At 47.5% G+C, this 70275-nt stretch overlaps 3 protein-coding genes across 5 annotated transcripts; 1 reads left to right on the top strand and 2 right to left on the bottom strand.

Annotated features, from left to right (window-relative positions):
* Nucleotides 1–28999: 28999 nt before the first annotated feature.
* On the top strand, nt 29000–31643 carry DLX2 (distal-less homeobox 2). Its single transcript, XM_007671337.3, has 3 exons — nt 29000–29626; nt 30135–30319; nt 30815–31643. Exons 1-3 carry the CDS (start codon nt 29242–29244, stop codon nt 31268–31270), a joined length of 1026 nt encoding a protein of 341 aa, XP_007669527.2. The 5' UTR covers nt 29000–29241; the 3' UTR covers nt 31271–31643.
* Nucleotides 31644–44296: 12653 nt separating this feature from the next.
* On the bottom strand, nt 44297–49654 carry DLX1 (distal-less homeobox 1). 3 transcript variants are annotated; one of them, XM_029072577.2, is made up of 4 exons: nt 49563–49654; nt 48270–48968; nt 47368–47567; nt 44297–46130 (listed from the first exon to the last, which is right to left on the bottom strand). In XM_029072577.2, exons 2-4 carry the CDS (start codon nt 48580–48582, stop codon nt 45876–45878), a joined length of 768 nt encoding a protein of 255 aa, XP_028928410.1. In that variant the 5' UTR covers nt 48583–48968; nt 49563–49654; the 3' UTR covers nt 44297–45875. The 3 variants fall into 3 exon arrangements, with proteins under 3 accessions (XP_028928410.1, XP_028928409.1, XP_039769091.1); XM_029072576.2 differs by having other exon boundaries at nt 49586–49652; XM_039913157.1 differs by lacking the exon at nt 47368–47567 and having other exon boundaries at nt 45957–46130.
* Nucleotides 49655–54799: 5145 nt separating this feature from the next.
* On the bottom strand, nt 54800–70065 carry METAP1D (methionyl aminopeptidase type 1D, mitochondrial). Its single transcript, XM_029072579.2, has 8 exons — nt 69942–70065; nt 68021–68169; nt 67380–67422; nt 64661–64824; nt 57054–57151; nt 56145–56192; nt 55131–55209; nt 54800–54991 (listed from the first exon to the last, which is right to left on the bottom strand). The coding sequence occupies exons 2-8, from the start codon at nt 68161–68163 to the stop codon at nt 54913–54915; spliced, it is 654 nt and encodes a 217-aa protein (XP_028928412.1). The 5' UTR covers nt 68164–68169; nt 69942–70065; the 3' UTR covers nt 54800–54912.
* Between the last annotated feature and the right edge of the window lie 210 nt (nt 70066–70275).

The following is a 70275-nucleotide window of genomic DNA, read 5'->3' as shown; positions in this document are numbered from 1 at the left end:
GAATGGCTTTGCTCACACCCAGGAGCTAGTAAAAGACTAAGAAAGGGATCCTTATTTTACAGGAACTGGTGGGAGCAGAGGGAAGTAAATTTAGGGATTTATCCAGAAGCCTAGAGTCCATCAGAAGCAAAGCCAGTACCTTTTCTTTATTAAAAAAAAAAAGTTTCAAATACTTCTTTTTACTGGGCAACAAGAAACTGGGGTATATACCTTGGGATGGCTGAGGGAAGGAAGTAATGAGGGTTTCCACTTCTCAGAGCTTAACCACCAGAACCCCAGTTGGAATGAAGACCACAGAAGAGAAGCTTTTAATTCCCAGTCATCAGAGCTCTCTATTTGTCCCCATCTGTCTTTCAAAGAGGGCACTGAATGGTGAATTCTGAAAAGCAATCTAAAAACTAGGGACTCCTTTTCTTAGCCTTGACTGTCAACATGATTTATTAAAGGAAAACAAAAATGAAGAAATAATTTGAAGTCAAGAAATCCTTTGAAGTCAATCTGACTTGGGCGTCTCAAAAATAACTGGGGTGATTCAATTAATAATAATTATTATTATTATAGTATTTGTTAAGCTCTTACTATGTGCCAAGCACTGTTCTAAGCACTGGGGTAGATACAGGGTAATCAGGTTGTCCCACGTGAGGCTCACAGTCTTAATCCTATTTTACAGATGAGATAATTGAGGCACAGAGAAATGACTTGCCCATAGACAACCAGCTGACAGGTGGCAGAGCCGAGATTAGAACCCAAGACCTCTGACTCCCAAGCCCAGGCTCTTGCCACTGAGCCACGCTGCTTCCCCCAAGCATTAACAAGTCAGTGTATTGTACTAGGGAAACCCTTACAGCAAGGCAGCAAGGATGAATGTTATTTATTGAGCACTTACCATTTGCAGAGTTCTGTACTAAGCATTTGAACATGTCTGCTCATTCTGTTGTACTGCACTCTCCCAAGCACTTAACAGTGTTCCACACATGGTAAGAACTTGATAAATACCACTGATTGGTTGGGAAAGCACAATATAACAGAGTTAGCAGACATGTTCCCTGACCACAACGAGTTTACAGTCTAGAGGGTACCTTCTTTCTCTCCAGTGGAATAGGAATGAAGATTCAGTATTGTGTAAATATGAGACAAGATGTAGGTTTAGAAGCTTAGGTGGTCCCAGCAGAGAGCTATGGGAGAAGAAAGGAAAGGAGCCCAGTTAGTTATTGTATTAAAATTTTAAAACTATTGAGAACAGTCAAAACTACCTAAGAATACAGGACCTGCTGCTGACACAAAACTGGATGGAGATAGTGCCATTGTAAATATCCTCCCCATTTAGAAATTCTGTAGTTACCTGTAAAAACCCTAAGACCCCAAATTTTAAGTATTAGATAATGAGGAAACAATTCAAAGAACCACAATACAAACTTAATATGAAACTTAGCCACCTCAGATGACTATGGCACAATTAAGTTCTTCAATTGGTTTAAGGATTTTTCCAATGTGCCTATTATTTCTGAATCCTCTTTTGGAAATATCACACAGCCATAATACAGTGGTGGAAAGTATGTTGACAGTTAAAGCCCTTTAAAAATCTAGATCACTGAAGGGCTGTTGAGTTACTGTATGTGCTCTACATTTTAACACTTCCCCTCAGAGATTAAGAATGAAAGAAAAAAATGGGTTATCCCATCCAAAGAGCAGATTATCAAGTCTAACCATGTACAACTCTCCCCTCCCAGCTCGACTACATCATGCTGCTCTGACACACCTAGAGAATGGCAATCAGACATTCACTTAAGTGAGAAGACAAATATATTCTATGCTTAATCCAGGCACTGGAAGCATGGGATAGAAGGTTCACATGGATTAGAATCTCTGTCTTACTTCTTGCTATAAGAACTTGCTACATATGAATCAACAAAGCTTTCACCATTCGCAGTCACAGGAAGGGAATGTACAACATACACACATTTAAAACAGAAGTGTGGGAGAGGAGCACAGACAAAAATGTTCCACCATAAAGACACTATCCAATAACACTGTTATCGTCATCTTCTACAATTTTCACCAAGGATCTTTCTGTGAAGGGCACAGAACCTATGACTTCAACAGACAAGGCCTGCTTATCCTGAAAACAGCATGGCCTAATGGATAAAGCATGGGCCTAGGAGTTAGATGGAGCCCAGCTCCGCTACTTTTCTGCTGTGTGACCTTGGGCAAGTCACTTCACATCTCTATGCCTCAGTTACCTCATCTGTATAAATGGAGATTAAGACTGTGAGCCCCATGTGGGACAGGGAGTGTGTCCAACCTGATTAGCTTGTACCTATCCCAGACCATAGAACAGTGCTTGTAAGCAAGTAACAAATACCATCATTATTATTATAATCCCAGACCTATGGCCCAATCTCTTCTAAACTAACTGAACTAGAGCAATGGTGAGGGGGATTCATACGAATGGTGACTTGTATTCCCCCCTACCTCACTCCTGGTAGAAATGTCCTCTTCCCGCTTCACTGAGCAGCAGTGTGTTCAGTTGGGATGGGATCCAGTGTTCCATGTAGCCTCATGTGCCCCTTCCCACCTTCCTCCTCCCTACCTTTGCAGAAGCATGTTTGGAGCACTGGGGTTGCCTAATTTGTTCCAAGACTTGCCCAGTCTCCCAGCTCTTGTATCTTTGTAGCCCTGGGAGGTGAGTGATAGTTGGTCCTCTGTGAGTCAGGAGCCCTGGAGTCACTAAGAAACTCCAGAGCTCAGAGGTAGTTTGATGCATCAGCATCTCACTGTACGCAGAGAGCTGTAACCAGCACCCACTGTGTGCAGAATGCTATATTCAACCCCCGACACTACCCCTCTCCACTTTCAAATCTTTCCACCACTAGGAGAGGTGCCAGTTTAGAGCAGTCCATCATCTCTCCCAGTACAAATTAAGCACTGGGTACTGTTGGTGTGGTCACCTAACCAGCTGTGTTTCAGGCAGACAGAAATGACTCAGGCAGATATTAGATACACCTTGACAAATATATATATGAAGTAAAATATTTTCATAAAAAACCAAGCAAGTTAGAACTGTGGCAAAATATGCTCAAATAACCTCTCATTTGTAGTCTTCAAAAGAATGGTCAATGGATTTAGCTCACCTTCAAATTTCTTGGCCTCAATCGTAATTCCAAAGGCAAAATGTATAGAAGGGGAGAGGAGAAAGGGCGACAGATAAGGGTGTCTGGAATGCAAGTCCAAATTTGTCTTAACTCTGCCACAGTCTGGAAAAGTTGCTAGTTATGGTAAAATGTTGGAGACAGAAATTCTAAAGCCACCCTGAGCATGTTAGACCTCATTCATATCCTCTGGCACATTTCCCAGTAAGTCATATAGGCACCAGCTAGAAAGGGAAAATCTGGGAAGTGGGAACAATTTTTCAGGAAAATAAAATAAACCTTTCATTAATACAGGATACATGAATTTTTTTCTAATTGCAATTTGCATCTTGAAAATTATCTGAGAAACAGTGTCTTTCACACAGAGAAGCAGTGTGGCCTAGTAGATAGAGCACAGTACTGGTAGTCAGAAGGACCTGGGTTCTAATCCTGTCTGCTGTGTGACTCTGGGCAAGTCACTTCATTCCTCTGTGCCTCAATTACCTCATCTGTAAAATGGGGATTAAGACTGAGAGGCCCATGTTGGACATGGAAGGTGACAACCTAATTAGCTTGTATCTCCCCCAGGCCTTAATACAGTGTCTGGCACGTATATGAGCTTAAATACAATAAATATTTTTAAAAATCAAAAAAACAAACAGGAAGTTCACAGGATACTATGCAGTAGAATTATTTTTGTGATGATAGCAGTTCAGAAGAGAGTTCGCCCAAGGTACACTGTGGTCATTTACATGAAAGAATTCTTCCCTCCCCGCAGTCCTCCTCCCCCTGAAACACTGGGGTGACGGTAAGCCTTGGGTGACATGGTGACAATGAGAAATCCATGCTTGTCCACATCATCTTCAAACCAGAATCTTTTTCAATACACTACTACTCATACAGGTACCAAGTTCTGATCTAGCTAACAGACTCAACTACACATTTACAACTGATATATTAACAGGGAGCCTTGCAAAGACAGGGAACCCACGAGAGTAGAAACCAAGTTCTCCGTCACACATTTTTAAAGCTATAGTGCAACCAAGTGGACTGAGCTGAAACTACTCCTTGGCCATCATCCAGACTGACAGAAGTAAATTATGTCTCTTGACAGTCTCTTTGGGTTTGAGACTCCTCTCCTTCCAAGGAGAATGAAATATATAATATGAAATTTCAAGAAATAAAATGAAATCCTAAAAGAGTTACCAATGGCACTTATTAAGCACCTACTGAGTGCAAAGCACTGTATTAATCACTTAGAAGAGAAATACAGGAGCAAGACACATGTTCACTGTGAGGTGGGGCTCACAAATTTACTGGCCAAGTGTACAAGGGTCAAACCTGAGAGAACTTTGAAACACATTTGCAGAATCTGTTTCTTCAGCTCCTCCTTGGAATCCAACTAACATGAGGAATATTCACTACTACTTTGGATCACGGTTCAGCCAGGCAGAGCTGAAAGACACACAGAGTTTTACGCCCTCTAGGATTAAGTTCTCATGATAGGTTTAGGAGTCTGTTTAAAAAACCAGCGCTTAGAACAGTGCTCCAGCGCTTAGAACAGTGCTCCAGCGCTTAGAACAGTGCTCGGCACATAGTAAGCGCTTAACAAATACCAACATTATTATTATTATTATTAAGTCGACAATTGCTTCATGGAAGTGTTAGTGGTTCTGCTCTGATTCTCTCATCCAAACACCTGCCCATCTAAACTCTTCATACTGCCCTGAAGGCACTCAGAGGCCCCGCTCCGGTCTATTCTTCACTCCGCTGCCCGGCTCATCTTCCTGCAGAAACGATCTGGGCATGTCACTCCCCTTCTTAAACAACTCCAGTGGTTGCCTATCGACCTCCGCTCCAAACAAAAACTCCTCACTCTAGGCTTCAAGGCTCTCCATCACCTTGCCCCTTCCTACCTCTCCTCCCTTCTCTCTTTCTACCGCCCACCCCGCACGCTCCGCTCCTCTGCCGCCCACCTCCTCGCCGTCCCTCGGTCTCGCCTATCCCGCCGTCGACCCCTGGGTCACGTCCTCCCGCGGTCCTGGAACGCCCTCCCTCCTCACCTCCGCCAAACTGATTCTCTTTCCCTCTTCAAAACCTTACTTAAAAATCACCTCCTCCAAGAGGCCTTCCCAGACTGAGCTCCTCTTCCCCCTCTACTCCCTCTGCCATCCCCCCTTTACCTCTCCGCAGCTAAAGCCTCATTTTCCCCTTTTCCCTCTGCTCCTCCACCTCTCCCTTCCCATCCCCACAGCACTGTACCCGTCCGCTCAACTGTATATATTTTTGTTACCCTATTTATTTTGTTAATGAATTGTACATCGCCTTGATTCTATTTAGTTGCCATTGTTTTTACGAGATGTTCTTCCCCTTGACGCTGTTTACTGCCATTGTTCTTGTCTGTCCGTCTCCCCCGATTAGACTGTAAGCCCGTCAAACGGCAGGGACTGTCTCTATCTGTTGCCGACTTGTTCATCCCAAGCGCTTAGTACAGTGCTCTGCACATAGTAAGCGCTCAATAAATACTATTGAATGAATGAATGAATGAACCCAAATGCTCTCCATTAGTCAGGTAGAGGGCCTGATGTTAGAGTTCATGTGGAGGTCATGAGGAAGGGACTTCAGACAAGAAGACCCAAAAATATCAACAACAACAACAAAAAAACAAAAGAACTATGCACACAGATCAATCCCAGACACTTAGATTAATACTTAAAGATAGATTTGTCCCAAGATGATTAAGGCCAAAAAAAGAAGAAACAAGAAAATTTCAAAAATCTACAACTAGTCCCATGAAGATCTAGCTATGGTCTCCAAAGGAATGGCTAAAGAGAAATAAAAATTATCCCTTCATCACCAAAGACTATCTAGGTGCTCTGCAAAATAGACCCCACTACGTGCCTAGAATTGGTAACTTATTCAGCACTGCACACTTTTAACTTGAAAACACAGAACTTCATTCTGTGAATTAAGGCTAGCATGGTATATTTTGATAGGAATTATGGAATCAAGACTAACATAATTCCATAATTCCCATCAAAATATACATGACACCTCATCCAATAATCATTGGCTTTCTATGTATGCACAAGAATGGCATCAAATATTTGACAACATACTAAAAAAGAGCTAATTCTTGGTGAAGCCACTTTAAATGAGCACACAAGTCTCTGGTTTGGTCAAGTGTTTTTGTAGCCTCCACAATGGGGTGAGGGAAGAACTGACCCAGTATTCTTGGAACCAGCTCAGGTTCTGTTCTGCTATGCCATGAGAGCAGATTAGGACTGATTTCATTTGTCATTTATGTAGTTTACTGAACACCCCCAGATCCTAGAGTGCTTTCTGCTATACCCAGCCTAGATCTACTAGGACATGTAGGCTTGCAATTTAATTGAATCACAGAGATTAACAAAACACCCAAAGGAAAGAAAGGTGTTTAAATGGTGCTAGGCTCTGAAGTATTTCCAATATTAACCTATACTGGCCTATAATTCTAGATCAACTGTCTCCAAGTGATGTTTTGTGGCACACTGGGGTGATTATGGAAGCGAATGTTTCCTGAGCATCTGGAGCCGGAAATCTTCCTTTGCTAAGTCACATACCCTCACATGCTCAGTCATGTCAAAGATGGAAGCATGTTAAAATGGGAATACTCCCTCACCAAGAGACTCACCTCCAAAAGCATCTCCAGCCCCTTGGTCTTCTAGTGGAAACACAAGGTAAGAAGCACCCCACTTTCTGGTGAGAAGCAACCTGCCTAATGGAAAAAGGGAAGAACTATGAGTTGGGAGACCTGGGTTCTAATCCTGGTGGCACCAATTACCTGCTGTGTGGCCTTGGGCAAGTTACTCACCTTCTCTGTGCCTCCCCCAAAATGGGAATGAAAAACCTGTTATCGCCTTCCCCAAATTGTGAGCCCCATGTGGGATAGGAACTGTGTCCAACTGATCATCAACTACCCACCCCAGTGCTTAGCACAGAGTAAGCACTCATTACTGGGGGGGGGGTGGCCTTTATATATGTGTGATATATCCTACAAAAATAAATCCATAATTATATATCATATCATAATTATATACTATTTATGGCTTAGAGTTTACAGTTGCTCTAAGAAATTGGCGATTTTGAATTAAAACTATATTCTACATGTTCTAAGATGGAAATGTAGTCATGGAACAGCTTTAGGTTTTTTAAAAGGCATGATTAATATAGCATTAATGCCGTCGATACCAAAACTGTAATCATTGTTTGATATTCAAGAGAGACATTGTTTTCAAGGGCCCAAAAAAGTCTTGTAGCACAGGACCCCAAAGGAAGGTTCATTCATTATTCATTCATTCACTTATTCAATCACATTTTGGGGGTGATTCCTGCATGCAGAGTATTGTACTAAGCACTTGGGAATGTACAACAATAAACAGTAACATTACCTGCCCACAACGAGCTTACAGTCTTCACTACCATCCCTGGCACCAAACCAATCTTCTCTCAACCAGAACACCCAACTAGGTGTTCTACTTCTCAATGCTACAGGTTGTGCTGGACTGTATGGTCTCACAGCACTGCTACAATACTCACTCCCACCAGTAAGAGACCAAGTTGGGTGCATAACTGTGACCCAGGATACTGGGGTGCCAAATGAGATTCCAGGACTGAATCCTGAGGCCCTGTCACAAATACATTTATGCGTACACCCAAACAAAATTAGTTGGTAAGAATTAATTCTCAGTCATGGTGACGATAACCCTATTCCACTGAAAATGCCTGCAGGGACCTATTTGCATGATGGAGAAGGATTTGTCCTGAGTTGTTTCCCTTAGACAAAACTTTCTCTTACTCCCAGCTGAGAAAATTGGGCCTCTGACAGTTTTTCTCTGGATCAGATAAATGTATATGCTGTAAAGCAGCATGGTCCTCCTCTCCTATAGTTAAGACCGTAAAAGACTTTATTTCCACTCCTGGTCAAACCACTGATGGGCTAAGGAAATAGAATGAATCTTCTGTCTGCTTTATGCTATTTCTCCATTGGTAAAAGTGGAAATAATACTAATCTAGCTCCCTCAAAGTGGTATTTTCAGAATGGAATAGTATTTGTAATGTTCTTTTCACTTCCCAGAAAATGTTGTAGAAAATATCAGAACTTCAGAAGGTCTGGACAGTGGCATCTGTGTGAACTGCAGGAAGAAGGGGTGGATTGGTGCCAAGCCAACACCCAAGAGAACCAAGCCTGGGGTGACACTGCTTATGGGCTGAGAGATTTTTTCCCCTGGTGGGCCACCCTCCAAGCTCCTCCTCCCCACTCATCCTACCTACAGAGATGCCAGAGACTGACACTCACTGAAATCCTGGCTGCGCTTTCTTTCCCTCCTCCCTCCCCACCCCATCTCCCACCACCCTTCCTTCCTCCATCCCAGTCAAAACAGCCAAGAACACCCCAGTGTCCAAGCTGCTGGACAAGGATTCAGTCCTGCACAGTCTCCAAAGCCACTATTTTCTATAATTACAACTTTACTAAGTGCTTATTATGTGCTAAGCACTGGCACAGACAAAAAGGGATATCAGAGAGTGCATAATCTTTTACAAATGCGGAACTGAGGAACAGAGAAGTTAACTGACTTGCCCAAGGTCACACAGCAGACAAGTGGCAGAGCTGGGACTGGAATCCAGGTTCTTCCAATTCCCAGGCCCATGCTCTTACCACTAGCCCACATTCTCTCAAGGAAAAAAAAATCAAGATACTGGGCACAGGCCTACTCTGCTCCACAGTCTGGAAAACAAGGTTAGGACCACATTCACCTCTGAGGAAATTATTGTTTTAACAGACTCTGGTCACACAGCCTTTTCCACATGACACCTGCCCAAATCCAGGCATTTCTCCTTCAGCAAATCATGCTTGTTGCCATTCCTCTTCTGTGGGCACCCCATGTGCAAAAGAGGGATAACAACACAAAGAGGTAGATGACCTGCCATCACTATTTGGCAAGGAGAAGCAAAGCTGGGAAGTGAACCCAATTTCTGTCTTCGAGCCTGAGGCTCAGACAAAGCTGAACTCCATAAGCAGTCCATAGGCCTGACAACAGAAGCCCTTGGGTTAGAGATTCTACTTTATATGACTTCACCAAAACTTCCACAACTGACAAAAAGCCAAAGTTGTGAAGGATCCTCTTGCTGGGTGACATCCAGCACATTCTTTGTTAGCCCAGATAGTAAAACAGCTCTAAAGTAAAAGTATTTTGAAAGGCCTGGCCTGCCACACCAACTCACATTTTCTTGCCAGAACAGATGGATCTGTTGGAAAAATTGAAACCTCAGAATAGGCAGAGCTTTCGAAGGCAGAAACCCAGTAAGTAATCCCAGCACTGCAGGGACCTCTGAGCAGAAGAGAAAGCTACCCAGAGCCCTCAGCACTCAGAAGGATCCCCCAAAGCCAACCACATGGCACTATTCTCCCCTTCACCTTCTGCATCTGCCCTGGCACCACTGAAAATTAGCTCCTTTGGAGCCAACAAGTGGCCACTGGCTAAATGCCCACCGGGCTTCCCCGGCTCCACATCCATCAGAATCTTACTCTGGTGGATTGCCTTTAAATCCCTTCCTCCTCCTTTTCCAATGCTAGGTGAGGAAGCTACAAATTATGCCTTTAAATAGCCTAGAAATGTAAAAGGGTTTTGGAAGACTGAAAGATTGAGTGGGGCCTTGGATGCACAGCTCAGTGAAACCTGACAAAGCCCCTTCAGGGAAGTTCACTATCCTAGCAATCTCCTGTAGCAGAAACTCCACTCATCGGGGAAGCAATTGCTCAACTAACTCTTCCCTTCACAAGCAGAACCTCAGTAGCTAGTCTCTCCAAAACCACTTGCACCAAGTATTGGGTAAGGATTGTATTAAGCCCCAGGCTGGGAAATGAACTGCCAGTGGTATTTTTTGAGCACAAAGCACTTTCCTTGCCCTTGGGAAGCGTCATTCCCTAGAAGATAGAGCACAGGTCTGGGAGTCAGAGGACCGGGCTCTAAATCCAGATCTCCTTTTGCCTGCTATGTGACCTTAGAAAAGTCACTTCATTTCTCTGTGCCTGTTTCTTCATCTGTAAAATGAGGAAACAGCCACCTGTTCCCCCTCACTCAGATTGTTCCTGTATGGAACAGGGGCTGTGTCTAACCTGATTACTTTGTAACTACCCCAATGTCTAATACAGTGCTGGGCACACGGTAAGCACTTAAGTACCATTATCATTATTATTAATACCCTCAAAAAGCTTATAATCAACTGGGGGTATTAGGCAAGCACAAATCATTTTCAAATAGCAGGAGCAGGAAGAATCCCCAGGATGTAACAGGTACAAGTACTTCCAGATGAAACCGAGAAATAATAATTGAATATACACAGATACACAAGTGTTGAGGATAACACATAGATACATACATACTAATAGCAGCTATGGGGTTGTTGAGACTTAGATGTTGTGAATTAACTGGGGAAGGCTTCCTGGAGGAGGAAGGATTTTAGGAGGGTTTTGAAGATGGAGAGGGCTGTGGCCTGGAGGATTTAGGGAAGGCAGGGAATTCCAAGCAAGGATAATAATATAGACAAAGGGTATCAGGTGGGAGAGTAGGAAGAATAAGATAAGACAAGAGACAAGAGCTGCTCCGATACCGGGCAAGAGAGAGGCACAGCATGACATCTCTGAACAACTGTCACTAGGATCTCATGATCCTTTATACTAACTCTTAACCAAGTTCTTCGCTGGCTTCTCACTTCCTTTCACCTCACTCTAGGCCTTTTAAAAGATTCGTTACGGGAATCTGCACTGAAGCCCTTGGCAGTTTGGCTCTCAGGAGTCATTGCCAATAAGTTGTCTGGGCCCAAGGCAGGGAACCTTTGGCTAACCCATGGGGCTGAACTGAACCCTCTCATATTCGCTGTCAGTCACCAAAGTAACTCAGACAGATGGACCACATGAAACACTCGCCTCCTAGGGATAAATATCCTTCCCACTAACTAACAGGCTACAGCCAAGATTGCCAGAAAATCAAGGAGAGAACTGGAGCATATTCCATTGAATTCCAACCAAAACAAGATTCACTTTTACTTGAATTTCCCAGAACCTACCACGACTCACCACACTGCCCAGTAACACCAAGAGACTCAAAGACATACACTTCTAATCCACTCAGGTCACTTCAGAGCTGGCTTGTTCTTACCATTTGCAGTTGGAGCCACAAGTGAAGCCCAAATGCTCTGACTACAAAGGAGTTGGGCTGCTGACTGAAATTAATTAAGGACACCTGGGCTCCCTTGCACACACCCAGAATTCTCTTAAAGGGACAACCAACTTGTGCTTGACCTGTTGAAATCAAAAAGCAAGCCAGAGGCAGAAGAGTGCAATTTCCATTGTAGTCACAAAGACAAAATGCAAGGCCTTTACAGCTGGACTCAAACTTCAACCTGCAAGAAACAGTTGACAGGGAAGAATGCACTGGCAGTAGCACTTGGTTTAAGCTTCAAGAAAAAAAAAAATTGAAACCATGCGTCTTGAATAAACTGGTCATTAGAGAGAGCCTGGGTAATGCCCTGGCACTGACTTCCTCCTTGATCTGAATGCCAACAATTACAGATTGTTCTTTTGCAAATATCTGGGACAAATTATACCCTCATCATTCTGAATGTGGGTTTCCCATTGAAGGGGCCAAGTTGTCTTCTCAAATATGTTTAGCAGATCTCTGCTCCCAACCCCCAAGCCTCTAGTTTCCTCTCTAGACATCATTTAGGACACTTTTTACTATGGAATCTGAATGTACAGCCTCACTAAGTGGAAAAAAACTAAAGGGGGAAAAAAATCTATTCTTTCCTTTTCTCAAAAGCCTTAGATTGAACTTGATTTGAGAAGGCAGGAAACAACCAGAATTTGGGAATTCTAATTTCTTACCCATAGGTTGATCTGAAAAAGACAAGACACCTGCAACAGTGCTGCCTAAATTGGGGGAATAATGGAGTGCACCTTCTTGGGACTCAAAGGAGAATTTAGGGCATAATCCATAATCAATCAATGAATAGTATTTATTGAGCTCTTACTGTGAGCTTACAGTCTAGAAGGAGAGATGGACATTACAATAAATTACAGATATGCACTTAAGTACATAAATCTGAACCATGCTATTTAAGGGAAGGGTGGGATATGACATGGAAATGCCAAACCCCAAATCTGTGGGTGATGTGGAAGAAAAGGACAGCAAATGCCACAAATTTCAAAGAAGAAAAATCCCATGGAAAAGGAAGAAAAAAGTGAATCTTGCCTCAGAGATAAGGTAATGAGTAACAGTGTGGTCTAGTGGAAAGAGCACGGGCCTGGGAGTCAGAGGGACCCAGCTCTGCCACTTGTCTGCTATGTGACCTTGGGCAAGTCACTTAAATTCTCTCTGCCTCAGTTACCTCATCTGTAAAATGGGGATTAAGACTGAGCGCCCCACGTGGGGCAACCTGATTACCTTGTATCTCTCCCCAGTGCTTAGAACAGTGCTTGGCACATAGTAACCTCTTAACAAATACCATCATCATCATCATCTTGTATCTAACCCAGCAGTTAGTAGAGTGCCTGGTACATAGCACTTTACAAATACCATTTTAAAAAAAGGTCATGAGATCTATTACTTCATAGTCTTAGGCTATCTTTTAGCATAAGAAAGCCTTAGTTACAAATATTGATCAGGAAGAAAAATGAAAATAATAGGCAAATGTAAATGAATTAACCCCTGTTGAAATACCAACAAGCTATCCTAAGTGATTCAAGTCACACATGGGCTCCCTTCTGAAAACAATATACCTTCCCACAAAAAAACTAGGTTTATACTTGCAAACAACCCATATTCCTGAGCCCGCAGTCTACTGTTAGACTAGAATTATTATGTAGGCACTCACTCAGGACTGAGGATCAAGTGAAGTGCTGCAAGAACCAAAACCTCTGGGGCCAGCTGGGTCTTCACCCAGATATTTCAGCATATTCCTCCAAGATGCCAACCTGAATGCTAATATTCAAGTGGAGCCTCTTTCCACTGAGGAGCATAACTGTACCTTGTGCTAAGCAAAAACCTGACTACAGGAAATAAAACAAAGCCATCTTACACTTCACATAAAGATGCAACAGAAGTTACAATCCAGTGAAATAAAGCATCCATGGGGCACGTGGCCATGGAAGCTGGAACAACTTAGGGAACAGATGAGATTTCTGAAAGCAGAGAAGGAGGAGTCTTGAAGTGGATTACTTATGAGGTATCTCTAGGTGTAAAGTCCAGTCGGCCAGGAGGGAAGCAGATTAAAGGAACAGTGAAGAGAGAAGCTTTGGTGGAACATATGGAGTAGGCGGGGGAGTTAAAGGAAATGAAAGACACCATGAAGCCAAAAGCAGAAGCACAAGGAGCTTTGAAAAGAGAGGAGGAGATGCCTGAGCTTTAATATGGAAGAATATAAGAAGCAAGGGCATATTTCAGCAGGGGTGAGGGCCATGTGATTAGGCTACAAGAGAGAAAAGCTACTTCAGCCTGGGAGTTTTTACTCATCTGGAGGTAGATGGGAGAGAAATGGAGATTAACTGGAATGGAAAAGTACTGGAACTTGGAGTGGCAAACACAAATTTTCAAGGCTTTAACACTTACTAGAGACGATCACTTCACATGGATTTGAGATGCATTCTGGAATAGAGGGAGGAAGACTTTGTAGGGTGTGACCTAGAGCAAAAGGAAAATTCAGGATTCTCATCACAGTTTCTGTGCAGACTAGAAGCTCTCCTGAATTGCAGTGGCCAGGAAGAATAAATGTAAAACAGGACAATGCTAGATGCCCCAAACTTGGGGAAAAGAAAAGGAATGAGGAGGCACACCTGAGGTAGAGAAGAGGAGAGGGCCAAGGGGGGCGAGGGGAGGAAGGCACTCTTCCGGTTTGATACTGAACAGCCTGGTTTTCAGCTGGTACGTCCCCGGTCCGGTACTGATATAGCATCGGACACCTTTATGTCTGGTATTTTTATTTTTAAATGCCCAGCCTCTTTCTGTCTACGCTCCTGCCGACCATCCATGGCTCAGGAGTAGAGCCTGTGTTTAGAGGGCCGGGGGAGAACTCAGTGGTTCTGGAGCATGGGCAGTGATCAAATCAACCCAGTCCTAAATTCTGCAGATTTCTCACAAAATGTTTCATATGTTGTCACACCTTGCTTTGATAACCAGAATGATGCATGTAACATAGATACTTCTGTTATTTCCAGGTGGTAGAAGGCCAGATAGTATTCCTGAGTGCCATCAGGGTTCAACCTAGACCTGTTGTCTAGACTGAATCTAGAGCTGCAGCCCCTAGAAAGTCCATTATGGGGCAGAGCTCTAGAGACACTCACCACACTCTGCATATAGGCCTGACTCAATTTGGGTATGTCTTACCCAGAGCTAAGCTCTTAGAGGGTAAGGCCATGTGTTTCTTATGATCTTTGAAGTACCCATAAGTCACGAGCTTTAATAAATGTTCAACAAAAAATCCAAGCTGGTCACTTTTACCTGTAGTTAGTCATCCCATGTTAAGCTTCCAAATAGTGATTATTTCAGTTCTAGCTGCAGTGTACTTACCTGTGAGATAAAATGAGGACAGTATATTCACATCTGCAGTAAGTACATTCATCTCTATTTTTCTCCTCCATCCTTTCTTCTTTCACACCTTCGGTGTGGTCTAATGGAAAGAACACTGGGTGTCAGCCGATTCAGGAACTAGAATTAGCTCTGGCACTTGCCTGTTGTATGACCTTGGGGGAACAATTTAACCTCTCTGGTTCTCAGTTTCATCATCTGTAAAATGGGGATAATGGGGATACTTCTCTCTACTCCCTCTTAGACTGTGAACTCCATGTGGGGCAGGGACTGGGTCTGGTTTGATTATCTTGTATATATTATAGGGCTTGGCACATTGTAAGTGTTTAATAAATACCACTACTACTTTCTGGTTTCCATATTAACAGGTTAGGAGCTCTACTTCGAATAAAAGCTCCTCAGGACAGTTTGAGATTTGCAAAGTGTCCCTGGGGAAATAGAAAACATCTTGCCCATGAGATGAGTGTCTATAGATACATGTGGGTGTATGCCATTAAAAAAACTCATACTTCATGCCTGCTGACTGAATCACTTATTTCAGCCTCCATATAAAAATGTGTTTCAACACAGTATTCCAAAAAATTTCATAATCCAAAAGTTTGTTCACACAAATTTTAGTAGGCTGATTTACATTTCTAAATTCTAACTTCTATTCAAAGTGTATTCTTCATTCCATTATGGATTTAACATTGACATTACTTGGAATACAATATTGTAATAAAAATATAGAAAATAACAAATTATGCATTTTTGTTTTATGCTACAGAGATATATAAACCATTAACTTTAATAATATTTCTCTGGAGCATTTTGCAGTTGAGAAAACTGAGTCTAGGGGTCTCAGAATGAATTATTACCAGAGTCAAGAACAGATTCCATTCCCTGCTCTGATCACTAGGCAACAGAATAATGTTCAAATTCAAAGATTGAGGGCCAGAGCACATCTTGCAGCAGCAGAACTCAAATTTTCTTCTTAATTGATCCATTTTTTCCAAAATATTTCAAGTGTAAGCTACTCCCAGGCCCAGCATGGCCTACCAGTGGCTAGTCACTGACTAGGTGGGCCAATCTGGGTTGTGACTGGCTATGGGGGGACTGCTTGTTTGCTCAGAACTCAAAGTAAAATAGAAGCTACTCCAAGCCAGTAAAGAGAATGGCAGATAGAAGTAGAGGAACTTCTGCTCTCAGCTCTCAAAGAAGCAGCGTGGCCTAGTGGATCATGGGCCTGAAAGTCAGAGGACCTGGGTTCTAATCCCAGCTCTGCCACTACATTTTTTTAATGGTATTTGTTAAGCATTTATTATGTGCCAGGCACTGTACTAAACACAAGGGTAGATAAGAGTTACTCAGGTTGGACATATTTTATGTCCCTCATGGAGCTCACAGTCTTAATCCCCATTTTGCAGATGATGTAATTGAGGCACAGAGAAGTAAAGTGACTTTTCCGAGGTCACATGGCAAAGCTCAAGTCCTTCTGACTTCCAGGCCCATGCTCCACCCACTAGGCCATGCTGCTGTTCATGTCACTTGTCTGCTATGTGACCATGGGCAAGTAACTTAAGTTTTCTGTACTTCGGATATCTCATCTATAAAATGGGGATTAAGACTGTGTTCAACCTGATTATCTTTCTATCTATCCCAGTGTTTAGAACAGTGTTTGGCACATAGTAAGACCTTAACAAGTACCACAAAAAAGAAAAACAAAACAAAAAAATAACTCCCTTTACTTCCCACTCTCTACTATTCAACCCTGGGATTTCCTGGTCACGGTTTTCAAAGTCAGTCTGGCTGTGGCTACCACAAAAGAGAAGCTTTTTTCCACCCCACCCCCAAAATGATTATCACTAATACTTTTAAACCCTAAAGATATTGTGGCAGCAGATGCTTTAAAACACTTAAGAGATGGGTCTGAACTGACAGTGAAGAAATCAAAAAAATTTTCAGCTAAGACTGTTTGATGTGATCGTATCTACTCACCATGTTTAGCACGGTTTTAGCTTATAGTATGCCTAGATGTCAGAAAACAATCAGAGAACATCAGGTTTGAACACCTGAGACATTGGGATTTCTCTTAATGAATAAATTTCAAAGGTTCAAGCCTCCCTCACTGCGATGGTTTCCCATTATTGGTTTCGCAAAGGCATATAGCGTTCACCTCAGTGCTCAAAGTTTCTTCGGCTGTCAATCTTGAGACTTGCCAATATGGTATAAAGATGTTGGGTTCAAATCGGTTTTGAAGTCGACTAGAAAGGGTTAAACTAGTGGGACAGGGCAAACCATAGCGCAGTGTTTTCGTATAAGCATACATCACTATCTCATGACTCCCAGACAAGAACTGTAAGAAGAAAAGGCAAACCAGAGAGGGACTGAGAGAACATGTTTAGATGTCAGACCAAGAAAACCGCTTCTAGGTAAGGCAGGGCATGGCTGGGAGGCAGAAGGGAGACAGTATGTGCTTCATCTATTTTTCAAGGAGAAGTTTAAACCCCTAAGGCCAGCTCTCCTGTCCTTTTGCCCCTTGCATATTTTCCCTACTTTGCTGCCTTTGAAACCAACAGGATATACAAAAGGGATACATAAATTCACAAGGTGGAGAGAAAGATCTGGACGCCTTTAAGTCTCCACCTTGATGCCTCCTCCAAAGACACCACAGGAATAATACATAAAGGACACAACCTGCCTGCAGATTTATTGCTGCTTTTCAACCTCCTGTGAGAAACAAACTTACACCTGTCCGTTAGGATTCTGGGTTACAGACGCTCCCAAAGTTGCCAACTGCTGAGATAATTTTTACAAACAGTATGAGTAAAAAATTACTGACTTTCAAACTTTTTACAAACAGATCAAAAGTGGCAGAGAGTTCCCAGGATCGGGGGTTGAACAATAACTGTTCATATGGGAGCAGCCGACCAGTCTCAAGTGAAACTCCACATCCTGGCACCCCTGATTGATTAAACGAGGGGGCCGCAATGTCATCGTCTCCGGGATTCCTCCTGCCACTAGCCCAGGTGGAGGCTGCCTACATTTTCAGACACTGAAATGTACAGACACAACCAATTTTAGCTTGCTTTTACAGACTACTGCTGAATTTATGGAAGGTTGGCAATCCTGAGAAGCTTTCCCAGTTGGTATAAAAGAATTGTTCTTTTCCACTTACTTGGAATAATCTAGTTTAGCCTATTTCCCTTGAAAACAGATATGCTTCCAGAAAATGCTTTTCTCTGCACAGGCATGGATGAATTGCAGGCTAAGCCTATGGCCCTTGGCCTGTAAGGCTATGGTACTGGACAATTTATCTCCATTCTTAATAAAAGGAACACAATCCAGGAAAGCCAAGAACTCCCACTTTCTCAAATGTTAAGAGAAACTTACCACAGGAAATGTGTTTCTTCGTGTTCATGTTTGGCCAACTAATCACTTCACTGAGGTACTGTTGGTCCTACCTAAACTAAGAGCAAAACTTAACTCTTATGCCTCCGACAGAGGTCTTTTTGTCCTGCCAGCCACACTGATATAAGGCAGGAGTGATTTTCTGTGGCCAGTTAAATCACTCATCTCAGAAAGTTATTCTTGCAGCCTACACCATAACGGGGTCCCAAGAGCAGATTCTTTCATCCAACCAAGACCCTTCTCTTCCCTGGCCTGCCAAACCTTTCCGGCCTCTGACCCATGCCCTCTTTTCCTCTTCTTGTTCTATTAACAGGACTCCTAATATCTCTCTATATTCTGAGACGTGGGATCAGACACTCTCGGACATATTCCTGCCTGTAATAAGCAGGTGTCCAGGGAGAGAGTGACAGCAACTTTAAGGGGAGGGGCAGGCCCGGCAGAGTGACAAAACCTCTATACCCCACCACCTTTCAGAGGAAGCATGTGTGGTTTGGGCTGGGATCTGGCAGAGTCCGTTACTGGTCATTTTAAGGTTTAGATTTCCTGATAATAACTACCAGCTGTGTCAACCTACTTCTATACGTGGACTGATTGCACCTAGGCGACAGATAATTTCTTCTCTCTGCTCCTCGAGTGCTCCCTACCCCAGAAGACCAAAAGGGGGAGGGGAGCAATTTCCAGACAAAAGATGTCTTTTTCACAACTCACATACTGAGTCTCCCCACAGCTGGCACGAGGTCATCCCTCAGCTTCCCCTCAGCACCGCTTGATTGGCTATTAACCCTTGGGGACAAGCTTGGGACTTGACAGGAATGTGGTTTCCACACATTGGTCCAACTTAATGCTGGCCCTCAAGTTTCCAGGATACTTTTGTCAGGCAGCTTGTCAGGCTGCTCCCTTGAAGTTACGGCTGTCCTTTGTGACCCCAAGAGAGCTGTTGGAGAGTCAGCAAGGGTCAAGGAGAATTGGGGGAGTTTTGGATGGCCAGGGAGGTCAGCTGTTAAGTAGAGCTGGAGAGTCCAGATTTCCTAGAGGATAAATTGAACTTGGCAATGTTAAGCCACATGAAGTAATGCTGCACTTCAGCAACCTTGCCTTCAGTCAGTGTTCCAGCCCACATTGTGCAAAGCCATAATGCCGTCCTTTCATGTGGCTCTGAAAGGAGGCGACTAAGACACTCCAGGCTGCATGTGTTTTCTGTTGCTATTCAAATTACTATCTATTGGTGGACAATGAAATGATTGAAGGAAATTACACTTAGCATAAAAGAAACCTGACAATGATATTTCCTTTATTTGGCCCTTGTAGTACCTTTCATCTGAGGACCTCATAACACTTTTTAATAATTTGAGAGACTTCATCGCTCGGTGGATTCATTTCTAATTGGTTGATTATTTTAGTTATTTGTAAAACACAAAGCAACCATCTGGGGTTTCCAGCAGTGGAAGATTATGGCAACAAAGCTAAAACAAAAACGTCCTATTTCTACGAGGTAGAGACTCTTCTTCCTACTGCTGCCGAATTTCTTTCTCATACCGAAGAATAGGAAAATAAGCTAGTTCTACTCTATCAGGGGTCAACATGAGCACTCCTTCCCAAGTATCAATTCTACTAAAGAACTGTGAACAACGGAATGAGAACATAAATGCTTATTCAACATGAGACAAGAATTTTCAAGTAGGTGCCTCTTTCAACTTTTATAGCAGGAAAAAGGTTGATTTCATGTAATTACTTTTTCAAAAAGATACACTGGGCAGAGAGGAACGAATTACAGTAGCTCTAATCCTTCTCTTCTCCCCAGATACAAGTCCAGATAGGCAGCTATACCTACAGGCATAGAAGCAAATCAAAGGCAATTGGATTGGACTCTTGACCAAATTTCTGCTTGCCTCCCCATAGCCCCTCTCCTCGCACCCCCACCAGGCTTCTGGATAGGCCACAATGTGACCCCCCCCAACCCCGCTGCCATCCTCTCCATCCCTCCAAGTCCCGGGTGGGAGAAGAGAATCACAAGACTAAGCTGGATGCAGGTTCGTCTGCTATTTCTGCAGGGTGAGACTCTCCCGAGCACTCAGTACAGTGTTCTGCACATGATGTCTGTCTCCCCCAATTCTAGACTGTGAGCCCGTTGTTGGGCAGGGATTTTCTCTATTTGTTGCTGAATTGTATTTTCCAAACACTTAGTACAGTGCTCTGCACACAGTAAGCGCTCAATAAGTATGACTGAATGATGCAGACGGAGACACCTCCCAGGGAGTGAATACTTGAAGGATCAAATGTTTGAACAAGCACTGAGCAAGCCTCCACAGTACCCGGCTCTGTGATCTGACAACTTTATAACTCAGAAGGACCCTGACACTTCCAGGTTGGTTGTCCAAACCCCCTCAATAATTGTGGTATTTGCTAAGCACTATGTGCCAAGCACTGTATTAAGCACTGGGGTAGGTACACTATAAACAGATCATACAGGCCTTGTCCCACAAGGGGCTCTTAGTCTAAGGGGCAGGAAGAACAGCTATTTAATCCCCATTTCTACAGATGAGAAAACTGAGGCATAAAGAAGTTAAGCAACTTGTCCAGCAGGCAAGTGGCACTGCCAGGATTAGAATGAAGGCCTCCTGACACCCGGGCCCATGCTCTTTACATTAGGTCACACTCTTTCTCCTACTTCCTCGCTTCTCTCCAGTCACACTACTAAGTAGCCAGATATTTTACAATTCAAATGGTTCAGCTCACTTGCCTACTAAGAATTTAAAATAGATAAACGTCCAAGATAACCTGTCACAATCATGAAGTCCCAAGAAAGAAAGAAAACAGGACTTGGAGTTCATTGCCAGCTCTTGTCAGTGACCCCACTGCTTAGCTTTGAGCAAATCTCTTTCCTTCTCTGAGAAGAACAAACAGTAAAATAAGTATAGTCCGAGTTACCTCATTGGCATGTGGATGAGGTAAGTCTATAAATGGTTTTAAAGACTTGGATAAAAGGAGTTACGTGAAACGTTACTGTCAGTGGGCTGGGAAAATGCTTTTACAAAGCCAGCGCCCAGCACATTCTAGCAAATTACAGTACATGAACGTAGGAGTCCTTTGGCTAAGATATCCAGACTTATAGGTTCATTCAGGTGTTCTTCAGTTCTGACTGCACCCAAATCAGCTCAGCAGAAAACATCTGAAGAAACAAATTCCTAAAAGTCCATATTTTTTAGCAACACAAATTCTCAGTCTCGTCCTCCATATTGCCAAGCAAGGCTTTGGAAGTGGTCACTTTTATCTGAGGTTAAATAGATCAGCGGAGATCCACCTTATTTCCCTCAGGCAGATGGGTACTTTTGCCAAGAGTGTCCCAGTTGGTCAAGTCTGTCTTACTGATAGTAGCTGCCTGGGGTTGTGGGAACTTATGTTGCTCCCTTCCCCCTGCTCCGCAATGAGGCTCTAGGTGACAGTGAGGTGGGGAGAGAGGCCTGGGGGCTCACAAAGTCCAACATGCTCCTGTCAATCAGGAGAGCAATTAGGGCATCTGGGGCAGACTCTGGGCAAGACTGGTGGTGTGCAGCCTAAAAACAGTCCCTCTGCATGTGACAGTTTGCCCAAGTAATTATTTGTGCAGAAAGTTAGCTTTGGCCCATGCAGATTTTGGAGCAAAGACAAAGATTTTCATGCAGACTGTATTCTCCTCACTTCTTCCTTAGGATAACAAACCTGACATAGCTTTTTTCCAGATCTTTCCTACCTCAGAGAACCCTCAACTGAAACCTATTCACTAGTGCCAATCATTTCTTCCTCTGTTTATGGCTGGTGCAGGGTGCGAGAGCCTGAAATTTCATCAACACATGACCATGAACCCTGTAAATTTCACCCTTCTGCTTGTGCCCAAAATCCTGGACTCTCTCCATAAGTAAAAGAAATAAATGGCCGGAGAATTGAGTGCACAATGTAGTCTAACCTTCTCTCCTTTCAATAAATAAACCTTTGCCAAGTAAAAAAAAACCTGCTTCGCATACCCGAGATGGGAAAATCAGAACAGGAAAATTAGAAAAAAGGCCAATTCAATGAAAAAGAGAGAAATGAAGAATCCACAAGTGCTTAGGTAAGGCAACTAGTTTATATTCCCAGTCTGGGCATCCCCATCTGTCCCTCTCTCTCCCTTTCTTTCTCCCACCTACACTTGGGCAGCATCCAGTATGGCTTGCACCCTCAGACTTCATCCACAGCCCAACTCTGTCAGACCTCTGTTTCAGTTTTGCAGGACTTCCAGCCCCTGCCACCCCTAAAAAGGTGCTAGATTTGAAAGTCTGAGATATCCCTTCACCTAAGTACTGGCAGGAGCTACAGGTGTGACACCACTTGTTTATTCTCAGCCATATATATGAGGAGCAGGTAACCAGGAGCGAAAAATCTAAAGGACTGAGCAAGAGTCTGAGATCATTCTGGTCATATTACTGGCTCCTCCTTTTTACTGCCTTTTGGTTAGGTGTTTGTAGGCATTTCTGAGTGAATAGAAAGAAAAACTGTCCCTAGAAGGAAGGTGGAAGAAAGTAGACAAAGAAGGAAAGGGATTTTTCATTAGAGGAAATTCAGTGCCCTAGTAAATGCTGGCAAGGCATCCCTGATGTTGATCCCTTCACTTACCGAAGGCTGATAACAATGGAAGGAAATGAAGGTTGAAATGTTCACTTGAAACCATATCTTTTTTTCTCCTTAGAGCTGGGTTGCTCCCCTGACACTCGGAGCTTTGTAAAGAATTCAACTCCTTTTGGACAGTTTGTGTGAACATCTCGGAGATGTAAATTTGGGGGTTTTAGGTGCTTTCTTGAGCAGTCTGAAAACAAAACAGACCCACAGTATTCTTACTCACCCTTCTCACGGGGCCTGTGGGTGTTGCTGAAAGGGCAGAAGTTAACCAACAAAAAAGGAAGGAAGGGGGAAAACAGTCCAATTATCTTGCAGCCATTGTCCCTGAAAAGTGAATTTGATTTATTCCATCAGGATTTATGCAACTCACAACCCAAGCCTTGCAACAGCCGCTTTGAGCGATCAAAGGAAATGCAATTTTGCTCTCCCTGTGATGGTTGCCTGACTAAGCCCTCTAAGTATTTGGAGCTCAGCTCGGGGGCTCAGACCTAGCTCTTTGGTGACAAGCTGCTGACATGCTCTTCCACCTATCCAAATGCTTAAGACAGCAGTGAATATCTAACCCTCCACTTCAAGACCTCTCAGGTCTTCCTGGGTGTGGCCATCAAATGCAGCCATCAAGGGGTGGGGTGGGGAAGCTGGTCGACATCTCAACCAGAATCATGTAGGGTTAGGCTGAGCGAAGCCCCTCATCCTTGTCAAACCCTGGAATTACCTTTGGAGCTGTAAACCCAGCTCAATCCCCCTGAGAGGCAGAGAGCATCTTCCAGGCAAGGAGTCTTGACTGCCTCCACCCCCATCTTTTTTTTTAATGGTATTTGTTATGCGTTCACTTTGTGCCAGGCACCGTACTAAGCACTGGGGTACACACAGCGTAATTAGGTTGGACACACTGTCCCATATGCGACTCACAGTCTTAATCCTCATTTTACAGATGAAGATTCTGAGACATACAGAAGTTAAGTGACTCACCCAAGACCATACAGCAGATATGTGGCAGAGCCAGGTCCTTCTGGCTCCCAGGCCTATCCTCTACCCACTAAAGACATACTGCTTCTCTGGAGAAAGGCACCCAGGGCAGGCAGGGCACAGTGTCTGGGGCACAGTGTCTGGGGCACCCCAGGGTTCAGGCCACACAGTGTTGGGCACAGTGTTAGTCTGGGCTTCTCTCTCTCACTCACTCTCTTTTTCTGTCTCTCTGTTGCACTCTGGGAGAGCTCAGGAGGGGCTGGACTGGGGCTCTATGGCATGGCTGAGCAAGGGTTGCGGCCCCAAACTGGGTTTGGCCTGCAAGTCCCCTCTCCTTTCCCTCTGGCATCCTGTAGCGCCCATTGCCGGGCAGCACCACCCCAGTCTCTGTTGAAAGCAAAGGGTGGCAAGCGTCCTCCCACCCTGAGGCCTCAGACTCACCCTTCGGCAGTTTTCACATGAATCACAAACTCCACGAAGTGGCCCAGCTTGCGATGTCTTGGTGAAAGTAGATTTGCTTCCACCTCATCCACACCTGCTCGACTCTAACCAGAGCAGAGGTCTTTAGGAGTGGGCAGGAGGCCGAGGGGAAGAAGACATTGTGGGGAGGGAGAAGGCCCTACCCAAATGGGTGGTGTTGGCAGGGGCTGAATTACCCAGCGGGGTGGTACCCAGACCACCTGGCACCTGAAAGAAATGTGTCGTTAGAAGAGGGAAACAGCAGGAAAATGACAGGATTACAAGAGTCATTCTGGACCATCTTAATAATAAATAATAATAATGGTGGTATGTGTTAAGCGCTTACTATGTGCCAAGCACTGTTCTAAGTGCCGGGGTGGAAAGAAGGTAATCAGGTTGCCCCATGTGGACCTCACAGTCTTAGAGAAGCAGCGTGGCTCAGTGGAAAGAGCCCAGGTTTGGGAGTCAGGGGTCATGGGTTTGAATCCCGGCTCTGCCACTTGTCAGCCATGTGACTATGGGCCAGTCACTTAACTTCTCTGTGCCTCAGTTACTCACCTGTAAAATGGGGATGAAGACTTTGAGCCTCACGTGGGAGAACCTGATGACCCTGTATCTACCCCAGCGCTTAGAACCGTGCTCTGCACATAGTAAGCGCTTAACAAATACCAACACTATGAATCCCCATTTGACAGCTGAGGTCACTGAGGCACAGAGAAGTTAAGTGACTTACCCCAGGTCACACGGCAGACAAGTGGCGGAGGCGGGATTATAAGTCACGACCTCTGACTCCCCAGCTCGTGCTTTTTCCACCGAGTCACGCAGCGGGCTCTGGGCTTTGGAATCGAGGCTTCGGCTTTTGAAGTCCGGGTTTTGGAGTCTGGGCTTGGGACTTTGGACTCCGAAATATGGGCTTCGAGCTCCGGGGTTGGGGAGTGTGAGGGCGAGGGGAGCGCCGCCTCGGAGGCCAGTCCCAGTTCCGACCTAGCGCTGAAAGCCCCCCAACATGGCTGCGGCAGCTACACCCTAGGGAGGCAAAGGAAAGGGGTGAGGGGGCGGAAAAAATGAAGAAGCAACGACCAACAGAAGCCTCACCAACGCCTGTGGCCAAAGGCGAGAGTACCCTCATTATTTCATGCGTTCATCCAGTCGTAATTACTGAGCCATTACTGCAGCCTAAGCGCTTGGGAGAGTGTTGAGGCAGAGGGAAGGGGGCGATGAAGGGCTGTGGTGGATCCTGAGGCCTTTCGCTGGCCTCGCCTCTCTCCCACGTCCCACCGAGCTGTGAGGAGACCCCTTTAGAAGCCCCCTTCGGGCCCCTGGGCCACGGCTTCCCTCCTGAATAATAATGTTGGTATTTGTTAAGCACTTACTATGTGCTGAGCAGTGTTTTACGCGCTGGGGAAAATACAGGGTCATCAGGTTGTCCCGTGTGAGGCTCACCGTCTTAATCTCCATTTTACAGATGAGGTAAAACTGAGGCACCGAGAAGTGACTTGCCCAAAGTCACACAGCTGACAGGTGGCGGAGGCAGGATTCGAACGCATGACCTCTGACTCCTAAGCCCGGGCTCTTTCCACTCAGCCACACTGTTTCTCTAGAGCCTGGCTCAGCCCAGTCTCTAATATTATTATTAAGCGCTATGTGCCAAGCGCAGTAATAGATACACCACAATCGGGTTGGACAAAGTCCCTGTCCCACAGGAGGTTCATACTCTTAATCCCCATTTTGCAGATGAGGTAACTGAGGCCCAGAGTTTAGTGACTTGCCCAAGGTCACACAACAGACATGTGGCAGGGTCGGGATTAGAACCCAGGTCCTTCTGACTCCCAGAGCCGGGTTCTATCCACTAAGTCACTCTGCCTCTCTAAGACCTAAGGGCTTCCGAGCAGAGGGTGGAAAGACCCAAAATCGGATCTTTCTGACCCGTTAGTTCTTAGAAGCCTAACTGCCCGTCTGACTCTCGCACGCCCTGTCTCTCTGTCTCTGCTCTCTATCCCGCAAGCCTCCCTTTTCGACCTGGATCACGATGAAAAGTTGTGTGTCGTCCCCCCCCCCCCCCCCCCCCCCCCCCCCCCCCCGGGGTCCAAGGGGAGCTGGATCCCTTTCCTCCCGGAACAGTATTAATCCCGGGAAAGGGCTGGGATGGAGGGAGAACCCAAACTGGCAACCATCCCGCCTATTTTTCACGCGTCCCTCCCTCCTTAACCCCTGCACCCTCTTTCTCTGAATCGCGACGGAAATTGAGTATATTATTCGAGCGAAGGGCCTCAATTCTGGAAGCTTACAAACCCCATCTTTACAACTTCTTAGGAAGGCTGTAGACTGTAAGCTCCCGTGGGTAGGGAACGAGCCTACCAACTCTGTTATACGGTACTCTCCCGGGCGCTTAGTATAGTACTCTGCACATAGTAAACGCTCAAGGTATACGAATGATGATGATGATCTATTGGGAGTTGGATCCCGAATCTGCAAGTCAGTCCTCCTCCTCCATTTCTGCTCACGATATGTCTCTATATCCACCTGCCTACTTATCTCCCTCCCTCCCTCCTCTTTGTCTTTGTCCGGTGCTCCATACCAGAACTGGATTACAAAGAGTTTTCGGATTGGAATAAGGCTAACCATCTTCCTTTTCTGGTTGGTGCAACTGAGGAATCGAGTTTCCTTAAACCCTAAAGTCTCAACTTCATAGGGGTGAAATCTCAGGAGCTCCCACAGGAGACAAGGACCTTGTCCAACCTGATTATCTTGTGTCTAGATCAGCGCTTAGTACAGTGCCCGGCACATAATAAGCGCTGAACAAGTACTATCTATATATGTATGTATGTGTATACATATATACACCGTAGTAGATACACGTTTATATAATATATACATAAAACGACGAAACTTGTGATAAGAAAAACCTTTGGGAGGTTTTATATTCCTGTTTAGCAAGAAATATCAAAAAGATTCTTCCTGCGGTGTTTTGCGCACTACCAACTACCTCTGGGCAGAGATAAAGAAAGATCAGAGTCGTAGAGGAGAGACAGCAAAAATGAATCCATATGAAATGCGGACTTGATAAATGCAGAGAATGGATTCGACGTCACCATGGCGGGGGGGGGGGGGGTTGGCGGTGGTAAATGAACTCTAAGAGTGTTCAGTGAGTGCAAAAGAAAAAAGGGATGTATCTGTGAGAACGACGCCCTCCCTGAAATGGGTTCCCCGGGGGTCTCCATACCCATTATTGGGAATTCCATCCCGGCTGCAGTAGAAAGCAGTTAGTTTTCTCGTTTCATTGTTCCCGCAGGCGCGAACAATGATGAGGGTTAATGCTGATGTTCGTGTTTTAATTGCCCGCTGGCTTTTGGTGGGGAGAGAGACCAGAGACAATATTTTCAGAGCAATAACTTGTTTTTCATGACCCTGTTGTTACAACAAGTTCATTCCGCGACACAGTTATGTCTTTCGGATGGGGATCTTCAGACAGTGAGCGCTAGCACAATTTTGTGGCTTTTAATTACTATTTTGTTCCTTTGGGGGTTTTGAGAGACTGGCGCCTAGGTATGATTACACTGTCTACCTGGTCTCATGGTGGTACCGCGCTATCTTCCGCTAGGTGGCGCAACGAGGCAGCATCATAAATTTAAACCCGAAAATATTCCACACTCCACGAAGTGCATTTTGCTCCCCCAGTGGTTCACCCACCTCTGACTTCGCTTTTTTTAAAAAATGTGATTCCTCGCCTCGGGCCGAAGGGAAGACACCGAACATTTGGCCCCGAGTTCCCATGAGAAAGATGTTCTGCACAGAGGAAGCGTTCGGTAAATGCTGTTGATTGCATTATGCCAAGTGGCAAGAAGCATTACACAATATGGAACTGTTCGGATGTTTTCGTTTTGGAAAGTCCAAACTTTTCATTGATTTTCTGGAAAGGAAGGGAAAAATCATGACGATCAAGTTATTTATTCTCCGACTAGTATCGTTTCTTTGGTTTAATCCCGCTATTAAGTAGGCCTACATCTTCATAATTAGCAAATCGCTAGATGCGTGAAAAAAATGGAAAGTGATGTTCAAATATATTGTCATTAACGGTAATAATACCTTGTATTTAAATAGTTTTCCTTCCACGAAGGAAAAACCCTCTATAGACATTATCTAATTAATCCTCCAAATATCCCCGTAAAGTTGGGTACGCGGCAGGTATTATTATCCCCTTTTTATGGGTAATTTGGGTCAGCCAAAGGAGGCAATTGCAAGGAATAACGCCGGATGTTGTAAGGGAAAAGAGCGACCAGAGTTGCTTTCCAAAAGAAAGTCAGGAGCCGACTGGGGGATTTCGACTGGCTCCATTTGTGAAGAGAGCGGGAGAAGGAGCAGAGGGGAAGAGAATCCCCCTCTCCTTCCAAGCAGAACCCCGGAACGGTGGGTGGTTGGTGGGCACGTCTCTCTTTCTGTTTCTCCCCCTCCCACACACCCCCCCCCCCCAACCCCCCCCCCACCTTCTTTTCCATCGCTGCTGTTACTCGACCGGCGATAGAGTCGCCATGTGACCCCCCCCTCCCCGCCTCCTGTCCGGGAGGCCTATGGAACCCGAAGACTTCGGCAGGACGGGGCGGCCGATTGGCTGTTGCTAGGTGACGTCGCCTGCCCTCACGTGACAAGTGTTAAATGCCCGCCTGGCAGGAGCCAGCTCGGCAGACAATCGTAAGGCCGGTCCGGACCGCTCACCTGCTTCCCCGGCTGCCGGTGCCTGCCCGCCCCTGCCCCTGCCCCTGCTGCCCTCCCCTGCCCTCTGCGCTGGGACCGGGCCCGCTGGGGGAGAGGATGAGTCCGACGGCGGCGGCTGCGCTGAGCGGTCCCCGCTGATCGCCTCCCCCGGCAGGAGGTGGGCTTCCTAGATAATTGCCACATTTCTTGTTTTCTTTTTCTGTAATTACACTGGTTGCCGGAGGGGAGAGGGAGAGACGGAGGAGGCGCCTTTTCCTCCTCCTCCCCCCCCACCCCCCACCCCTTGCCTGTCCGCCGCCGTCCGCTCCGTCCAGTCCTGGGACAGGATGACTGGAGTATTTGACAGTCTGGTGGCTGATATGCACTCGAGCCAGATCACCGCCTCCAGCAGCTACCACCAGCACCATCACCAGCACGGCAGCACCAGTAGCAGCAGCAGCAGCAGCAGCCTTCACAAACCGCAGGAGTCCCCGACTTTACCCGTCTCCACGGCCACCGACAGCAGTTACTACACCAACCAGCAGCACGGAGGAGGAGGAGGCGGGGGCGGCGGGTCGCCCTACGCCCAGATGGGTTCTTACCAATACCACACCAGCGGCATCAACACGGTCCCCTATTCGGCCAAAGCCGGCTACGACCTGGGCTACACGGCCGCCTATGGCTCCTATGGCCCCTACGGAACCAGCTCGTCTCCGCCCAACAACGAGCCCGGTATGGGTAAACTCTATTGCCCCTTTTTTGCGGTTTAATTTAGAGACAAAGAGATAGTCGAAAACTAGTCTGCCTCCAGACCCGGGTTCCCACCGGGTCCCGTGGCGGGGGGAGGACGAGAAGGGGATCCTAAAGGCACAATTTCCTCGGCCATTCATTCGCGCACTTCGAGGCGCAGCGAAAATTTTGCAGGAGTGGGGGTAGTCTGTTGTGATTTTGCAGCGATGCACCGGGGTTAAGGTCTGGCAGGTGGTTTTGTCTTTTCCTTTCCCCGGCCCTCCCCTTTCTTGTTAGTTTAGGATGTTTCTTTCCCCTTTCCTTTAAAGAGGTCGGTGGGCGCCCTCCCGCTACCCTTCTCTAAACGGCCGACCGGTCCCGGGCATCAGCCGGGCACCGCCAACCCTCCTGGCAGCTGCTCTCCTCTCTTGCCCCCGCGTTCAGACGGCCGCATGCCCATCCGCCGTTGCCACATTGTGTTTGGTGCGATTATTATAACGTTTCGTTGCAGAAAAAGAAGATTGCGAGCCCGAAATCAGGATAGTCAACGGGAAGCCAAAGAAAGTGAGGAAACCCCGGACGATTTATTCCAGTTTCCAGCTGGCAGCTCTTCAGAGGCGTTTCCAAAAGACCCAGTACCTGGCCCTGCCGGAGAGAGCGGAATTGGCAGCGTCCCTAGGCCTCACCCAGACCCAGGTAAGAGGGCGCGATGGGGGCGGTGGGCTCCCCGTATCTCTCGGTGCGGTGTTTCCCACCTGCCCGAGCCTCGCAGACGTGGCCGGTTGGGCCCATCAGTGAGGATCTCCCTAAGCCTGCGAGACTTTTCTTCTCCAACCTTTGCTTTAAAAAAAAATCGGAAAAAGGCCTAAATCCCCGGCCACCTCTTCTTACACCTTCACCCCACCTTCTAAGGCTGGAAACGGACCCCACCCCCGCCGAAAATGCAGCCTCCATACCTCTCTCAACCCACGGATATGTCTGCGGGGCAGAGAAGGGATAAGTTAACCGACTTGGGAAAAATCCCAATTTGGGCCTCCCCCTGGATGGAGAGGTTGCAGAGATTGAAAGGCCTTTGGTACCGGAGTCGCTCACTCGGACGGTGACCACTTTGCCTTTATTTCTCCCCCGCCTCCCCCGATCCCCTGCCCTCCAGACCCCCGTGTTTCAGCCCCTCTCCTTCTTGCGCCGCAGGTGAAGATCTGGTTCCAGAACCGCCGATCCAAGTTCAAGAAGATGTGGAAAAGCGGGGAGATCCCTACGGACCAGCATCCCGGGGGCAGCGCCTCGCCGCCCTGCGCCTCGCCGCCAGCCCCGGCGCCCACCAACTGGGACTTCGTTCCGCATCAGCGGATGGGCAGCGGCGGGGCCGGGGCGGGGGCAGGAGCCGGTCCTGGGGCGGGGGGCGGCGGCGGCAGCTCGGGCTCCAGCCCCAGCAGCGGAGCCGCCGCCGCCGCCGCCGCCGCCGCCTTCCTGGGCAACTATTCGTGGTACCACCAGGCCTCCAGCCCCGCTTCCCACCTCCAGGCCGCCACCCCTCTGCTGCAGCACGCCCAGCCCCATCACCACCACCACCACCACCACCATCACCACCACGGCGGCGGCGGAGGAGGGGGAGGAGGAGCCGTCAGCGCCGGGACGATTTTCTAAAACCAGAGGAAGAGGCGGGGAGGGCGGCCCTCTCCCCCCCCGTGACCGCCTCCGCCACCACAACCTTCCTCCCCCCCACGCCCTTTCCCCGACACGGCTCAAAACCTCCCCCCACCCCGGGCCCCTGTTGGACTGGGGGAGGACGGATCCTGGTGGTTTGATGAAAATACGGTCTGTGGCATCTGTTTCTTCACTCCCCCAACACCTCCCACCGGCTTTCTCCCATGCCTGTTGGGTCCGAAAGAGCTGGAGATATTTGCTCGGTGGGTGTCTTTTAGGGGGGACTTGCTGCAGTCCGGGAAATCCTTTCTGAGGGTCCAGCGGGCCCTCCCCCCCCTCCCTCCCCGCCAGCCCCCCACCCTTTTTGCAGAAACGAGAAGGCCCTCCGGCAGTGTTTCCGCCTGGGCCCTTCCACCACTAACCCCCCCACCCCAGCCTTTCATTCATAGCCTGACCTCTCCTCTCCCCATCCCGGGAGACCCGGCGCCTTCTTCTCCCTGCGGGCGAAGTCCAGAAGAGTGACGCTTCACACACACACACTCACACAACCCCCCCTCCTTCCCCCTCCCCCGAGGGCTCACTGTGAACTGAATTGCTCTTTTCTGGAGTCGGTGGCTCGCCCTCTTCCTCCGCCACCCATTTCTCTCCCTGCCACACGCAAAACTCTGGATTTACCCCTCACTGTGGACCTGATCCTTGCCCCGTCTCATCTCCCTCTGCCCCCTCCAACCACACACACTTTGTTTTTTGTTCCCGTGCGTGCGTTGCTGCCCTTTATTCACACCCTACCCCCCCCAGCTGTCCCCGGAAATGCCCCCCTTTAACTCCGCTTTTCCATCTCTTTCTCATCTGATCACCAGTGGAGTTTTTTTATTTTTATTTTTTTAAAAGTTTAGGTGCCTTTGCGGATGACCTCATTTTGATGTTGGGGAAAAATGATTTTTTATATGTGAACATTGCAAAAAAAAATATACGTGTTTAAATTATCTTTTTTAAAATCTGTGCAGGATCGTTTTCCCGCACGCACAAAAAAAAAGTTTGTAAATAAAGGTGTTTGTGCAGAATTTTCCCTGATTTATTTGTATAAAATAATGTATTCATCCTTTCGGGTTCTTTTGTGAACCAACTGTGAGACCTGCCGAATGGCGGTGGCCTCACGTCCTTTTTTTGTGTTTCTCTTCCCCGTGGACAAGTTTCCTCGCAGTTAAATTAAGCTACTGATTTTTTTCTTTTTTTAATTCCTTAAACCTTAAGACGAAAGGTATTTTTTGAGTTATTTATTATGAAAACAACATGCTCTTAATGTTGATTTTACAATATGAAGAGATTATTTAAATAAATTATTGTTTTCATTGTATGTGTGCCGTGTTTCCTGGGGCTCGGGGGTGGCGGAGGGGGGGAATTAGGTGTCCGCGCGTTGGCAGTGCCAGGAGACCGTGGGAGTTACCTGCCTCTTCGACTTGACCCCAAAGTCCGGATGGAAGGGAGGCCTGGAGGGCGGAGGGGAGAGACTGGCAACGGCTACGGCGAGTGGACGAGGCCCGTCGGGGGCCAGGCCAGAAGCCGGGAGGCCGGGAGGCTGCAGCTCCCATCGGGAATGACCGGGAGAGCGGCTCACCCTTCCAGACTCGGCCCCGCCCCCGCCCCGCCCCCCGTGTGCTGGCGCCACCGACCGCTCCGGGCCCGGGACTGTCTCGCCCGCCCCCGCGCCGTGGCTCCGGAGGCCTCGGGAGCCGCAGCCGCAGAGGCCTCCCCGGAGCTACGGGTGATGAAAGGGAATGACCGGATTCAGCCTCCCCCCGCCCTCCCCCTCATCCACATCCTTTCCCTTCCAACCTCGGCCCCGCAAGACCTAACCGGCACGCACAGGCCCATTTGTGGCCCGCGCCCCTCGGGGTCGCGGGGATTTGAAGACAGGGCGGCCCTGGCTTTGGAGGGTCTGTGGGTGGGTGTCACACAAAGGACACACGTTTGACTGCGATGGGATGGTCCTTCACCCGAGCGCGCACGAATTGAACCTCGAACACCCGGGCGGCCGCATATACATAGCCGGCTACATTAGGGATTAAACGATGCGACCAGGGACACTTGCACTCACGCTTTGGGGACAACAGTGAGCGGCCGCGAGTGATTGCATGCGGAAGAGGGTCTCACAAACACGCGTACACAGAGGCAAACATTGGGCTTGCACCCTTTCTGGTCTGTAAAGGACCCCTGGGGCCTGTGCGCACAGGAGGGCTCACACATATCCGCATTCTCACACAGGGTCAGGATCCCGTGCCCAATTTCTCCAGTCCTCACCGGGAACAGGGATGAATCCTGCGGGAGTACCCGGGAGGCGTTTCCGCTCTAGGGAAACCGAATCCACAAGGGTGGGGGTGCCAAGCTGCCGAAAATCAGATCCGGAGTGACCCCGGGGCCAGGGCTTCGCAGGGGTCGCCCTCTATTCCTGGAACGCCTTGGGGAATGTGATGTTATAGCGTACTCTCCCAAGCGCTTAGTACAGTGCTTTCCACACAGCGCTCAATAAATTCAAACGTAAAGAACACCTACCTTGTATAGAGCACTGTACTAAGCGTTTGGGAAAGTACGACAGAAAGAGACAATCCCTTCCCATAATAAACTCAGTCTAGAAACGAACTCGTATTTATTGAGCCCTTACTGTGGGCAGAGCACTGTACTAAGCGCTTGGGAAAATACAATAGAAACAATCCCTGACCACAACGAGCTCACAGTCGAGAGGGATTATTACTAATAATACTAATACTCATCCCTACTCCCTGCCCACTGTCTGACTGCCTCTAAGAATTGATGTGAGAAAAGTGCACCCCAAACAACGCCGCTTCCCGCTGTGGATAAGTCTGGGAAAGCTTTAATCACCCACCCCGCTGGTACAGACTCTGCCCAAGTCCCTACCACTAACCAATCTCAAAGGTCCAGTCCTGAGAGTATTTCTCCCTGGTCACTCTAGACTGTGAACTCGCTGGACTGTGAGCTCGTTGTGGGTAGGGATTTTCTCTTTATTGCTCTTTCCCAAGCGACTAGTACAGTGTTCTGCACAGTAAGCGCTCAATAAATACGATTGAATGATTAGGGGACCGAGAACTGGAAGCTGACGGAAACTCAAACCCCGGGCCTTTCTTTCTATGCCTTTTAGACCTGGACCCTCACTTTACTAAAGAGAGGTAACCAAAATGAACAGGAAATGTTCTGGGAGAAACTGGACCCAGGCCTCTCTCTGATCCCGTTAATGGTTGCCGCCTACTCATTGTCGCTACTGTGGCTCTTGTTCCTCGGTCACTGCACACCGCCCATGTGCTGGACGCACTTACTGCAGCCTCCTGACTAGGGCTCTGGGGTACATCTGCACCCACCTCCCAAACTGGAACTGATTTTTCCCCGGCCTCTGAAGGCTCAGGCCTCGCCCCCCGCCCAGGGATCCCCAAAACAGCTGCTCTTCCCCGGCCCCGGGGGCAGAAGAGTGGGGGTCTAAAGCGGTTGCTTTCCAGCGGCTGAGACCCCCGCCCCCCCCGCCCCGAAACCAGAAGCGGAGAGACGTGGTAGTAAATTGGCTGGTGTCGAGGATCTGCTGCAGACAAGATGATTAAGAGGCCTAAGCCGGAGCGCCCGGGGCAGGGAATGTGCAGCCCAACTTGGGATCACGCAACAGGCCTTGGCATGAGCGGAGCCTAGGAGCCGGGCGGGCGGGCGGGCCAAGCTCCGGGGTGGGCTGGGCCCGGGCCCGGCCCCGGCCTCGCAGACATGCCGGAGTCACCCAACCGGGCCCGGCCGCAGCGCTGCCTCCAGCCGCCCCCGCCCTCCCGTGGGAGAGGCGGCTACGCAAAGACACTGCGAGACAAGAAAAAGGGGGGTGGGGGGGAGGAGACACAGAGAGAGCAGGGAGACAGAGACAAAAGGAGAGGCAGAGGAGGGAAAGGGAGAGCCTCGGAGGTGAAGGGGGAGAGAGCCGGGGAGAAAGAATGGGAGAAAAACAGGCCCGAGCACTGAAACTGGGCAGGGAAGGCAGGAGGGGGAAGAGGACAGAAACAAAGAGAGGGCGGGAGGGGAGGGAGAGAAGGGCTCCGCCACAGCCCGAGGCGAGTGGCTTTGCAAGCATTTCTCACAAGTTGCAGCTCTCTTCAAGACACAGGGCCCTGTGATCAGCCCGGCGCGCAGACATCCCCTCCCCCCCTCCCCCCCCCCGCCGGTGGTCAACGGCGCTTCCAAATGTGCCGATGAAAAATGGAAATGGGAAACAGTGAACTCCGCTTCATCCACTGGGAAACCAGCCGCGGTCATAAAGCCCATAAATCTTCATTGGAATCCCCTTCAATTTGCGCACGTGAAATATCAGACCAGAGACAGGATGTGACAAGCGCTAGGGAAGGAGGGAGTTGGAGGGGGTTGGGGGCGTGGGAGGGGGAGCGATTCTCTTCTGCTCCCCGAGCCCTTACAGTCTCCGCATTATTCCCGCGCAAGAGGCTTTCCTAAACTTGAGTAAAATGTTAATACTAATATTTTGCCCCTTGATGCTTCTCCCTCGTAAATAAACCGACGAAAGCATCTCCTCCCTCTCACCACCCTCAGGCAGCGTTTGCAAACGTTTTTTGAGGGGGGAAGGCAAGCGCTTGCAAACGTTTTTTGAGGGGGGAAGGCAAGACCAATAAATGCTTCAAAATCGCCTCCCCCACGACCTCCCCACTCCCGACCCTCCGCACCGACTGTATGTACGCCTGCAATCCGGGCAGGCCTAGCGAAGGCGGGGCGGGGGGCGGGATGAAAAGAAAGAAATCCCTTGACTCGGCTCGGCACAGATATAAATGTGGGATCGTTTAGGTGGCTTCCCCTCCGCCTCGCTGCAGGATTACTTGCGAAAATTGGAAATATCCGTCTGTGTGCGGAACGGTTTCCGAAGCTGGCGGGGCAGGGTCTGAGGAATGATTGGGTTGGATTTTCACGGGACTGTGCAATTGTGCGTTTGGGCCATGTTGTGTGGATGTGTGTAGAGAGAAAATGAATGTGGATATATAGGGGTGTGTGTGTGTAAATATATATTGTATCGGTGAGTCGCACCGCCTCGGGGAATGTTTACAAACACGAGGTGGGAGGGAATCCGACCAAACCGCTCAGGCCGCGCCGCCCCAGGAAGGCGCCGTTCGTTCTGGGCCGCAGGGCAAAAGGGCAGTGCCAGGGCACAAGGGCACCACAAGAGGAGCCTCGGGGGAGACTCCAGGCCTCTCCTAAGAAGGATTCTCCAACCACCCCCCTTCCACCAAAGCGCTGAATTGGAAGTTGGCTTCCCCCACCTTCCGAGGACCTTTGCAAGTATTTGGTCCGAAAGCTTCGCCAAAGGGTTAGGGGACGCAGGGAAGTAAAGCAACCGTAAATCCCGAGGTGAAAAGTAATAATATTTAAAAAAAAAAAACCCACCACCGAGAAATCCGGAGTTGGGAAGCGTCCATCCATCGCCCCGCCCCAGCATGGGGCCTAGCGAGGTACTCGGGAGGGCCCTGGGAATCCGGGGCGGTGCCCGGGGGTGAAGGGGAGGTGGACCCGGGAGGGACGTGGCACCATCATGCCCACGCGGTGGGGCCGGGGGCCACCACCATCCATCCGGAGTCTTCAAGACGTGGGAGTTCCGCCTTGCGGGGCTTGCGCTTTGGCAGTGATTGCCACATTACAAGATGTTACATTCCGCCCTGGGGCGGTCAGGAGAAGGAGAAACAGAGGGAGGGAGAGAGAAAGAGAGAGGGAGAAAGCCCTTGCCTTTCTAAGTCTATGTAAATTAAAAGGTATTCCCTGGCAGCGCCCGCAGAGGGAGAAAATGAGAAGATCAGCGCCCAGATCGACAGACGGACCTTTTCTTCCCGGGGAGTGTCCTTTTCCTTATTTTATTTGCCACGGCGGGAAAGATGTAACTAGAGTTTTTCCTCGGGCATGGCCGCTTTCCGGGGAATTTCCAGCCCCTCGTTTTGGAGAAGCCGCCCGGTGGTGGGGGGGGGGGGGTCCTGCGGGGCGGGCAGGGGGGTGGGGGGAGATGATGCGGGGGTCGGAGGGGAAGAGGGTGCGGGGAAGGGGAGAGGGCGGGGGTCAGCGGGGGGAGCTGGGCTTGGGCCGGGCTGAGCGCTCGCCCGACCTCCCGCCAGGACCGGCGCAACGTGTCCCGGCTCCAGACCCCCTGCGCTTTCCTCCCACCCCCCTTCCCTCGTCCAGGATCCCAATCCCGGAGGGTGAAGCCGCCGCCGCCTTCCCGAGCCGTGGTGCCCCTCCTGCCCGGCCGGGGTCTTGGGTGGGCGTCCAGAGGCCCGGGACCCGCCCCGCCCCGCACGGGCCCCGCCCCGCATCCCGATCCTCTAAAAGTGCCAGCCCCGGATGACCGGGAGTCGCCGAAGAGTCGGGAAGAGGGCGAAGGGGAAGGTGCCCTGGGCGGGGCGAGCGCCCGGGTTGCGGCCGCCCCTGATGAGGGCTCCCCGACCACCGAGGACTGGGGTTGGGGGTGCACCCCGAAGCGGCTGTCCGGTCCTGGGACCCCATTAACCTCCCCCGTCCCGCCTCCAATCCCCGGCCAACCCTCTGCCCCTGCCCGCAGCTGCTGCCTGCTGTTTTGCCCTCACTAACTGCCCCCTACTCCTGCCCTCTGCCCCCGCTCTCTGCAACTGCCCACTGCCCCTGCTCTCTACCCCTACTTTCTGCAACTGCCCATTGCCCCTTTTCTCTGCAACTGCCCGCTGCTCCTGCCCTCTACCCCTACTCTCTGCAACTGCCCGCTACTCCTGCCCTCTACCCCTATTCTCTGCAACTGCCCCCTGCTCCTGCTCGGTGCAACTGCCCCGTGCCCTTCCTCGGTGCCCCTGCCCACTGCCTCTCTCTCCCCTTGTCTCCAACTCGCTGCCCTCTACTCCTGCCCGCGCAGCCCCCTCCCTTGGGTTCCTAGGACCGGCGGAGGGCACAGAGCGCCTTCCATTGTCACCCCCCTGCTGCTCTGCCGCAGCCGGGGCGGGGGACAGGAGGGAGGGGATGTGGCTAATTAACTCCTGGCTAATTAACTCCCCCCCCCCTCCCCGCTCCGTTACCACGTTGGGTCCGGGGACGCAGCCTCTCCCAGGTAACCCGAGCAGGGACAGCACGAGAGATTAGACCCTCTCCCTGGCACATTTGCGGGGAGGACGGTGAAAATTTGCCATGGGTGGGCAATTTACTCATTTGCCCCTATTAAAAGAAAAAGAAGAAGAAATTCAATTAAAGGAGCTCTGGCAAAGGAGCTATTTGAGGCATGAATGTGTCCCCTAAAGCTGTAGCAATCATGTGGCATTAGACACTTCCGGAATCCTATAGCCAACTTGAAAAATCCCAGACCCCCTTTTTCCCTAATTTTTGCTCTGATCTGTAATTTTATCCACATTTGCACTAGTTTGAGCATTCTGGCTCTCCCATCTGAAAGCCTGCAATTACTATATAATTCTTCGCAATTTCAGATGTCCTAATATGGACTGTAATTTTTGCGCAAGACAATTTCCTGCTATTTCAAGCATCAACATTGTCAAAGTTGTATGTACATAATAAATGGGAATATCAATGCATAGTTTTTAGCATAACATCTTGACTCCTCGATAATTATATCCGTTCGGAGCCTACGCAGAATTAGCCTGAATTGCATGGTAACTGCTGCTGCTTTAAAATTTTTAAAAATTACTCATAATTTTCCCAAAGATTACCAAGATCTCGAGTGCACAATGTCATCAGCGTAATGAAGAGTAAACATTTATGCTAATAATCTGCAATTTTTTTCATCAGCTATAAAGACAGAGGCTATATAGCCGAAAATTTCAGTCATATTCTGCAAGAGCAGAGCTGCGAAAAGGCTGCGGCGCGGAGAGGCTCGCAACGTCTCGGGGGATCGTATGCCACACTGCTCTCTCAGGATAGGATTATTGTACTTGTTTCCTTTTATTTTCCTTTCGGTTCCGTTTGCCTTTCGTTCGTTTGACTTTGTGTTCGGTTTGGTTTGATTTATTTTTTTTCCTCCTCTCTCTCCCGTTCCCTGCCTAGCCAAAAGCCTTACTCGATCCCTGTGATCTGTTGTAGCAAAGAATGTGTCCAGATTAACTGACACAGACTGGGAAGCAGGTAAGGGTGGAAACCAGTTTGATTTTTCTGAGGGTTGGGGTGAGCGCGTTCTGTCGATAAATCTCCCCGGTCGGGGAGTGGAAGGGTGGGAGGAGTGATTATGTATGCACCAACTAATTCTGCCGTCCCAAACTTCTTGTCGGCTATGTCAGGATTATTCTTTTTCCTTACCAACAACAAAAAAAATCAACAAAAAGCCACAATAACTTGGTGTTTCAGTTAGTAGTCAATCCCTGAAGGGTCAGGGGATTGGCAGGGTGGGACGGTGCCACCGTTTTCAGCGGTGGATGAGCGTTGAGTCAACTCAGTGTTGCCTTTCGAGCTGCTAGCGCCGTGGGGTTGGCATCCTCATCGGGAGGAGGGGGGAAGAGGGTGGGAAGAGTCCAAACAAATTGACTGTAAGAGACCCAGGAGTCCCCTTCAGGGTGGGATGCTCCCCAGCGACCGCCCGGGCCAGGGGTACAAACAGAAGAGGGTCGGCTCCCACCTGTTTGGAGGCAGGGGGGGACTGCGGAAGGGAATCGGTTCTTATTTATCCCTGTGAATTTTCTGATTATTTCCATCTAAGGTGATCGGCTTTCTCCTTTTTTCTCCCCCCCTTTCCCCCCTCTCTTTCCCACCGGACCTCGGACTCTTCTCTTCCATGGGGGAGGTTTCACTCTTTCCTCCCCCTCTAAATGCAATTTGAATGAATCGATTTACTTAGGTGCCCAGCGAAGGGGCATTTTAAAGGAGAATCTTAAACTTTTCATGCCTCCGCAAAGAGGGGGTAACCGGGAGCTGGAAAGGCGAGGGGCGATTTGATCTGGTCCAGATGTAGATTTTGTTTTTTAAAGCAATGATGATAATGGTGATGATGATGGTCTGCCGTGAAAACCAATAAAATATAAAAATTGTTCGGAGTCTATTTGAAAATATTTTCTGAATTTGGGAGCTGATGCCCCGCAATTAGGCTGACACGCATACGGGATCCTAGCCATTCAATGATTTAAGAAAGACACGCCAAAGGTTGGTGAGGGTTCGCTTTTTCCTAGGGTCTGGGTGTGTGTGCATGTACGCGTGTGTGTACGTGTGTGTGTGTGTGCATATGTGTGCGTGCTTGTGTGTGTGTGTAAGAGAAGATATTAAAGAGGTATCTGTTGTTTGGCAATTTTGCTAAGTCTGTCTTCATTACTTCAACATTGTGCATTTGCTAATTTGGAAGCCCCTTCCCATTGACAGTCCTGCTCCATACACCTGCAAGCAATTTGCCGAGCTCCAGTATAGGAGAATTGCAGAGATGGCAGCTCGCACCTATTTTATTTTTTTTTCCTTTTCTCAATGCACAGCAAATTTGGCTTTCAGTGCGTTATCTCTTTTGTTAATGCAAAAAGATTCCCTGGGCGAAAAAATTGCTCATAATTACCAGAGAGATGGGGAAACTGCATTAGAATAAATAAACCTGAAATTACTGTAATTATGTTGTGTTTGATGGGCTCGGCTTGTAATCAAGAAGAGAATACAGTGAAATGATGCTGACCCTCTTGGTTTGCAGCTGTACGCGCACTTTGGGGGCTTTTTTTTTTTGCAGAAAAGAGTCATTTTGATAATCATTAAGCTGTGTGTAACCTATTTCAGAAGTGTTTTAAAATGAGGTTCACATTTTTTGAACAAGGAAAAAAAATCCCAAAATTGCATTTTGCCATTACAGACTCATACATAAGGGAAGGTTGTGTTTTCTAAGTGACAATTTTAAGACATAATATTCGAAATCAGTATTTAATCATTGTAATGAGGTATTGTTTAAATATAACCACCTTTAGATTATTCATAGTTTAATTAATATACTCATTATGAAAATCTTTGAATCAGATATTTGATGAACTACTTGTCAGTAACAAGGCAGCATTAATTAGGCCTATATTGAGATTAACGTTTTTAAAAAGTACAACCGCTTATAATTATAATAGAGCCTAACTAAAGACCGCCTTCCTGGAGATAAAACTAATAATTTCTCTATTTGAACTGTTAGCAAGATATTATTAAATTAGTCTAAGCTAATATCTCAAAGTATTAAACTCCGCTTGACCAAACAGATTCTGCCTATGGCTAAAGGCGTGGCGCCCGGTTGCTGTCTGCGAGGATAAAAATCCTTTTTGCGGGATCGTCACCTGCCCATAATCTCGTTTGGCGGCGGTGGTGGTTGGTAGTGGTAGTGTTGGCGACGGTGGTGATGGTGGCAGTGGCCACATCGACTCAGTCTCGCCTCCCTGGCAAAGCCGGGCCACAAGTTCTACTCGCCCATTGGCTGGGGTTCCCCGGCTTTGGCAAGGCCCCGCAAAAGCAGAAACGGGGTGATGGGGGTTTGCTGGTTCCTCTTCTTTTCGGTGTCCCTGATTGCTTGCAGGGATCAATGATTCCCCCCGTCAATGGGCTGCCTGAGGGTCCCGAGGCTCCCGCCCGCGACTTCCCCACTTCAGGTGGCCCTGCCGCCCTCCCGCCTCCTTCCGAGCAGGGAAACGTTTGATCGTTCGTCCCCGGGAATTGAAGAATGGGTGCGTGTCTCCACCAAAAATCAGTCTGCCCATAGAGCCGGAAATCCTCCCAAAGCCCAGCCTGAGCTTGCAGATCCAGACCCAGACTGAAACCCAGCCACCGGAATCAAAACCATCTGCCACTCCCCGACCCCGACCCCCTCCTCCGCACCAACCCAGTCTGGCCCGGTAGGTTTGCGAAAACGCGGGGCCCCGAGCCTTCCCGGGCTCAAGGAGGATCCAGGCCTGGTCCACATCCCTGGTCCACTGGCCTGGGTGGATCCGGACCAGCTCAGGCCAGGCCGGGCTCAGGGCAGATCCAGGCCTGGTCCATGCTAGAGTCTGGGCAGATCCAGGCCTGGTCCACCTCTGGTCCACGCTAGAGCCAGGGCAGATCCAGGCCTGCTCCATGTCTGGTCCACGCTAGACCCTGCGCAGATCCAGGCCTGGTCCACACTAGAGTCAGGCCGGGCTCAGACAGAGGTCAGGTTGCCGAATTGTACATTCCAAGCGCTTAGTCCAGTGCTCTACACATAGTAATTGCTCAATAAATACAATTGAATGAATGGATCCGGGCCCAGGTGACCCCCGGACAGGGTTCAAAGTCAGACCCAGGCCGGACCCAGGGCAGCACCCCGACCGGGCTCCCACCCTTCCACAAAGGGTGAGGCAGAGACCGGGCCTGGAGCCCGCTCGGGGGGCCGAGACCCCAGGGGGCTCCCCCCGGGTCTGGGCAGATTGGACAAGGGACGAGGATGTGCGGGGTGTGGGGCGGCCTGGGTCCTGACGACCCCGGTGCAAAAGACCGGGGCCCGGGGGAGAAGGCGGACCATGGGCGCCTGTCCTGCAGCTGCCCTCGCTCGTGAGGGCCCGACTGCCTGGGTCCGGACCAGGGCGACCCCGCTGGCCTTGGCGCTAGCCAACCTCTTTCAAAGCCCGCGGCAACCACGACCAAACATAGGTGGGCGAACGCGGAACACGCGCGAACAAGCCCCCGCCAAGTCCTTGGGCCCGGAGTTTGCCCCATCCCAGAGACCTCAAAGCGCCGTTAAAAGCGGGTCTCGGTGGCCAAAACCTTCCCTAGCCTTTTCTCCACTCGTGCCCCCTCCCCACCACAGGCCCTGGACAGACTCACATTTCTCAGACCACGTAGTGTCCACCACTTACACACACATACACCCCCACAACCCCCCCCCCGGGTCTGCTCCTGCCCCCAGCCAGGGCAGTGGGAGGTGGACCCGGCCCAGCCCGGCGGGAGCGTGGGGCGAGCAACTGCCTCACCAACTAGCCAAGGGTCAGGAGGGGTCGGGAGGCTCGGTCCAGCTCCTGCAGCATGGCGTCATGGCTAGGGCCCGGATCTGGGGGTCAGAAGGTCATGGGTTCTAATTCCGGTTCCACCATTTCTCTGCTCTGTGGCCTTTGGGCAAGTCGCTTAACTTCGTGCCTCAGTTACCTCATCTGTAAAATGGGGATTGACTGTGAATCCCACACGGGACAACGACTGAGTCCAACCCGATTTGATTGTATCCTCCCCAGCACTCAGTATAATGCCTGGCCCATAGTAAGGGCTTAAGAAATACCATTATTATTATTATTATTATTGTTACCCCGGGGGTGGAAGGGAAGAGGAAGAGGGAAAGGTGGAGGAGGGGCGGCTTGTCCACTTTCTCCGAATCCAGGCGCGGTGACCGCACCTTCCCCCTCCTCTGAACCCGCCCGGCGGCACCTGCTCCCACTCCAAGGCCGGCAGTGCGGGGAGACGGGGTCCCCAGACAGCCGGGCGGGGGTCGCGGGATCTCGGGGAGAGGGGACAGAGGGGCCCGGAGGAAGGAGGTGGCAGCGCAGCGGCCATAATCATAATGGTATTTGTTAGGCGCTTACCATTTGCCAAGCAAATAGCGCTGGGGTAGATACAAAGTAATCAGGTGGTCCCACGTGGGGCTCCCATTTTACAGATGAGGTAACTGAGGCACAGAGAAGTGGCTTACCCATGGTGACACATCAGACCCGTGGCGGACGCGGGATTAGAACCCACGACCTCTGACTCCCAAGCCGATGCTCTTGGGGGGGTGGCACGGGGTTGGAGGCCCAATAGGATCCTGCAGAGAACGCAGTATGGACCGCAGTGGTCAGCAGCACCTGCTCAGGCTCGCCCCTGCCCTGAGCCCTGGGGGGCTGCACTGGGCAGCTGCCTCAGCCCTTGCCCTTGTCCTGCCAGTCCTGACCCCCGTCCCCACCCCTGTCCTAGCCTCTATCTGCCCTTGTCCCCGTCCCTGCCCTCGGATTCGGCCCCGGCCCCCATCCCTGCCCTTTCTCAAACCCACCTCCATCTCTGTCCATGTTTTGCCCCGCCGGCTGACCTCCTCACGGCACAGGTGGCGGCGGGTCTTGGTCGAAACCAGAATTTTACTGTCTCAAAGAAAACTTTATAACTTATTTACAAAGATTTTTTTTCCGGATACAAAGCAATAAGTTAACATTCTCAATATAAAACTAAACTTTGACATATAGAACACTAAACACGGTTGATTTCAATTGATCACATCTTCGAAATTTCACAAATGTCAAGATTCCCATTTCACAAAGCATCATGTTTTACAGCCACACGAAACAGAACGGAAAGAAAGGGGCTAAATTTGTGCAACATGTTTACAGAACAATAATAATAATAATTAATAATACTATGTACAAAGATTCGATCCTGCACTCGAGAATGTGCATGTAGGTTTCGGGTTGGCATTATTCTGTGGTAAAGCCTCTGGAGGTCTGTGTTAAAGCTGCATTGTCTCACTTTGGAGCCAAGTGGAATATGATCGCTTCACCTCTCCGTTTCTTCCTTCCCACTGACGATCAGCCAACTTGGCCCTTTATTTTTCGTGGAGGGAAATCGGATTCTGCTTCTCGCCCAAGCAAAGCGCTCAAGCGCTCCTAGGATGAGGGAAAGCGGGTGGGCTCGGTTTCTTTCTCTCTCTCGCTTTTTTTTTGTCTTTTCGCTCTCTTTTTTTTTTTAAATAACACTGGGTATGTGAAAAATGCAAATCATTCGGACCCAACGTCTCCCCACCAGCAAAATATAAAAGTCATTGTAAAAGTTAAAAATCGCATCCCTTGTACTGTTAAGACTGTTTTCTTTTTCATTTGGAGTTAACTGTGCGTTTGAACAGTGAGCTTTGCAAGCTGGATAGAGTGACCATGTGTCTAGCATTCGGATAGTGGTATTTAAGTCAATTTCTTAATAAATAAAATTCCCTTCCCTCCCTCCTCCCCTACCTCCCTCTAATAAACTACACAGATGAATAGGCGAGGGCACAGGAGAATGTCCAAAAAAATTACAAGGTGGTGGTGAAGGGGGGAGGGGAGGAGATGTCCGCCCCCCGCCTCCTTTCCCCATTGCTATTCAAGAGGCCGTAGAAGTTGGGGGTAGCAAGCGAATGACCTACATTCGTCAGAGCACAGGGACAGAGAGAGACAAGAGACGAGACAGGACAGAGAAGACCATTTCTACAAACGTTTTTTGTTGTTGTTGGTTTTGGGGGGTTTTTTGTTGTTGTTTTTTATCGTCCCAACAAAGCTGAGGATTGGCTGGTCTCCCTGCTCCCAGGCTGTCCTCCGGATGATCTAATAGATGGCCCGAGGCAGCTCTCTCAGCTGTCAGCAACTTGGGAAGCAGCCCCGATTCACATCTGTGCCTGTTGTGTGTGCAGCATGTTCCAAGCAAGCCAAGGGGTCCCTATGGCTGGGGCCTGCGGGATGGAGGAGGAGTGATGGTGGTGGTGGTGGTGGTCCTCATCGTTTGCATCCTCTTCTTTCTCTTCCTTCCTTTTCCTTCTTCCCCTTCTCTGGTCCCAAGTGTTTCCTCATGGAGGTTGAGAAGTGTGTGTGTGTGTGTGTGGCGGGGGTGGAGGGGTGGGGGTAAACAAGTAGGAGGTGGAGGCCGGGAACGGACAGAACCGGGTTTTTGTAGATCACATGAGTTGAGGCTGCTGCATAGCTTCTTGGTGGGCTGAGGGGTACCACGACGTGTAGCTGGGGATGTAGGTGCCCGCGTTGCCCGTGGAGCTCTTACCCGAGGACGAGGTGGTGTTCCAGCCGGGAGGCACCGGAGGGGAGCTGGCCGACAGAGCTCGCCCGTTAGCCAAGGCGCTGCTCTCCAGGGCCGCCCCTCCTTGCTTCATCAGCTTCTTGAACTTGGACCGCTTGTTCTGGAACCAGATCTTGACCTGCGGAGATTAACCAACCGGCGTCACCTCGGGGGTCCTGCTGGGAAGGGAGGCTGGGCAACGGGCCATCTGGGGCCCGGGAGGAGAGATGGACCCGAGGCCCGGGGAAGGGAAGCGTGGGTGCCCTCAGGACCCAGGAGATCCGGCCCTGGGGAGGGGATGATGGCCGGGGGGGGTGGGGGGGACGGGGAGAAAGAGCCGGGCTGTGGCTGATGCGCCCAGACCCCGCGGCAAAAAACTTTGGGTAAGGAACCCTAGACTGGCACGGGCCGCCGGGTCGAGCCACCCGGTGCCCTGGGAGCGGGGCCCAGATCGACCGGGCACCCGGGAGGAAGCATCGAGGGCATCCGGAACTAGAAATGAGAACGGGTCCCCGCCTAGCTTCTCTCATCCGATGCCCACAGTCTACCCTGAAAATGCCCTCCACTTGGGATGAACGACAACATCACGACGATGGTGATGGAGATGAGATGACAATAACGCAACGATCATTATCATATCAAGAGCTGAAAAAGCCAGAAATGATCTCAGGGAAGGCATTTGCAGTCAGAGGCGGGTTCCCTCGGGGGCGGTTGGGTTCCCCGGGGAGGGGGTTTCTGCGGACCCCGAAATGCCCCCGCTGCGGCTCCGGCCCCGAGTTTCCTGCGTTTGACCCTGACCTCAGGTCTTCCCTGAATGCGGGATAGCAGGCAGATTTTTTTTAAATCCCCAATGAGGATCAGGGGAGTTTTCCTCCTTTCCTAGTATATGCACTCTGCAAGTGATGGGGAGGGGGCGAGAAAGAGCTTTTAATCCCCCCCCCCCAAGTTGGGGAGGAGGATAGGAGGAGGGAGAGGAGGAGCAGGGCGGTGGAGTTGCCGAGAGAAAGGCCGAGAGTGATTTGTAAAACGCTTCAAAGCCCCGAGGGATTAAATCCGTTTCTATTGTTCCAGTTGTTCGGCTTCGCGTGGCCTTAGAGCCGCAAACAAAACCTCACGATGAAATCCCGCCCCGGGCCTGACGCTCCCCACCATCCCGGGGACCCCGAGGCCGAGGACGAACGGGGAAGGGATGCAGAGACGGGGAGACAGAGGGACAGAGACCAAGGCAGGAAGAGATAGAGAGGGAGGAGAGATCCGGAAAGCGAGGAAAGGACAGAAGCGAGAAAGAGCATTCTTTAACGGAGGAGGGAAGAGGCAAGGAAGGAGGGGGCCGAGGAGAGGGGCTGCGTGGTAGGGGAGGGGGCTCTCCGCTGTACCTGTGTCTGCGTGAGTCCCAAAGAGGCTGCGAGCTCGGCTCTCTCCGGCAGAGCCAGGTACTGAGTCTGCTGGAACCTCCTGTTCAATGCCTGCAACTGCAAACTGGAATATATAGTCCTGGGTTTGCGAATTTTTTTCCCCTTCCCATTGAAACGAACTTCCCCTCCTTCTACCACGGTGCTTTTCTCCGAGTCTGCCCCTGGAATAACAGCAGAGAACAGGGGGGGCAATCATTAATAATGGGGGTGATGATGATGGTGATGATGATCATAATCACAAGGTTAATTAATAACAACAAGTGGCGATGAGGAGAGCGACAGCGGTAGCACAAGCGGTAACAAAGAGCGGCAGGTAAGGGCGGGGGGGGGATAAAGGAAGGAAAAAGAAAAAGTAAGGGACCAACAGCCACTAACCAAGGCCGGGGACGATTTCGGCAGATCAGGCTGCTTCTCAGCGAAAGTTTGCTATTTTCGCAGGCTGCAGTTTAGGTTTAATTACCCTTAATTGCATACATTGTTTATAGCGCTACGCAATAAATAATTGCCAAGACTAATACGTGCACATCTGGGTTGCTGTTCTCCAGCGGGGCATTGTGTGCTCAGTGTACTAAGCCGCCCAGAGGCTCAGCTGATTCGGGGAGTTGCGGGGTGGGGGTTTCTTTCTGGATTTAGTCCTTTGGGGATGAGTATATGACTTTTTAAAAAAATTTTCGCTATTATATAGAGTCACAGATGGATATCAGAAAACCTTCTCGTACCCTCTCTCCAACGCGACCCACCCACCCTCTCCACCTCTCTCCTCTCTCTCTCTCTCTCTCTCATTCTCTCTCCCTCTCCCCATCTCTCTTTCCTCACACCTCCTCCCCTCCCCTCCCTCCCTGTGGAAAGCCAAGTTCACATACCTGTCTCCTCTAACCGGGTCTGAGTCAGGCTGGAGCTGTTGGGGTAGGATTGCACTGAACTGATGTAGGGGTTAGACGAGTGGCTGCTGACAGAGTTGACATAGGGGTAGCCCAGCGGCCTGGAGAAAGACGAGGCTGTGCTGTAGGAGCTGTCGGGCTGCGAGTGGCCGGCAGAGTGTAAACAGTGCATGGAATAGTGTCCGTGGGACATGGGAGAAGGAGACATTTGCTGGCTGGGTGGACCAAACTCCATAAAGACAGCCTTGCCCGAAACGGGGCTGTTGAGGCTTTCTGGCATAGTAGTCATGGTCATTTCTTCTCGCTGGGTCTGGGTGTGGGTCTCTCTCTCTTTCTCTCTCTCTCTCTCTCCTCTGCTTCCCTTTTTGGGGTCTCTGTGTTTCTCAGGACAGGAAGGAACCCAATTTAAGCGGAACAGGGATTTTCACTTTCCATTCATAAGAAAATGGAGTTTGTCTCTTTGAAAAGTCTAAGCATGATGCTGCCGAGCTCCCCAAACTCGCCTCAAAGCTTTGACTCAGCCGAGGTCATGAATATTCATGAGCTTGCGGATCTGATTGGTCCGCCGTCTTGCATAATCGCCAGGGATTGGTCCGAGCTGCTTTGGCTCGGCTGGACTAGAGGGAGCGAGGCGAGCAGGACTCGGGAGAGACGCGTCCCCGCTCCCCTGTGTGTGATCATCTGCAATAGAGCAACGACCGGAGATCACAATGCTGCGGCGGCCGCCAACGCCGGCCGGGCTTGCGCCCCCTCCCGACCCCCCCCACCCCCACCCCCGACCCCCTCTCCCCGCAACCCCTCCCGCAAAACGCCCTCCTCCCGAGAAGCCAACCAGCGCCTCCGCCCCCTCCCCACTCCCCTCCTTTCCCACCCCGTGGCAGCCGGATCCTCCGGCCCGCCACCAGGCCGAGGCCCCGCACCCCAGGTCCCCGCACCGCCCCCCGCAACTCCCGCCCCCCGGGCCCAGTCCACTCACGCGTCCCTGGCCCCGCACTCCAGCACCCCCCAGGCTCTCGCACCCCAACACCCCCCGCACCCCTCAACCTCCCAGGCCCCGCACCTCAGACTCCACCACCCGCCACGTTCCCGCGCTCCAGGCCCCGCACCCCGTGCGGGGCAGCCGTGGCAGAACGCCGGGCTTTGGTTGAGCAGGACCGGCCGGGGCAGGAGCGCTGCCCGAGGACGACGCTCGTGTCCCGCGTCTCCCGGGCCGGCGGGGTCCCCTGGGGGGGGGGGGGGGGTCGGTCGGCCCCGCACAGACACGCACGCACTCACTCGGCCGCCGCTCGGCTCCTCACCAGGGACGGTTCGCATCTCTCCTCCGGCGGGCTGGGGCTGGGGCTGGTCTGACTGAGCGCCGCTCCCGGGAGCGAGGTGGACCCCGAGCTTCTCCTCCCAGGAAAAAGGCGGCTGCACCGCACCCCCTCCCGCCCGCCCCCTTCCCCAAGCCCCCCTCCCGCGACGCCGTCGCTCTGCGCTCCCCGCGCCCCTCTCTGTCTGTCTCTGCGCCTCTCTCCCTGTCTCTGTCTCGCTGACCCCCCCCGCCCCCCACCCCCTCCCGCAATTTCCTCTCCTCCCGCTCAGGCTGAAGCCTCAAATGGGGATCTCAACAACCGAACGGCCGACTCTGGCCGCGGTGTCTGTCCTTGTGCATGTGTGTGGGGGGGGGGGATAGTGTCCTCCTTTACCTCTTTAAAACCACACGAGGCTCCCCGGGGGTGGGATTGGGGTGGGGGTCTCCCGCATGCAGCAACATGCCCAACAACGCCTCCGCCTTGTGCCATAATCCCCCAACGCTCCCCTCCCCAGGTGGCTCCATTTAGGTGCCCGTGACCACCCCGGTTGGGGGGGTGGTCGCCCCCTTCCCCTTCCACCCGACAAAGCCCGGGGTCCGGGGCGAGCTGGGCCCGGTGTTGCGGGGAGCCGTGCGTGACCCCGTTTTAAGCGCCCCTCGGGCCACGTTTGAGGCCGCGGAGTATCCGGGCTGACAGCACGGGGCGGGAGCCCGCCAGCCCCACGGTGAATCCCAAATTACTTTGTTAGATAATTAGAAAGTGTTGATAATTATTTCTTTCATAATTTAGAGGTGCGACGGTAACAGGGAAATGAGCTTGTGAAAGTTCACACGTGCAGATGTATTAGTTACTGATTCATTTGATTAAATGCTAGTCTCAAGTGCTCTGATCCACAGCTGAAGGCGGCCCCATTAGCATAACACTGATGTTTAATTTTCATACGCATAATTAGCCATATATTTAACACTAATAGCAACATGCAGCCTTTCAGCATTAAACAGCCTGGGATGTGATCTGGCCTGGGCTGAACCTTCTCGGTTGCACCTAGCCTGTCTCGGGTGCGCAGTTATCACAGGACCAAATCTATATAATCAAGCACATTTTGGCAAAGAGCGAACACCAATAAAAATGAACATTCAAAACAAATTACATTGCTGATGTCGTTACAGATATTAGTGGAGGGGGGCTTCTCTCTTTTTTAACTTCTGCCGCAGCAGAGACTGAGAGCTGCTGACGGAATTTCCCTCAGAGAACGGCGCGATGCTGGGGGCAGAGATATGACGGGAAGCTGGGTTGGAGCAAAAAAACAAAAACAAAAGCAGAAAGGAAAAAAAAGCCCCAACCCCAAACAAAAATAACACACACATCCCAAACCAATAATGGGTTTGCCAACGTTTAAAAGATTTTTTTTCTTCTTTTTTTTTTTTTAGAAAATCTACGAACCACACTTCGAACTGTGATGCTTTTTTAGCAACAACAGCTAATGACTCTACAACCTGACAGCCCCCGGGCCTCTCAGCTCCTTGTGATTTAGTAGTTGGCTCCCGTGATTTTAATTGCTCGCTCCCAGCGCCCGTTCTGCATTCGTTTTTTGTTTTGGTTTTTTTTTTGGGTGCGATCGGTAAAGTTCATTTTCGTGACCCAGCCGCGGATGGGCGGCCGGACTCGCCGCTGGCAACCGGGTCTTCCCCCGCGGGCCTCTGCCTGAACCGTGGCCATGTAAGTGATCAGCCGGAGGGGATGCGGGGTTCGCAGGGGCCGGGGTCCCCTTCCCCCCCTCAATCGGGGACCCAGGTGGGCGGGAGGAAGGGGGGGATGGAGGAGGAGCGGGAGGGAGAAGAGGAGCCCCAGGAAAAGGACTGGCCGGAGGACAGCTGCCCGACCCAACGGTCTGTTGGGGAATTCTGTCTTGCCGGGAAGGCGCGGGGCTGGGAGTGGGAAGGGCGGGAAACGAATTCCCAACCGAAGGGGGGGTAGGTATTCTTAGCGATGAGTTAGTGACTTCCCCTCCTGCAGCCCATCGAAGGAGTGGAGGCGCCCAACGCCATTCGGCGTTAGCGTTTGCCCGGGTCGCGTCGGTCGAGACGGCGAGAACCAAACGCTTTTTTGGCCGTTGGCTATGTCTCAACGAGGAATAGACCGCCGGCCGGAAATCTTTCGATGGCTATGTCTTAACACTCAATCCTATCCATGTCCCAAGGACCGCCGTGGGAAAGAATGAGGGAATACATTCAGTGTATGGAGTTCTGAGCCCCGAGGGATGCCCGTTATAGACACTGGTGGGGCATATTTCGGTAGATGCGTGTGCACACGCTCACCCACGAAACGGTCTCGTTCGTTTGTTTTGATCATAAAATCAACTCTTGTTCCGATTCTCGACAGACTTAGGGGGGTTCGTCTGTCCCTTATACGCCCGAGAGGCATTGCCCCTCCTAGGGAATCTCACAGCTGCTCGAAAATAGCTGGATTTCCTAGACCCACTGAGGTGAAAACCACGAGGCGGGGAGAAACAGACATAGATCCTATTTCCTGTCACCCAGCGGTTCTCAAGTGCTGAACGCAACTTGCTTTGCCCTTCACTTGGAGAGCGGCGAGGCGTCCTCGGGGAAAGTTGCAATCGAATGGTGACGGTCTCCAGATAAATCATAATAATAGTATTTGTTAAGCTCTTACTATGTGCCAAGCACTGTTCTAAGCGCTGATGCGGTGTCAAACACAACCGCAAACCGATAGAGAGTTTTAGCGCTTAGCAGTTCAAGAAACAGAGGGGATGAAGGAAGAGATCTTTTCAACGTCCTTTCTGGTTTTAAGCTGGAAAGCCCAATCTATGTGAAATGTTTAGAGTGTCCAAGTGTGTTTCTTATGGAACCCAAGCGTGTTTATAGGGTTTTTTTTTTTTGTTTTTTACTTTAGTAGTAAGGATTCTAGTAGTCGGTAGTCTAATCAGGATTAGAAATGTGTACCGTAAATACCTCCACCTCGGTATAATTGCTGCACAAACAGCTTGTTACCACAGCAGTTGGTAAAATCCTGCAGTCCTAATAAAATTATTCTTGGATAAACCCCGAGTAAACAGATCCTAAAACAAGATGCCGAACTAATCGCTAGCAATCCGATTACGGTATTCTGCAAAGAGAAAATGTCCTCCGGGCACATCCCTCATAAAGCCCTAGTGGCCTGGCTCTCTCGGGATGCGGAGTGGTCCCTGGACAACAGTCCCCGGCGTCTGGCCCTATCCTGTTCTGGGTCCCTCTCCCAGCATCCGCGCCTCCAACTTGGCTTCATCCCTGTCCCAAATCCCTCATCCGCACCAGCTGGGAATCAGCCCACATCCCCCTAGCCGTGTACTGACCACGCGGGGCCGCGGGGGCTGGGAACACCAGCCCCACCCCCAGGTAGAGCCCAGGGGACCCCAGAAGTCCGGGTGCCCAGAGAAGCTTCCCTGCATCGACTCTCTCCCTCACCTCGCATCCCCCTCTTATTGGGGATGGGATTCGGGGTTTCCAAAGAGCCTGGTGCACCGGAACGCTAGGCCCTCCCGTATCTTGGGGTGGGGGCATCACCTTGGACACTGAAAAGGGTGACCTGCTTGGGACCAGCTGGGCTGCTTCCCAGCGGCCGTCCCCCCTACTCCCCAATTCATGTAAAGACAGAACAAAATCAACGTGCCTAATTCCCAATGACCCTGTTCCTTGCAAGGCCCAGGTGCAATCTCCCCTCCTCCCCCACAAATTTAGGGAGAGGAAGAGGTCTCGGGGTTGGGGAGGGGGCCTTGGGGCCAGGGGTGGCTTTCGCGGTTTTGCCCGGCACAGGTATCCCCAAAGGAGAGGAGCCATACAGAAAAGTTGCAGAGAAAAAGGGTTAGAGCTAAATTTTCAGCACTTAAGTCAAACTTACTGGGAAGGGCTCTCGTCCGCCCTCCTCCCCCTCCGGAGGAGCCCCTACTGGGGGGCCTGGACAGACCCAGGCCAAGCCGGGGTAAGGGGGGGCTTTGTTTTCTCGAGCTCCGGCCTGGCTCTATCCTGGGCCGGGGGTCGGGGGGGGGGGGGGGGGGGAAGGGGGCCATGCTCCCAAAGGTCCCAGGGGTGGGAGGAGGGTTGTGCCTCCACAGCCCCCAGGGAGGGTGGAGGGGGTTGTGCTCACAAGGCCTTGGGAGTGAGAAAGGGGGCTTTGCTCCCAAAGCCCTGGGGGTGATGGGGGCTTTGCTCCCTAAAGTCCTGGGGGGAGGGAGCGGATTGTATGGTGGTGGGGTCCCCGCTGAGACCCTGGGGACCGTGGAAGGGGTCAAGGACGAGTGTCTCACCTTTGAAAAGTCCAACAGCGGCCTCGGCGGCGGGAGCAGCTTCGGAACCACCGCCCTCAAAAGGCCCCGTTTGCTTTCCTCCCTCCGACCCCTCCGCAAACCCCCGGAAGTGAGGCTGGTCAAATGCCCCGGACACAGGACCCGACCCCCCGACCCGGCCCAGCCGCACCAGCCCAACGGGGCCCAAACGGCCAACAGGCCATCATTAGAAACAAGAGTTTATTCCATTTGGTGAGGGGATTACACCGAACACATAATCATGAAACAAGAAGCTCACCAGCTCCCTGGCCCTCGAGAATGGCCGGACCCACGCGGCCTGTTTCTGGCCCTGGTCTTGGTCCACGGTCTCCCTCAGGCGGGGGCGATCCTGGGTTAGTTTCCACGGAGGGAAATGACTCGGTGTGAGGAGTTAGGAGTGCCTCTTCTCTCCTGCGGCCCCAGTGGACCTCCCCAGTTTCCATTCACCTAAACTTTATTGCAGCTGGGAAAAGCGCAAAATTTGTTAGCTGTTGTTCAGCGTCAGCACCTGGCCAAAAGTTTGGTGGATTCGACCCCCTCCATTGGACCCAAATACTCTGCAAACTCGTGTGGGCTGGCAATGGCGCCTTGAACATCTTACGACCCTAATTCTCTCCCTTTCCTCGCCCTCCTCCTCCCTTTCCCCTATCACCGTCTAGAAAGCCCTTATTGGGATCCGGGAAAGGGAGGATTTCGGATTCCACCTTCACCCCCTGCACTCCTGCACGGAGTCTCTGCCACCATCAATCCATCTTTAGGTTCTTTGAAGGGCTTCCAAACTGGAGTTCTCTCTCCTTACGAAGAGCACAAACTCATTCATTCATTCAATCTTATTTATTAAACGCTCACTGTGTGCACAGCACTGTGTTAAGCGCTTGGGAAAGTACACTACAGCAATAAAAAGTGCTAATCCCTGCCCACAACGAGCTTGCAGTGGCGGGGGGGGGGGGCGGCGGGGGCGAGAGGTTAGAGCCTCTTCCCGTCGTTCACGAACCCCCAGGTTCACCTTTTAAGCTTCTTCTAACAGTTTTGTCAGGATCTCTGCTCCTTCTGATGTAATGACGATGGTATGTTCAAACTGGGCTGATCTGAAACACACACAATGGGACAGTTTTAGGGCGCAGCAGTCAAAGTCCGCGGTGCCCTGGGACTTGCCTGGACGGTCTGGCTGGCTGTCACAGGCCAAGTCCTCAAAGAGAAATATCATTTTTAAATCAAACAAAACACCTTTTATTGTCTGTTGAGACTGCTGTCCATTTATCCTCCAGAACTTTAAACCCCGAAGATCCCTCCGTGATGATTGGCTCTGAAAGAGGGAAAATATTTACTTCAGTGACCTCATCAAGATTCTTGTCAAACATAGTTTAGGCTCATTAGTAAAGGAAGAATAAAAAGGTTTATCCTCCATGTACTTCTCCACCTGTACATGTCATCTCCTAGTCTTTTAATTGCCGTTTTGTTGCTGCATTAAAGTACAAAATAAACAGTAGGAAAAGGAAACACTAAGGCGTTCAAACATAAATGAAGTTGCCCGATGCGTTTTTTGTAAAGGAGGGCATTTTAATCAAGGCTTAATTAAGACCCTGTGGATAACAAGTAGGAAAACACCAGTCCCTGTTATAAATATCAGTCATTTAAAAATATTTTAATTTTTTAAACATCCTCAAAATGTTCATTAATCAGTAAAATTACAATTTTCTTATTTCCCTCTAATTGCATCACCATTTAGTCACAGTTAGAAAAATGGTTCTTTCCATAGCCGTGTTTGATTGGTGTCTAACAGGTTGGGGTTTTTTTTTTCAGCGAAAGAATCCTGGCTCGTTTAGCTAGGATGTAATAAATCAGAAGCCAGTAACACTTGCTGACATAGAGCAAATGGCATAATCGTCACTAGCGATCTGGGTGTTACTCCTCACCCCCCAAACACCGAGCTAACAGAATCAGTCGTTGGGCGGCTGCAGTTCTAAAATGTGTTGATTCTCTGAATTCTGGAAGTCTGCAACAAAGGCATTATCTAATAAGGTGTTTTTTTTTAATGGATCTGAATTATTTCATTATGTAAATTTGCCTTCTTGCTCCTTCCCATCAATTCCCGGGGCAGCTTCACACCCCAGGCAGGGCTCAACGAGGGGCGGCCGGAGGACCTGGTGGGGCGGGGCGGGACAGGCCCACCTAAAGGTGGACAGGCCCGGGTCGGTCCGGTCCAACCCGACCCGGCTGTTCCAGCTCCCCGCCACTCACCTATGGTGAACGCCATCCCTTCTTCCATTAGCAAATCACTGTCATTCGCTACAAAAGAAAACAGAAGGCGAAAACCCCAAATTTAGAAGACAGATGCGTGAGCATGTCGCCTTAACTCAATCCGAGGCGAGGATGCGATGCTCCAGTGGTTTCCTTTTGTGGGGTGGAGGGGGTGATGGGGCTCCTCGGGTGAGGTCGCAGCCCCCCTCCACCCCCGCCCCCCCGCCCCCGGGGCGCCCCCTCCCACGGGAACAAGGCCAAACCGAGCCTGGCGCCCCCGGGGCGCTGCCAAGGACCGGCCCACGGGGGTGGCAGAAGAGGGTCCCACCACTAGCCCCACCAGGATGCCCTTCTTCCATCCTACCCCTCCCCCGGAGAGGCCGGGAGGTCGGGGGGCCGAGGGGGTGCGCGCAGAGGTGGGCGATAACCTACACCTCTCTCAAGAGGTATATGCTGCTAAATACATCAGCTGTCATCGCCGGGTGGGGAGTAATGAAGTTTAACCACAACAGCCAGCGGTTTGAAAAGGGGGCAGAGAAAGAAAAACAGAAAACAGTCATATAGGCATGCTGGGATATTGATGCACTTAAGTTTTGTTTTTATCCCTAACTTTTTGTAGACAAATATCCCCTCTGCCTTCCAGCCAAGCACCCTTCAGGAGAAGCCTCCAGGCGAGATAAACCGTATTTTAGGGCCGGGGAAAACTGCTGGGATCTCGTCCAGGGACATCACAATGTGCCGGTTCAGATTAACACCTTCTCCCCACCCCCTTTTTCTATCTCTCCCTACCAAAGTCAGAGGAAAATGGGTTGAAAGTAGGGAAAAGGTCGTTAGGAGTAGAACGACTCAATTACAACCCCGTAATTCCATTCAACAACAGCTTCCCCAAGTAAACTATCACTCACTTACCATGATGCCAAATTTCCGGGTGTCCATGGAAATAGGATCCAATTCCGTGCCCAACGAAATGAGGACAAACTTGCAAGCCATTCTGATATGTTATGCGGCTTTAAAAATTGCCAAACATGAAATGTTATTGTTTAAATGAGGGTGATCGTTTCAGATATCCACTAGTGTCACCCTAAGCCACTTCATAATCACATACACTGCAGTCTCAAAAATTGGAACTTGGTGCTGCTTGAAGCGAACCCGTAGAAACGTAGAAAGAAAATCCATGCATTTACACAGTGGGTCACTCCATTTAGAAAAGACCCATTTATTACAGTTCTAAACGAGACCTATTTTAAATAATAGATTGCCAAGTATTTTGTAGTTGTACATAATATTTATAACACATTATATATACACAAAACATAATTGAACACTATATCCGAAATCCATAATATTCATTTTGCAGGGCTGCTCAAAAGGACAGACCTCGTGGAAATATTTGCTTAAATAGTTAAATCGAGAAAAATACACATCAAGTAAATGTCTTCAATTCCCACCTGCTTGGTTCCTGGCTTCTCTTAGCTCTCTCCAAAGAATTAGGCAATTTTTAAAGAGACAGCTAAATCTGGGGCCATTCACCTTGACAATGTCTACATTCACATCATAATTTTGTGACCCTCTGGGAATTCCATCCAGAATTTACATCATTCACAAAATTAATAGAAATCCTCAATCAGAATACATAAATCCAATAATAGTAGTATGACTCTTAATGTTCTGAATACTTTATTCACTGAGATGAACAGAGATGGGTTCCTGCATGTATTTTGACTGCATTAAAAAAAAAGATCAAGTACAGCAAACAGACCAACCCAAAAAAATTCAAAGTAAAGGTTTGAAAAGCTGTATTTTTGAAATCAAACGGACATGCTTATTTCTGTGAATTCAGAAAGATAAGTACTTACAGACCTTCCATTAACTATTTACATTTACATGTTGATGAAGGGCTTTGTGACATAGTTTGGAACATTTACACCTTCATGCATCAAGGTACAAGGATTTCCAGGCACTACAATTACAGTCCTTTACAATGTCAGGGTCCTGAGATCCAAGTCAGAGTTTCCGAACAGACCCACATCACTTACTTAGTCTACCTTGCGAGCCCAGATTTTTAACTAACATCTTCATCAGCTTTTCACTGCAAAATCACCACCCCACATTTCCACTCTCATTTACTCTCACTTCCACCCTAGAGAAGGAGTGTGGCTAGTAGAAAGAGCATGGGCCTGGGAGTCAGAGGTTGTGGGTTCTAATCCCCTCTCGGCCACTTAGCTGTGTGATTTTGGGCAAGTCACAACTTCTCTGTGCCTCACTTGCCTCATCTGTAAAATGGAGATGTGAGCCCCACATGGGATAACCTAATTTACCTTGCATTTTACCCCAGCGCTTAGAACAGTAGTTGGCACTTAATAAGAGCATAACAAATACCATCATTATTAATATTTTCTGACTTGAGTACTCTGCTTTCTCAGATTGTGAACCCCCTCCCCACTGAGGGGCAGGGACCATATCTAATTCCCACTTGTATACTTTTTCCCAGCACTTGGTACAGTGCTCTGCACCCAATAGGTGTTTGATAATTACTCTTACTTTTATTACACCTTCAGCTATACTGGGAGCTCCTAAAAATCTTTCATGATGTCATCATTGTTAGAGAATCCCTTTACAATTCCCCTGGGTTTTCTTTCTCAGTCAACTACAGTTATGGAATAATTGAGATTACAGAAAGCACAATGCAGAACGAGAGCTAGGAATCAAAATTTGAGGTCCATATTTCACAAGCTTTGCCGAGTGCTCAAATGAATGCAATTCTGTTAACTAATTTTTACTGCTTGTAAGAATGCTTTGCAAAATGTAATAAATACAATGAAGAAGTTGAAGTATTACTCAGTAACAAACAAAACAGCTTAGGGAACAGAATAAGAGTATTCTAGAATGTTTTTCTAAAAGAACCTGACAGTCAAATGCTTTCCTTCAGTGTGTGGCATACAGAATTTCTTACTGCATTTTCCCCTTAAAAGTGAGTGGCAAGGAAACTAAAAAGTGTCAGTCCTACACTTTAATTCCTAAAAAGGGGACAAGAAGGAGTGAGGAGGGATCAATGTATGAAGTTTACTTGAAGTTAACTCCTTTATAATGCTCTCTCCTCTTCAGAAAGGACACTGGTAGCACCTGGTTGGCTGAAGACATTTCAAAGTCAATCCCCCTGCAATATCCTTAAACGCTTGGTTCTTCTTGCACTTCAAGCAATAAGAGTCACTTACGTATTCTGTATGGCTAGTGTACTAAAAGAGAACTGATATTTTACAAAGGGGTGGAAGGAGGAAAGAATACAAAGCAGCGTGGCTCAGTGAAAGAGCACGGGCTTTGGAGTCAGAGGTCATGAGTTCAAATCCCTGCTCCGCCACTTGTCAGCTGTGTGACGGTGGGCAAGTCACTTAACTTCTCTGTGCCTCATTTACCTCTCTGTAAAATGGGGATTAAGACTGTGAGCCCCACCTGGGACAACCTGATTCCCCTCGTCTACCCCAGCCCTTAGAATAGTGTTCTGCACATAGTAAGCGCTTAACAAATACCAACATTATTACAAATAAATTACTATTGCTGAATGACATGTGTTCCATTCCAGAGTTCTACTGGTAGAAACACATTTTGGATACTTGTTTTAATGAAATTTTACTTTGGAATTGTAGTTTGTCTTTACCTTTATTTATCTCCAGCGGTTGGAACAGTGCTTGACACATGGTAATCCCTTAATATAATAATAATAAAAAGCCAAGTGAGAGGAATCTCATTTGTGCTCACATTTGACTTTTTCTGTCTCTTCTATTATTTTGCGGTCTTAACAGAGAACAAGGTGATTGTCTTTGCTTTCAAGTTTGGAATTCTTGTTTCACTCAGTCAATTTAAGGGTCTTTAACAGTCAAGTTCCCTTGTCTGACACTGGAACGAATTCTGGCATGAGAAATCCAGAACTGTGCGCTCCACTTGACTCGTTTACCTTGAACAATGAAGACAGAAATGTTAATAATACTGAATTCTAACTGAAGTAAGTGCAGTAGCTCTCATGCACCAGAAGTGGCAGTGCCAAAACCAGCTTTACAAGGAAGCAATGTAGAAGCAGTTTGACTGCTGCCCTAGGCAGTGAAGGAACTAGTCCTGTGCATATTCGTGATGAGGGCTGCCTTTTTTTTTATTCTACTGAGAACTCTATCAGCACTAGCTGTTCAGTGGTTCCTAGCTCTAACTGAGGCAAAAAACAATACAAAACAAGAAACCAAAGGAAAAAAAGCCAAAAAAAAAAAAAGCTCCAGGAATACAGCCTCTCAGGAAGTATTTACCACTTGAATATTTGGAGCAAAAGTCCTCCTCAGGAAACTGAGCATATCCGTAATTTTGATACTTTTTATTCCTAAAACACATTCACAGCAAACGAGCAAGTGGTAGGTATGTAATAGGGTCCACAAACTTTTCTCATGTATTTTGTACTTATATAATAAAAGCCTCAATGTTTCTAGCTTTAAAAAATGCTCCTAAGAATTTAATTTCAAAAGCATTTTCTCCAGTTTAGTTTCCATCACTAATAGTTTAGATGCTCCTGATATGGGGTTAGAGGATTCAAAGAGGGGCCAGACCAATACATTTCTCTTGTTTGACCATTCTTTCAGGGACAAGGACATAATCTTCAAATTGGGAGAGAAGTTTTGTATTTTTGAATATAACTCACGTGCAAGAATGCTTATGGGAGATTTATTAGATTTATAACAAATAGATTTATTATGCTTGGGTAGCCCACCTGACCAAAAACCTGGTTATAATTTCCTCATTAAAATATTTATTTGGAATGGCTCAAAGTATCTGATTTGGTAAGTCACAGAATCTCCTTGCAAGCTTTTAAGATAGCTTTCTTTTCAGCAGGGCATTCTTGACTGAAGGAATCCACAAGTCCAGGGATTCCCTCTAATGACAAGTAATGTTTAAGTATAATTAGTAATATTTTTGAAAGCCAACAATTGTTTTTGAAAGAAAGGTACATTTTTGGTTTCAAACTGGAACACAAATTACTGTATTTTTCTTACAATAGTGCTGAACTTTTATTTGAGGCTGTTTCTGAAAAGCAGACATGATGGATTGAAATAAAAGATAATTTATTGCAATGCTTACTTTCAAGTGCAGAGAGCAGTGTAATTGTAATTTACAGTAGCTGTCAAGGAAAATCTATCACAGATGACATTAAAATGACTTATTTTGCCTCAGCCACTTATTGTTTAAATGTGCATAATCTGATAGAAACAGATTATTTTTTTAAAAATCTGCTTTATATTGTTCTAAATTAATATCAAAACATATACTTATGGGTTGAACATTTAAAAACCATTGATTGATACTTTCATCATGGCATTTACACCTCTAGTTTGAATTCTGTTTTCCTGAACCACAAAATATTTACCATGTTTGACTCTACATGTTTTCAATACCCCTTCACATATGCAAAGGTACAATTTAAATAGCAAAATTCTGAGGAAAATATTTAATAATGTTTTTGAGGAAATGGTTGTAGATTGTAAGAAAATGAAACCCTACCAAACAGTTGCTTCCTTCAAAAAGAGAAATTGGTTCATATATAGAGTCATTTTCAATGAAGAATTAGGAAGATCTAAGTCAGTAATCCTAGAGAGGTATCATGGACACCTCTCCACACAGAATTCCAACCAGAATTTCAAAGCCACTATCTCACCTAAAGCTAAAGTACTCCTAGTGGCTCTGTTTACTAGAATGTAACCGCTACTAAATGATCCTCAAAATGTTTTCTCAGGCCAACTCAAGGTAGGCATGAAATCAGTAGAGGGAGGATGCAGAAGATGTTGATTGCCTTAGAATAAACACTGTGACTGGGTTTCAAGAGGTTTTGTAAACCTCCAGACTGTTCCAAAGTCCTTCTTGCTTACAGGTGTTTATTTACAGGTGTGTGGGGTTTCATTAGCCTGAGATTTTTGTCTGCACATGAAAAGGCAAAAATAATAGCTGTCCAACAACAAATACTTCAACAAACCAGAAGGTGCATTTAACAGAGTCGGTGCCAGCTTACTCCCTAAATGGTATAGCTAAATAACCTAAACAATATAAAATACATATGCTGGGAAGAGTAAAGCAAAAAGTTCATGGCCTATTAATATTTTTTTTCATAGGTTTGGAAACCCAGTTGTTATGATGAATCTGGTTTTCAGGGACTCCGTGCCTGCATATTTTACTTTGGAGGAAAACTGACCTTTGTATTCAGAGAGCAAAAATCCAATGTCACTTTCAATTCTGCTCTTCTTTTTTATATAGCTAGAATTAATGTAGTGAATATGTAATGAAATGCATTATCCTGCATGGAGATTTATCAGATTTTCCAATTGAATGCCATGCTTTGCTAGGACTAGCTGGAGTTCACCTGCATGTTGGTGTGGCGTGTGGCTCTTTATTGTAAAGAGTTAAGTCGTACACAAAAAAAGAGAACAAAGGTCAGCACCCAGCCGCCACTTGAATGTGAGATTTTTCTTTTTATTCCCCTTGATGTATACTAGGCTCTGTGTTATTAGTCTTAATGATGGAAAATTGTAGTGTTGATACAAATCTTTTTTTCAAAGTAGTAGGCGGGAGCTCCATTTGTTAGTAAGTTTTTTTGTGACTAAAAGCCATGGACAGTACATTTATGTAGCAGTAAAAGGCCTAGATGCTCTTTCCATAGCAGAGCTAATTATTCCTACTGTGACCTTACTGATCTACCCTGTTCCTAGTACATCTCATCTGCACGCCTGTTCCTCTGTGTAGATGGTGTCAGAGAATATGAAAAACCCTATAATGAAACCATTTTCATGATGGAGAAAGGCTACTGGAGTTGCACTTGCTACAAAGAGGCTCAATTATATGAGTAATTGTGATAATTTTCTACATTCATAGCCTTCAATGGGGAAAAAAGAATGAGAGCCACAAAGGAAAATTACTTTAACAAGAAAGTACAGAGAGTAAAAATGGAAGAAGAGACAAAAAGGGGAAAAAAATAACCAGGAAAAAAAAAGTTTAAAAAATAGATCTGGAGGGAGGAATAGCAAGACAGGGAGAACAACAGAAATGCTCAAAAAGCCTATGTGCAGCTGTGCTGCACAATTAAATTGAATTTTTTTTCTGCAGTTGATGAATGTGACTACTGCAAATGTGCCTCTGTAGTTAGCTATCATTTGTTGTTCCGTGACAGGAAAAGGATAATTACCTCTCAGAGAGAATCAAAGGCTGACATGCCCTTTAGACACAGCCATGAATGCAGAGCTCGATAGAATGCTTGAATAAGAATCTAGTGTTCTATGCCCCCTTCTACTGAAGAATAAATTTTGTTAAAATGCAAGAGTACCACCAGTAAATTTGTTGAACCCTAGGTGTTCAAAAATATGAGGTGCATCTATCGACTCATCCCATTTGCAAAAATAAAACTGCATTTTGAATTCATTTCTATTATATTCATGGACAGTAAGATAGTGAGATATGCATTAAATTTCTTTTCCCAGTAGGGGTCTGATTCAACATTTCCTATGAAAGAACAGAAAGACACTATCCTTTTTTCCCAGGCTAGTTAGCCTATAATTTAAAACTGTCAAAAACACAATTTTGTACAAAGTCTTCAATAAAAGCTTCTCAGATATAACCCAAAGAGATTTTACTAAAGTTTGAATCAGAATCTGTTACAATATTTTTAAAGCCATAAATACATATAACAGCTATTTTACTGCTTTTTTCCCCCTTTAAGTATTGAAGGCTCGCAAAGAAAAAAGCACTGTCTTTTTGAGGTGACTAGCCTTCCATTTAAAAAAAACCACAATGTAGCTATTAGTTTATATTAATGAGGGGAGCACTTTAAAAAGTACCAGTGAAAATTACACTTTAATGATATAGCTATTTAAGAAAAAATAATGAAAAAGATCTAAAAATGCACAACATATTATAAAGCTATGGTTTTGCATCTAAAAAAAAAATCCAAACACATATACCCCAAAGTGGACTTGGACTATTTTTTTTAGAAATGAAAACAATAACCTCTTAAACAAAAGGACTGTCAAAAAGGGAGAGGAAGTATTTCCAGGCTCTCTACTTACCCTTCCTATGGGAAGGTAAGGATCTCCTGAGCTAATGCCTTCAGAATACAGGGACACATTTTGGCCATTCCTTTATAAAAACAGCCTCCCCCAGAGAACTGAAAATATATATATATATTTTTAAGATCACTTCATTAAGTTCTTTGCACAGCACAAGCAAACCTAAAACTCCAAAGCTAACTAACACTGAAGTAGGTTTTTAAACATCCTTGACTGTTTCCAAAGGTATCTCCGCTGACCCTGGTGTAACTCACTTTTAAAAAAGATCTTTCTTACCGAAGGAACAACATTACAGCTTGGCAGTTCACATACTGATATCAGACTGAAATGATGGTTTGAAATCATAAAACATGTCATCAGTTTTATACCAAACCACCAATAACCTTTGTCCCACTTGCCAACCCTCCCTTTACTTGTCACTATAAGACTTACCTGATTGTGTTTCCAATTACAGAGAAGGGAGCCCCTGCTCTGCAAGCTGCAATTGCTTCATCTCTACATCTCCTGGCAACCTCCACTAACTTTTTACCATATTTATCCACATTGCCCACCAAGAATGTTTCAGAAGTGTCTCCGTGGTAGCCATTGTAATACACCTAAGCACAAGCACAGATTTGGAAAAAATTTCTATTTCTAAATCCAGGGACAAGCCATTTTCATAATACAGTTTGACCTATGAAGGAATTTATTCTATGTTTAACAAATTCCTGTGTGTTTTTTCCCAGCCACAAAAGTTTACCTGCAAAAAAATGGGCATGGGAATGTTGGAACCCATCAGAAATGCAAAAAATGTAATTGCAACAGAGTCACTGCAAAGTAGAACAATCAGGAAGTGACTAGCATTGCACCCAATCTCAACATACTGATTAGTTTAGTGCTGCTATTTCAACATTTTGATCTCTTAAATTCATTTTTTTGGAGTAAGACAAAAATTTGTTGAGTACATTCTCCAATTGCATCTAGCCAACACCATGTGCAAACTTACTGACCATTACAGGGCAGAAAAGATGACCCAAATTCACCACATAGAGGCTTAGAAAACCAGGAAACATTTAACATGGTGGAAATAATTTCTTCAATGTAATTAGGGTTTACTATGTCTTCCATTTACTAATTCTACATTTTGAAAGTGAATATATTACAGTCAGAAGAAATAAGACAGACATGTCAGTACCGAAACAAGCAGCAGGGGAATTTAATTTCAAGATGTAGGCCAGCCCTATAGAAGGAGGAATGATTAAGAATTACAATATAGTGCTGATCTAGTAAACCACAAAGCTTAGAGTTTGACAGTTCCTTTTTTAACATTTTGAAAGATTTAACTACATTTCCTTATATTCTAACTGCAAAATTAATAAAGCTGTTTGTGAAAGATGCATTTTTTAATACTTCATTGTCCAGAATTCTGATTTAACAGTTTGGAAGACAATCATTGATAAAATCCAATACATATCTGCACACATAATATTCTAGAATGTTTACTATGCAACTATATTGTTACTTCCATAATCATTGTTTTCATCAGCAAACTATCCTAGTTTTGCACTCTAAAAGTGGCCTTTTTGTTCTGAAGATCAATTAACAATTGAGAAAAAGAGCCCGTGTTTTCTTTTCAGACACACAAGAAGTGAATAATTACCAAACACAATGTTTATTTTCATGGAACGAGGAATAGAATCAGAGAATTGCATCTTGCTAACAGGTACTAGATTACTGCAAAATCTTGGACACTACACAACATTCATTTTATTTTGTGTTTTTTTACAAATCATGAAAAAAAGGACACTAAAAAATCCTCCTGCACTGTTAATAAAAGTTATTTTGAAAATTTAGCAAAAGAAGGGGTAATCCTTCTACGAAGACAAATCCAACAGAATCCTGGTTCTTGTACAAGTAGTTCAGATTTCATTTAAGGTGGTTGGAAAAGTAAATGAATCTTAAATTAGGTGATGCCTGAAGGAAGCAAATAATTGAAGAACAAATCTTTGTTTCAAGTGTATGTTATGAAACACCTGCTTCTGAATAGTTTGATTTGGTTAAACATGGTGAAACCAGAACTGTATCACAATAAACTGATAGCATGGCACTAAGGTTTAAATGACTTATGCAGAACATAAACATCTTTTGTAAGGATTGTAACCCTAATAGTACTTTGTGTATCACCCTGCTCAACCAAACTAGCAATAAAGACATCAGAATCCAAAAAAGTCTGCTTGATTTTTCCTCAAAATGCAATTTTTCTGTGCTGTTTCTCTCAAATTATTACCTCCACTAAATACTTTATTAGGTCTTTGCCCTACACTTTAAAAGAACCAATTAGCCAGAAATGATTTCTGGAAAAAAAAAATCACCCTTTGAGCAAAGTGAGCTACAAAAGCAGAGTTAATACTAGTCTGGGAATGTTAAAACGCTAACAGAATTACACCGGGTTCTGAGTCTACTCAATTTGGGGTTCTTGTGTTACGTTGCTTAGCCTAGTTAAAAGTAGAACAATTAAATAGTTGGTAAAAAGCCAAGTCCTTGTCCATTTCACACTCTGCCTATAAATCTAGGGTTCAAGGCTCTTATACCAGAAATGGAATATAACACTACCTTCAGATATTTTAATAAATGTAGGAAAAACTGCTAGCAAAAGAGTTGCTGTCCAAATAGACTGACATACACAGGCCAATGTAGCCTCTAATGACAGAGTAAGATAATGACAGGCCCCACTCAAAATCAGCAGGAAGAGGAAGATCAATCTTGGCAGAGTGAAGGAAAAATGCTGGCTTTCTTCATGTTAGCTCATCTCATACATATCTATCTTCAGCAGCTGCCCAGTACCGTGGTGTTCTGCATTAACTACACAGTGGATCAATAACAATTACACCTTCTCAAAAACATGACACATAGCAGGATTGGGTTGACATTTCACTTAGGCCAACATTGATCTCAGTGCATCTGATTCCAGCCCTAAATTCAAGTCAGGCCTGGGTCTAGTTGGAATAAACACAGAGTTAAAAACAAAAAAGGAAACCAGCTGCTTGCGCCCAGGCTTAGAAGTAAACAGCTCATACATCTGTACATTCCACATTTTCAATCTACTCCTCTTCCTGTTGCTACTAGCAATTCTTAAGTTGATCAAAGACTATTTTTTATGTGATTTACTCACCGTGACATCAATGTTGATAATATCTCCATCCTGAAGAGGTCGACTGAAACATAAACAGAAAAAAAAATAACGGTGATAGACAGGACTCAATAAAAGGTAATATCAAAACAAACACATAATGACTAGCACCACCCAAACCAGTGAACTAAAAAAATAATCTGGGGGAAAAATGTAATAAACATTGTATTTTTCAGCTCATTCTCCCTAGAACAAGTGCAATTATACACAGTTTTATGAAAAATGCCCAAATCAATTGTTTGAAAACAGACTACTCTTATCAGATATTTTTCTTGGGTGGCATTATGCTTCTTTGCTAAATGCCAAGATTACTGCTTCAGTGCATAAATTCTGATTTTCTCACAATTTCTACGGGCTGAAAAAATATAATATTTAGCATACAATCTCATTTCTGGACCATATGCTTTATTAAAAGACATTATATTACATTACACTGATGGATAGAAGTGTTTTGTCAAGTTAATACTTCAGTATTATCGTGAGATCAGCCCTTTTTACCACAGGCATCTGCAGTAGGCGTGTGGGTAACAATTAAACTACAGAGTCTTTCAACATATGTTACATAGCTTAGTTTCATGTTTTAGTTTTCAATGGAACAATACATGATATTAAGAGATAAATACCTGTCAGGAATACCATGACATAGCACGTTGTTTACAGAGGTACAAACAGATTTTGGAAAACCTCCATAGCCTAGAGGTGAGGGATAGGCATTATGTGTGATTATTTCCTGGTGAACAAGAGAATCTATCTCTTCAGTTGTCATGCCAACCTAAAATATTAAATAAAAAAAATTTATGCTGAGACAGTTGGAGACAATTCTCCTATTTATTATTACTGTAGCAATAACACTTAAATGAAGCCCAAATTACAAAATACCACAAATCTATGGACTAACACTGCATTACTTTTAGTATTTTTTAATTCAGAGATCTTCTAAATTTTATATTTTGGTTTTCAAGTAGGGAAATGGAAATCCCTAATTTTGGGATTCTGACTGATTGTTCTTTTACTTACTCTTAAATAGTTAGTACCAAAGTATTCAAATGTGCAACTTGGGGGTACAGTTTAGAAGGTTTGAAAGCTAGGTCTACCCTCATTCCAGTGAAATATTAAATCAGGTTTGTATAAATTATATACAGATTGCAGATGGTCATTTTTGGAAATAAACAGAACTCTGATGAGCTCACAATACTGTTTGCCCTTGTGATTTCTTTCTCCACATTGCTTTTCAGGCCATTCCTTCAGTCCTGCTATTGGGCTTCCATATTTAATCAATCAAATCAGCCAATGATATTTGCCAAATACTTTCTGTGGACACAACACTACCAAGTGCTTAGGAGAGTACAGTACAGCAGACATGTTCCCTGCCCACAAGGAGCTTACAGTCTAGGAGGGGGAGATGGACTGCGGTAGTGGAAAAACATCTGCAAGTCCAACTCATCTCCTACCTTGCATTAGAAAAATGGGATCAGGACATGGGATCTATTGTTAGCACAATTTTAATCTTCTGCTGACCAATTACATTAATATTTATGTCAGAAGATTTGTTAAGTTTTCTTTGCCTGGAGAGTATTTTCTCATCTGCAAGTTTACTACCCTGCACCCTTATGGTTCACATTTAGCAATCAATCACTCACTCAGTAGTATTTATTGACTGCTTACTCTAAGTACAGTACTGTACTAAGCAATTGGGAGAGAAGAGAGTTAGTAAACTTGATCCCTGCCCTCAGGTATGGGGAATTGACTACTTCCATTCTGAATAAAAAAGTCATGTGAGGATCAGTGCAGTTGGTTAAATGCAGATAATTTTATGAGAATAATTACTAACTAAACTGTGGTATTTGTTAAGCACTTACTACGTGCCAAGGACTGTACCATGAGCTGGGGTAGATACAAGATAGTCAGGTCCCACATGGGGCTCACAGTCTGAGTAGGAGGGAGAACAGGTATTGAATCCCCATTTTGCAGATGAGGGAAATGAAGCACAGAGAAATTAAGTGACTTGCCCAAGGTCACAGAGCAGACAACTGGCCGAAGAATCTAGGTCCTTGGACTCCCAAGCCTGCACTCTTTCCACTAGGCCATGGTGCTTCTCTTAGACCACGCTGCTTATATGAGTGTTCTTCTCAGAAGAAGAAATTTGAAAAAGATTGCAAAACAAAGATATAACAAGCCAGTACTTCAAATATACCCAGAAAACAGAAACTAGGGAATAGAGGATTGAGGAACCTAAGGCTGAACAATTGTGTTGTGGAGCAATCTGGCCAGCATGAATTCAGATCACAACCTCTCCAGCTCTTGAACTTGGGGAACTAGACTTTGGGACACAGAGTAAAAGGATCAAACACTATCTTCCGGGCAGTATTACAACTAATGAAATCCCTTTCTGCCATAAGCTCCCCTCCCACAAATACATTCCGCTTCCAACACACTGAAACCAAAACAAGTTGAGTTAAATTAGAAGAATTAAAAAAACAAAGAAAATCCTTGAAAACATAGTAACCATGTAAGTCATCTCGAGGCCTCGTGTGGCTTCTCTACCTTTAAACTCTTTCCAGCTAGGAGGAGGACATGTCGGGCCAGCTGACAAGCCCGACGAAGCCCTTGAATCTGATCTTCATTCTTAACTTCTATGCTGTCTCCCCAGTCTGGTACAATGCCTGTCGTCACATAGTCTGGCTTCTTTATGTGCTTGGAGAAAAAGGGTTGAAAATGAAGATCAGAAAACTGAGCATGACAATGGGATCATTTTCTCAGATACAGCCTCTTGCTTCATGGCATTTTGCCCTTCCTGTCGCAGCACCGACCTCCTTAAGCCAGCAGAACAAACCCTCAAGGCTGCCTCAGTATTTCTTCCCCTGCCCTTTTGAACTTA

Source organism: Ornithorhynchus anatinus, chromosome 9, assembly GCF_004115215.2.
Source record: "Ornithorhynchus anatinus isolate Pmale09 chromosome 9, mOrnAna1.pri.v4, whole genome shotgun sequence".
In the NCBI taxonomy this organism is placed as follows: domain Eukaryota; kingdom Metazoa; phylum Chordata; class Mammalia; order Monotremata; family Ornithorhynchidae; genus Ornithorhynchus; species Ornithorhynchus anatinus.
This window is presented reverse-complemented; position numbering and strand designations above follow the sequence as displayed.

What these genes read in the sequence shown, in the direction of transcription:
- DLX1 (XM_029072577.2), bottom strand. Translation starts at nt 48,582, where the DNA reads ATGACCATGACTACTATGCCAGAAAGCCTCAACAGCCCCGTTTCGGGC. An exon ending in GACCCGGTTAGAGGAGACAG is followed by an intron (nt 47,568 to 48,269) that starts GTATGTGAACTT and finishes CTGTTATTCCAG; the next exon opens with GGGCAGACTCGGAGAAAAGC. An exon ending in TGGGACTCACGCAGACACAG is followed by an intron (nt 46,131 to 47,367) that starts GTACAGCGGAGA and finishes TAATCTCCGCAG; the next exon opens with GTCAAGATCTGGTTCCAGAA.
- METAP1D (XM_029072579.2), bottom strand. Translation starts at nt 68,163, where the DNA reads ATGACAACTGAAGAGATAGATTCTCTTGTTCACCAGGAAATAATCACA. An exon ending in AGGGATGGCGTTCACCATAG is followed by an intron (nt 55,210 to 56,144) that starts GTGAGTGGCGGG and finishes TCCCTCTTTCAG; the next exon opens with AGCCAATCATCACGGAGGGA. An exon ending in GTCTCAACAGACAATAAAAG is followed by an intron (nt 54,992 to 55,130) that starts GTGTTTTGTTTG and finishes TGTGTGTTTCAG; the next exon opens with ATCAGCCCAGTTTGAACATA.
- DLX2 (XM_007671337.3), top strand. Translation starts at nt 29,242, where the DNA reads ATGACTGGAGTATTTGACAGTCTGGTGGCTGATATGCACTCGAGCCAG. An exon ending in TCCGCCCAACAACGAGCCCG is followed by an intron (nt 29,627 to 30,134) that starts GTATGGGTAAAC and finishes GTTTCGTTGCAG; the next exon opens with AAAAAGAAGATTGCGAGCCC. An exon ending in TAGGCCTCACCCAGACCCAG is followed by an intron (nt 30,320 to 30,814) that starts GTAAGAGGGCGC and finishes CTTGCGCCGCAG; the next exon opens with GTGAAGATCTGGTTCCAGAA.